At 47.4% G+C, this 60,948-nt stretch overlaps 1 protein-coding gene across 1 annotated transcript; it reads left to right on the top strand.

The window, feature by feature from the left end:
- Positions 1 to 520: 520 nt before the first annotated feature.
- Positions 521 to 40,186, top strand: NCMAP (non-compact myelin associated protein). The gene is given in 8 exon segments (XM_032302341.1): positions 521 to 568; positions 9,804 to 9,868; positions 23,985 to 24,199; positions 24,202 to 24,251; positions 29,074 to 29,192; positions 32,929 to 33,017; positions 35,947 to 36,031; positions 38,504 to 40,186. Coding segments are annotated over 6 exon segments (516 nt in total). The 5' UTR covers positions 521 to 568; positions 9,804 to 9,868; positions 23,985 to 24,168; the 3' UTR covers positions 38,646 to 40,186.
- The last annotated feature ends 20,762 nt before the right edge of the window (positions 40,187 to 60,948 follow it).

The following is a 60,948-nucleotide window of genomic DNA, read 5'->3' as shown; positions in this document are numbered from 1 at the left end:
TTCAGGAGGAAATATACAGCAATGCACCACACAGTCCTATAGAGGAGATGGGCCTTGATTCCACAAGGCAGAGTTTTTGACCCTTTTGAGCTATCAAACACCTTGTAATAGCTTGCAATAGGTCTAAAGCCCAACCTGCCCCCAAATCTTTCAATCAGATTAACGCAGTCCCACTTTAAAGACACCTACCTCCATCTGCCCTGGGGTATCTCCAAGGTCCTTTCTCCCTTTTGGCCCTTGGAGAAGTCTGACCTGGCATAGGTGGCCTGCGGGACGGAGCGTCCCCGTGGTGCCCCACCTGGGATCCCAAAAAGGACCCAGGTCCGGGAGAGGCGCGAGGACACCACGGGGAGGCGCCGCCACTCCAGTGTCCCGACCCTGGCGCCCCCGAGGCGGTCCCCAAGGCCCCCGGACCGAGGGGCGAGTTCGGCCTCTCCCCAGGATCACCTGCGCCGGGTGGGGCGGGGCCGAGGGCGGGATCCCCGGCGGGTAGAGCCTGGGCGGCCGCGGTGGCGCCGGCGGGAGGGCGAGCGGGCGGCGGCGCAGGGCGGGCGGCTGGCCGGGGCAGGTAAGAGGTCGCGGGACTCCGGGACGCCCGGGGCTGCAGGGAGCGCGGGCGGCTCGGCTTGCGCGCTGCTGCTCGAGGTCCACCTGCCGGCCGCGCTTGGTGCAGGAGAGCCCGGGCGTGGGATATGAGGGCTCCCCGAGTTGCTCCACTTTCGTGGGAGGAAGGGCCTGCGGTGGGCACGCAAGGGCAGCGATCGGAGCCGGTGGGAGGAAAGTTGATCATCTCGCGTGGGCACTCTGGGCACGCGTAAGGTGCCCAGAGTGCCGAACACGCTCAGCCAAGCGCAGAGAAGCGCCCAGAGAACTAACCTGCCTTTGGGGGGTTGATATTCCGGGTATCCAGTAGGCAGGTCATACCCTTGTCCCGCCCCCCTCCCCCACCAAGCCTCGGTCTGAGAGCTTGAGACTCAGCAAGGAGGTAGAAGGGACTTTAAGGACCTGTGTTTGCTTCATCTGTGAAATGGGCGTCTTGATGGGTGGGCCTCATGGGGCGACCTCTTCGGGAGGAAGATCAGTGATTCTGTGAGATGAAAAGCCACACCAGGGGGAGGAACCCAAGGGCTGGGTCAGATCAGCTAATTGAGTAGACACGTTGGAGCAGCTGCTCCAGAGGAAAGACGTAGGGACAGCTACTATTCTGTGGTGTGGGTCCCTCATGGGACAAGGAGATGGGTGAGTTAAATACTAGGTCTCCTTTAGAGGGACCAAGGAAGTCCTCTAGTCTGGGAGGAGGATCTGGAAAGCTTCTTGGAGGAGATGGGATTGAGTGGAGCTGGGAAAAAAAAGCTCTGTGCTTAAGGAAGGGTGGTTTGGCGTTAATCAACCTAGGCATTGGAATCTTGCCTTGCCCCTCAGCCTGTGGCTAACTTAACCTTTATTCCTCTATGGCCCCGTTTGATGTATTCCCTAAAAGAAGCAGTTTCTCTGAAAGGTTAAGTCAGATAATCCATATAAAGTACTTAGTACAGAGTCTGTGTGTAGTAGGCGCTCAACAAACATTAACTATTAAATTCCACTAGACTGTAGCTCCTTGGGGGCAGGGACAACAATGTCTGTTTGGTTCGCCATTAAATTCCCAGCACCAACCAGTATGGTGCCTGGCATATAGTAGGTCTCCCTACATAGTTGTTGAATGAATGAACAAGTACTCAACAAATAAGTGAATTTAGAGATGGCTAGATGCTAACAGATGGATGTAGCTGACGGTGGTGCAGGTGGATGAGACTTGTAAACGTAAGCCCAAAGTAACAGATCGGGGTACCTCTGTCGTATGGGGCAGAAGGCTAACAGGAGCATATCCAGAGCATAGAGGTAAGGAAGGGCACTCAGACTCCTGGGATCCTGAATCCCAGCAGCCATACAGGGGTCGGGGAAGGAGCTGGAAGTACAGGTAGGTCAGATAGCCTTTGCACATCCTGTAAGTGTCCATCTCAAAGTTACATGGCTAAGGGGAGGACGGGGTGCTGGGTACCTGACGGGAATGGAATATGACAAGAGAAGAGAGCCCCGGGCCCCCTTTGTGGGGGTGAGGCATTCCTCACCTTGTCCCCCCAGGTCTCCATGCAGGGTCATGATGAGGTGGCCAAAAGGGGCAGCATGGTGCCGCCAAGGGAGCCAGCCCCTGGGTGTGTGTGATGAGCCAGGCAGAGAATGAACCAGGTCCGAGGAAGGTGCTCCACATTTTGAGGAATCTGCTGTAATGGTTTTATATCACCAGCAAATCCTCATGGGGGGCTCCCGCACTCCCGATCACACTATGGACTGTGGCCACTCCAGCCTCAGGCCACGAGCGAGCTGTGTGTTTGGGGGTAGAACCATCCTCTAAGCAAAGTGAGGGACCTTTCTCTTTTCTGAAGTCCCAGAAAGGCAGCGCGTGTTGGGTTTCTCTGTCCCCGGGGTGACCAGGAAGGTGTGAGGAGCAAAGACGTAAGGTGAAGGTGAGGGGGTGGGGGAACGTATCCACGGAAGACAGGAGGCCTCGCCCTCAAAAAAGTCAGGCTCAAACTGTCTCCTCATGGCACTTCCCATAGTTGCTCATAATCATTGGTTTAATTTACCATTTGCCCTGGATCCGTCAGTGCCCTAGAGACCCTCGCGGCTCTGAAGAGCGTCCCCGCTGATCCCCGTACTACTGCTCCTGGTGCACAGGGTCATAGGGTGTAAGAGCTACAGGGACCCTGGGCAGTAAGAGAGGGCACTCGCCATTGAAAGGTGCAGAATCAGGGGTAAGATGTGCTCAGCCGTGGAGCGTTGTGGGGCAGGGGAGGACCCCAAGTCTCCTGTTGCATGTGCTGTCTCGCTACAGAGGGCCCTGAAACTCTCTGGGAATTGACGATGCTGCCACACTTGCCTTCGTTTTCGGATCTTCCAATAAAATGGGATGAAAAGTTAGAAAAAAAGAAAGGTAAAGTGGATTTTAAGTGGCTCAGTGAAACCTTTTAGTTAAAAAAGACGGAAAGTCACGTATGTTCACTTTGTCTTTTTAAAGATACATATTGATCTTAAAGAGAAATCATTAGAATAGGGACCTCTCTATCCTAGGCTGAACTCTTGCTGTCAGGAGCGCCTGTGTCCAGATGCATACTCTGCAGGCCTCCCCAGAAAGGCCCCCGGAGGCCGCGTGGAGGCAGTGGCATGTTTACTTGTCCTGAACAGCCACCAGGCCCCACGCCCATCACCTTCCCCACCTGCATCCATCACCTTCCCCACCTGCATCCAGTCAGCTGATGCGGTTGTCAGGTTGTCAATCGTGGGCATCTTGGCTTCTGGCATCCAGCTCTTTGCTTCGGGATCCGGCAGGAGGGATCCCTCTTTGTTTTCTCTCGAACAAATGCCTTATCAGAATTCTAGATCCTAGGCAGCCAGGAGGAGGCAGGAAAAAAGGAAGGGGGGAAAGCGATCAGTTGTGGATTCCTGAGCAGGGCTGGGGTGTAGGTAAAGCTGGGGAATGTGGCCCTGGGGCTGGAACTTGTGTGGTTTGAACCTCCCCAGGGGTGGTGGCTGCAGTTTGGCCTAAGGAAGGAAAAGAGGGTGTGCCAGTCTCTAAGACAGAGCGGTCTGGTCTTCTGCCAGCGGGAAGGCTGGCTGCGGGGCCTCCTGTTTGGGCTGGCTGCCCCTGAGCTGTGGGGGCCCTCAGCGGGGCTGCTGGGTCCTGTGGTAGCCGCTGGGGCCCTCGAGGAGGTGGAGCAGATGATGGTAGAGACCTGGCATCTCAAGGTCAGTGCTGACACCAGAGGCCAGTGTGCCCTGCCCCAGGGTGGCCTCGGGCAGAAGTCAGCAGCAAGCCTAGGCCAGGAGCAGGGACTTGGGCCTCTGCTTTGGACTTGTGAGATCTTGTTCAAGCCACGACACCTCTCTGGGCCTCCGTTTCTTAATATATTAGAGAGGGTACTAGCTACAGAAGCCACAGCAGTCATTTAATGGGTATTAGTTCCCCTTCCCCTTCAGAGAAGCTTGTGTCTTGGGAACTGTTGAGCCAACCTCTCGGGCAAACAGCATCAGAATTTTTAAATTCCTCTGAAAATCACACTTGATTCACTCATTCCGCTCGGGGCTAACACCTGCCCCTGGCCTGCGCTGGGGCTTCAGACTTTGCTCTCTTTGCTGCTGGGTGCAAAGAGTTTGCAGGCCCCCAGCACGGCACCGTGCGCTGGCTCCGAAGATTCCATCTATGGCGGCCCCTGCAGTTGGCATGGATGGAGTCAAAGGATCACTCCTCTTTGCCAAGTGCTTGCTGGTGTGTACACACGCTGCTAAATGCTCCACATGCCTCGCGGCCTGTAACACCCACAGGATCCCAGGAAGCCAGCAGTCGTGTCCCCTAGTTCTGTGCCAAGGCTCAGAGACAGAAGTCACTCACTGGTTGTCACAGACACAACCAGGGATGCATTCAGACTTTCCTGGGCCTGAGGCAACTTTGCCTTCAAGGGCCCCTTACTCCATAAAAAAATATTAAAAAGTTATATTTCTGGCTGCACTGGTATATTAAAGCATTTTCTTTGGGGAGCCTGGCTGGCTCAGTCGATTGAGCACCTGACTCACGTTCACGATCAGGTCTTGATCTCAGGGTCACCAGACTGAGCCCTTTGTAGGGAGCCACGCCCAGCACGGGCGTCTGCTTGACATTCTCCCTCTCCCTCTGCCCCCTCCCCGCTTGTGCTCGCTCGCTCGCTCTCGAATAAATAATTCTTTTTTTTTTTTTATGATTTTCTTCAACCTTAAAGTTTCTTTTCTGATTTGGAAAAAAATGAAAACATTTTCGTAGGCTCTGGGCATTTTGTCCCTTGTGCCCGATGGCAACATGGGCCCGGGAGCTGGCAGGGCTGGGATTCCAGCAGAAGCCCGCTGCTGTGGGAGTCCTAGTCTCCTCACTGCACTGCTGTTAGCAGCTTAAAAACAAAGAAAGAGGGGCGCCTGGGTGGCTCAGTGGGTTGGGCCTCTGCCTTTGGCTCAGGTCATGATCCCAGGGTCCTGGGATCGAGCCCCGCATCGGGCTCTCTGCTCAGCAGGGAGCCTGCTTCCTCCTCTCTCTCTCTGCCTGCCTCTCTGCCTACTTGTGATCTCTGTCTGTCAAATAAATAAATAAAATCTTAAAAAAAAAAAAAAGAAAAGAAAGAAAGAAAAAAGGTTATCTGAAATCTTAGCACCTAGAGCGGCATTAATAGTTCTCTGTGGAAAAGGGAACTTGATTTGTTTATCTTCCCACTCTCTGCCTTGCTGTTTTTTGACCTAAACATTTGAAGGGTCAAGATCACTGGATCCTCTTTCTTCAAAGCTCTAGATGCTCCACACGGGCCATCTCTCTAATCACAGACCCTAAGGAGAACTTGTTTGCCAGAAGACAAAGAGGATCCATTTATTTTTTTTAGAAATAGTTTCAGGTTCCTACCTGGTCCCCTGTATCAGTATCCTAGGCAATAATAATAATGATGATTATTACTAATAATTAAATAATAAATTATTATTGTTATTATTATTAACACATTTGCATCCTCTGAGGGTTTGGGGTTGGACACTGTGCCACTCCTTTGGCATACACTGTCAGTGTGAATAGATACTGTGATCATTTCCATTTTGCAGATGAAGACACTGAGGCTTAGGAAGACTGTGAGAGTCACCCAAGTGGCAGTGCCAGGATCGGGCCTGGGGTCGGCTAGCTGACTGTCAGAGCCTAACCTCCATGAAGGCAGGGACCGTTCCCCATCATCCTCCCCATCACCTGGCACAATCGCTTGGTAGGTACGAGCCTTCAAAGCAGAATGAATGAATGTTTGGCTGACCCCAGAGCCTGACCTCTTAAAAAATCTCCTCTGTCCTGCTCTTTAAGGAAGCTTACTGGCTTCCAGTCCTGCCCCAGCAGCAAAAATTGGCTGCTGCACCCCAAGGTAGTCTGGGACAGCTCAGAGCTGGAATGAGGAATTGGACAGGTGGAGGCCCAGGCATTCCCTGTCCCATCCACACCCCACCTACCCCCCCCCACCTTTGGAGTCCCACTTGGAGAGTCCACCCCCTGCCCAGGCTGCTGCCCATCTAGGAACTCGAAGGTGCAGCCTGATAGTCACAGACAGAGTACCAGCCAGAAGGGGGTGGCCAAGGGTGTCTGTATGGCTCTCCCATCTTTTTCCTCTCTGGTTATGCCTTTGGCACCTCCCCAGGGTACAGTACAGTACCAGAGAGATAGCTGGTATCCCCAGAGGAACTTGAACTCACCTGACACTGTAATTAGACACCTAAGAAATACAGCTACTGGGGCGCCTGGGTAGTCCAGTCGGTTGAGCATCTCTCTTCGGCTCAGGTCACGATCCCAGGGTCCAGGGGTAGAGCCCCGAGTCCGGCTTCCCGCTCAGCTGAGAATCTGCTTCTCCCTCTCCCTCCCCTCTTCCAAGATGCATGCTCTCGCTCTCTCTCTCTCTCTCACTCAAATGAGTGAATAAATCTGTAACAGAATATTTACCAGTTTATTTGAAACAGAAAATTTCCATCACTTCTGAATATAGAAACAAAACAATGTCAATTGCCGTCAACAGAAGATAACCAAAGAAGCAGATCGGTGTCATTAAATTCTAGCTAGACAGTTACCCCGCGTCTGAGCCCAAGGCTGGCCCTCTCTTGGTTGAAGAGATGAGCAAGGGTGCCGCTAACACTGGAGCCAGATTCCAAGTTCCAAGATCGCGCAGGGACAGCCAGTCAGCTTCCAGATCCTGATCGCACAGTCCTGGCCACTGTGTTCTTAAATTTGACAGTTTGGAGCAGCTTCGGGATTCTCCCGCTTTCCTGATTTTGGCAGGTGCCATCCACAGCTCCCCAGTCTGGCCAGTTCTGCAGCGTTGTGGAATTCTCCAGCCTTTCTAGTACGATGTATAAACCAGGTGTATAAACCCCTTCATACCTCAACTGCCAAATACTGTTTCCATAGCTTGCCTGAAATGCCCGTTTCCCTTAGTTCTTGCAATCTCCTGGATTTCTTTTATTGTCTAAGTATTTCCTCCAAGAGGATCTTCAGTGTGGGCCTGTGTCTTCCACCTTCTGCAGCTTTATTTGCTTCAGAATATTTTTATTATGGGACCTCTTGTTGGAATGACATCTTGGCTGACTTTAAGATGCTGGATTGAAAGGGTCTTCTTTTCAATTCTTAATTACATTATGACTTCTTTTGTTACCCAGGGGTGGCAGTCTGCTTCTTGTTCCTTTGTAAGGGATGTTACTATGTTACTTCTCTCTCTCCCTGCTCTTCCTCTCTGTCTTTGTGGATTTTTTTCTTATTTCTACTGCTGGCTAGTCTAGGAGCCCCTTCAATCTGAGTCCATCCGTGTTTGTTTAATTCTGGAACATTTAATCTCCAATGATTCATTCCTTATTTCCTCTCCCCAGCTCTCCAGTTTTATTTTCCTTTCCTTTTGGGATCCCTACTTTCCATCCCTCTCAGCTTTTCGTTCCTTTTTTTTTTTTTTTTTTTTTTAAGATTTTATTTATTTATTTGATAGAGAGAGATCACAAAGTAGGCGGAGAGGCAGGCAAAGGCCCAGGGGTGGGGGGTGGGGGGAGGGGGGAGGTTCCCTACTGAGCAGAGAGCCGGAGGAGGGACTTGATTCCAGGACCCTGGGATCATAACCTGAGCCCAAGGCAGAGGCTCTAACCCACTGAGCCACGCAGGTGCCCCACCTCTTAGCTCTTCTTTTTCCTTTGTTACCTCTTTATCTTTTCCTGCTTTGGGGGAACAGTCCTAATCTGACTTTGCACTAAACTAGTGAATTCTTCAAGTGTATGCATCTTGATATTTACACATCTGTTGTGCCCTTTATTTTAAATGTTGTGTTTTTCATAGCTCATGTTTTGACTTTGTTCTCACCTATGACTTCTTGTTCCTGCATTGTTTTACACTTGTTCGCTCTTATCTCCTTAGTATGATTACCCTGTTTTACTTTAAACTCTTGGTCCCCCTGGTTCAGTAATTTCACTTCAGATAGAATGTAGCTTGGTTTATTGTCTATCTTTTATAGTAGCTGCATTTCTTTTTTTTTTAAGATTTTATTTATTTCAGAGAGTGAGTGGGAGAGAGAGAGAGAAGGATCAGGGGGAGGGGCAGAGAGAGAGGGAGAAGCAGACTCCCCACTGAGTAGAGAGCCCGATGGGAGGCTCAATTCTAGGACCCTGAGATCATGACGGGAGCCAAAGGCAGATCCTTAACTGCCTGAGCCACCCAGGTGCCCTATTTTTTTAGGTACTTCATTTTTTAAAAGATTTATTTATTTGAGAGAGAGAAAGAGAAGTGAGAATGGGAGATAGTCTTGAGCAGACTCTGTGCTGAGCATGGAGCCTGATGCAGGGCTGGATATCATGACTCGGAGATCACGACCTGAGCTGAAACCAAGAGTTGAGGCCTACCCAACTGGGCAACCCAGGTGCCTAAACTGATAGATATTTTAAAGGAAAAGTGGGTCCAGGAATCTCAGTACAAAGTCATCATGATTGGTGCAAACAGTTATTAAAAGTGATCAGAGGGGCACCTGGTTGGCCCAGTCCTTACGCATCTGCCTTCAGCTCAGGTCATGATCCCAGAGTTCTGGGATCAAACTCCGCATCGGGCTCCCTGCTCAGCGGGAAGCCTGCTTCTCCCTTTCCCGCTCCCCCTGCTTGTGTTCCCCCTCTCCCTGTGTCTCTCTCTGTCAAATAAAAAATACAATCTTAAAAAAAAAAAAGTGATCTGAGGTGGCCGAGGTTACCTGGGGAGGAGGGGACAGTTAGGCCTCACGATCGAGGCAGGTTTATCTTGGTAAAGGTGGGAACACAGTCTTGGAGTCATGGGCTGTTTCTGTGTTGCTGGGCACCCGACCACTCAGATCCTTAGGCTTTTCTAACAACCATTTATTATTTTTTGTTCATCGCTCTTTAGGTGGACCAGGTTCAGCTGGGAGGTTCTCCCTTGGGGTCTCACCTGGTTTCAGTGACATATTCAGACACCTAAAGATGCAGCTGGCATCTGTCCTTGGGTGTCCAAGGTGGCTCACTCCCATGGCCGCCCACTGACACTGGTTGACAGCTGGAGCTGTCCACTAGAGCATCTACCTATGGCCTCCCCACAGGCTTGGGGCTTCTGAGGGCATGGCAGCTGGGTTCTAAGAGGGAACTTTCCAGGAGCAAGCACCCAGGAAGCAGAAGCTGCCACTTAAGGGCTGTCCCCCAAATTCTGGTGAACCTAGCAGTCCAGGGCTCACCTAGATTCAAGGCAGTGAAGAAGTAGACCCTGCCTCTTGGTGGGCGGAGTGACAGGGACACACCGCTGAGAATCACGTGGGGGATGGAAGATTCTGTGCAGCCAGCTTCCCAGGAAGGGAAGCACTGGTGAGTTTGGGAGAAAGGAATTCGCTCCCTTTGCCTGGGATGGAAGGAAGGGAGGAGACAGGTATTGGTGAAGAAGACTGAGGAAAGGTCACGGAAGATACTGATTGCCAAGACCAAGTCAGAGAGAGATACCTAGCAGAAAACTAGGTCTTAGCGTCTCCATACTTAGAATTACTTTTGCAACAAGTGAGTCCCCAAGGAAGAGGCTGGTGGCTTCTGTCCCTTCACCATAGCATATCCCTACCCCACTGCCCCCAATCCACTGAACGGTTGGACAGTTACTGTATGCTGGGTGTGTGCCCAGGCCAGGGACCACGCAAGTAAGTCTACAATTCAGAAACCCCTGGAATACCCTAGAAATTCCAGAATTTCTTCCTTCCTTCTGATGCTGACAGGCCAGGTCTGGGGACCCGGAGGAGGTCGCACAGGACCAAGAGAGAGGGTCCTTGACTTCACAAAGGTTAGAAATAAAACACGAGCCAGTAGGAGGTGAAAACAGAGTTTCTGGAAGATGTAGAGAGAGCATTTATAGACGGACTGTCTGGGAGACTCAGAAAAGGAAGGAGGGGGTCTCGTCTTTGTTCGGGGTCTGGGGGTTTTCACTGAGGACAGTGGTCTGGTGTATGTGTCCTGTCAGGCATCTGGGAACCTATTAGAACAAAGACAAGGGCCCAGGGGTTAACTCCTTGGAGACAGAGGGTCTTGGCATCCAGATGTCTTCCAGCACCAGTGGTCTGGGATACGGACAATAGCTTTTGTCTCCATCATTCTCACTTGGTCCTTCCTTAGGTGTTGTCTCTTCTAGAATAATCCTTAACTCCTTGTCCCTTACAAGGAGGAAGTATGCTATTTGCATTACAAAATGTGTAAAGGGAGGTGGGATGCCGGTCCTAGCCAGAAAGGAAGCAGGAAGAGGAGTGAAAGCAGATTTTTAGGGAGTCCTTCAGTTTCCCCATCTCTGTGCCGTGGCTTCCAGATCCCCTCTTGGACTCTTCATGGCCCCCAAATCTTTTGTGAGGCCAAGCATCCTGGGTTTTTTACTAGTGAAATCAGGTCCAAGTGAAAGCAGCGGAGGAACAGCGTGGAGGTGAGCAGGGGCTCCGATCTCTGGGGCTCAGGGAGCCAGAGTCTGGAGAGTTCAGTGCACATTCAGAGCTGACCCATCCTTGGCATTTGCATAGGCACCTCTCTTCCATGAAGCCTCCCTGTGCACGCACGCACTCATTCATTGATTCAGTCAGGTGTCTTCTTCCATGGCGGGCCCCCTCCCCAAGGGCTGAGTGCGGGCAGTATGGCTCCAAGGCAGGCTTTGTGCCCCAGGGAGCGCCTAGAATAGAAGGGAACAGAGATCTGTCCACCATTTACACTTCAGTGTGCTGAGTGCTCTAACCCAGGTCTCTATGAGAGGCCTCGAAGATTCTCAGAAGAGACCAACCTGCTTGAGATCAATGGGGAGGCTTTGGGCTGGTCTCAGAGGACAAGGAAGCCAGTATCTCTGGTGCCCACTCTTCAGGCTCTCTGCTAGGGTTTGTGCACTGCTAAGTGACTTTTGTAGGCAGAACCCTTCCACAGGCCTGGTTTAATCAGCGAGGCTAAGTGATTGGCATTTACTAGAAGCAATTCTCATCCCCTAACATCCATGTCCTCTGAGGCAGAGCTGGGCCAGGAACAACCGTCTCCTGACTCCCAGCCCAGAGCTTGCTCCTCACCCGCCTTCCTCCGTGGCTGTGGGGGCAGGTTGTGGTGTTTGCTCAGAACCTGAGCCCGGGGGCAGAGAGCACAGAAATATTTATTTATGTCACGGCCAACCCTGCCTCCTGGAGGCCCCTAATGGGTAGCTCACAGAGAGCTTCAGTTATATAATCCCCAGTTGACACAGCAGGAAGGAGAAGGAACTACATTATAATTATTCCTTTTTTTCTCAGCACTGGACACATTCTGAAGCTGGATAGCTTGACCTTTTCCTCTCTGCTTCTTCCTTCCTCATCTTACTGACCTGGGATCTCCAGGGATCTTGGTGGTTCTAGATCATTCGTTGGTTTTGGCCTCGGTTCTGGTGAGACTGGAGGTTTGGGGGGATCTTCTGGAAGGTGGGGGGTAGGGAGAGAAGGGAATATATTCAAGGGCTGCTTCCTGCCACACACTACACCAGAGGCTTTATAGTCATGATCTCTCTCTCTTTTTAATTTAAATTTTAATTAATATACAGTGCAATATTGATTTCTGGAGTAGAATTCAGGGTTTTCATCACTTAACATCCAATACCAATGCACATCACAAATGCTTTCTTTAATACCCATCCCCCATTGAGCCGTTCCCCCACCCACGTCCCTCCATCAACCCTCAGTTTGGTCTGTTTCTGTTAAGAGTCTCTTATGGCCTGTTTCCCTGTCTCCTTTTTTTCCTTTTCTCCCTTCCCCATATGTTCATTTGTCTTCTTTCTTAATTTCCCCATATGTGTGAGATCATAGGGTAATTGTCTTTCTCTGACTTATTTCACTTAGCATAATACCCTCTAGCCTCATGCATGTCATTGCGAATGGCAAGATTTCATTTTTTTCTGATGGCTGAGTAATATTCCATCTCTCACACACACACACACATACACCATATCTTCTTTATCCATTCATAAGTCGATGGACATCTGGGCTCTCTACCCAAACAGCAACCCTAGAGGGAGGTTCCGTTTATTACCTGGATTTTACAGAAAGGAATGGAGGTACAGAGAGGTTAAGTAACTTTCCCAAGGGCACCCAGCAGAGCCAGGTCAGCCTGGCTTTGGTGCTTCTAGTTTTCAGATGCCTCACTCTGATCTGTAACAGGGATTCTTGAGAGAGCAGGGCTGCTGGCTTCTCCCTGTGGAGCAAGTTCCTCTGCCGCTGAGTGCTCTGGCCTTCCCTAGACTCAGCTCCACTGCGCCGGGACCTTCACCGGCCCATCCCCTCACCAAATCGTACACTTCCCTTCCTGAATGTGCTCATCCCCACCCATGCCCGACCCCCATCTCCCCTCCTGCTGTTCCTCCCAGCTAGAATGTCACTCCTCCCTTCTTCACCTTACAAAATCCCGGTAAAATACAATAACAACAATAATAATGAAGCTCGTTCATTGAGCAGGAGTACAGAAGTGTGGTGGTTGACAGCAGGAACTTGGGGTGTTTTGCCTGGGCTCCACCCAGTCCCACCACTTTTGTTGGCTGTGTGATCTCAGGCAAGTTACTTAACCCTTCTGGACCTCAGTTTCTTCATGGGTAAGACAGAGATGATGATACCCACCTCAGTAGGGTTATGGGATGAAAGGAGTTACAAAAATAAAAACTACACGGGGCGCCTGGGTGGCTTCAGTAGGTTAAGCATCTGCCTTCAGCTCCGGTCCTGATCCCAGGGTCCTGGGATCGAGCCCCATATCAGGCTCCCTGCTCAGCGGGGGGGAAATCTGCTGCTGCTTCTGACCCTCCCCCCACCCCCTCTTTCTCTCTCTGTCTCAAATAAATAAATAAAATCTTTAAGAAAATTAAAATTAAAAAGTATACAAATAAAAACTTGCAAAGTTTTTAGAAAAATGCTTGGCTCATAAGAACTATTCATTATATGCTTATTCTTAACATCAAACCCTCAAAGTGTGGGGCAGACTAAGTCAGATTGCCTGGGTTCACATCCCATCTCGGTCGGTCACCTTGGCCAATTTATTTACCCTCCATGGGTCTCAGTTTCCATATCGAACAAATTTAAAGGCTAATGTGCTTTCCACTTCAGGTAGATGAGATAGTCCAGTAAACATAAAGTACTTAGTAGAGAGCCTGGCACTTAGAACCAGCATCAGCTATTACTGTATTCCAGGTCACTCTGCCCCTCCCACCCAAGAATTTAGTGACCCCATGATGCCACTCAGACTCCACCCCCCACAGCCTGCCCTCCCCACCCCCAGCACCCACCTCTCACCCTCTCTCTGAGCTACATGGCACTCACTCCCCATCTTGTGTCTTTGTGTCTCATCTGCATCACCGTGGCAGCCACATGTGGCGGGAAAGCATGAGCCACGTGATGTGCACGTGATCCTGGCTCAGGATGCAGCCTTTCAGGCGCAATTACTGAACCCCCCGGGGCTCATTCACTTAGCTAGTTTATTTCATTCAGCAACTGGATGTTCATTCCTGCAATGTGACAAACGGTTTTCAAGGCCCTGGAGATTCAAAAGGTAAATAAAAATGGACACAGCCCCTGGACTTGTAGACCTCAGTTTGGTACAGGACACAACCATTCGTCAAAGGGAAGATGCTTACTGACCTATGGGGAGACAGGAACACGGAGATGTGAGAGTGCACAGCACAGGGATTTAAAGTAATTCTTTCTTTCTTTCTTCCTTTCTTTCTTTCTTTTTTTTTTTTAAAGCGATACTTGGGGTAAAGTATCAGACATGTCAGTAGGGCTCAGCCCATGCAAAGGCCCTGTGGCAGGGATGGGAAGGACTAACAGGGCTGAGCTCAGATGAAGAGGAGACTGGAGTGGTCTACAGGATCAGATACTGCACAGAAGACTTGTTGACTGTTGTAAGTTCTAGTTTGGAGTAGACTTGAAATTTTTAGCAGTTGCTGTGGCTGCATCACAAAGGATTGTGGGGGCCCAGGGCAGAGGGAGGCTGGGCCTGTTGGGAAGTTATGGCAGCATCCACAGAAGAAAACACAAGCCTGGGCCTGAGCAGGGAGGGGGATGAGGAGGGAGACAAGAAAGAAAATTTGTAAGAAATGACGATAAATTTGAAAGACTTGAGCGATGAAGGTGTTGGATGGGTGACAAGTTTAGGTTTCTGGCTTTGGAAGCTTCAGGGGTTGCTGGTATCATTCCCTGTGATAGGGAACCCCAGAAGAGACCAGCTTCTGTGACTGAGAGACTACCTGGGCCCTCGTGAAGCCGGTTGCCTCGCCAGGGAAAGCTGCCAAGTCATCACAATGATGACAATAGCTAATTGAGTCACTTGACGGTGACTGTAAGCAGCTAATTGAGGGCAGAATTTGAACCCTAGTCGTCCAGTGCCAGAGCCTCTGTGGTACCACTGCCCACATGCCATTATCTTCGCCTCTCAGTGCCTCCCAGGTGCCAAGAATGGTGCCAGCCGGGCCCTGGGCTGTCAACTCTGCATGAAAAAGACAAGCGCCCTGTTCTCAAAGAGCTTGGGTCTGGGGAGGTGGGTGGGTCACAAACAAGACAGTCTGAGCCAGCAAAGAGCATTAAAGAGGGTAAGTGAGACAATTCCTGAGGGTAGGGGAAAGGGAAAAAGCTTGGACAGACTGGTGATGTTTAAACTGACACAAGAACATAATTGCCTAATCACATCGTAGTTTAGAACTCCAGTGGGTCGTAGGGGCAGGAGGGACAAGCTTCATGAAGTAGCAGCTTGGGGTTTTTTGGGGGAAAACATTTGACATACGTTCTGATGAAGTATAAGTGGGAGTTCACCAGGCAGACAGGATCTGGAAGTCACCCCAGAGAGAAGCACAGGTAGGAGTAGAGGCAAGTAACATTATTGGGGGTGTGTGTGTGTGTGTGTGTGTGTGTGCGCGCACGCGCGTGCGCGTGCACATGCACAACACCTGGGGCTTAGCATTCCGGAAGTCGGTAAGCTCCATGTAGGACGGCCAGAGTTCAAATCCCAGTGCTCGATTAGCTAATGCCATCATTGTCGAGGGACTCAGTTAACTATTGTCATCATGGAAGTGTAGTCCACAAGCTCCATGTGGGCTCAGATGCTGGGCCTGTATTGTTTCCTTTTTGTCTCCACCGCCCAGCACCATCTCCGACAAACAGCACACGAAGACTGAATATATACCAGATGAATGAATGAGTGAACACGTGATTGAGTTAGCAGTGGTAGGAAAGGCAGCAAAGAGAGGAGGACAAAGTGCGAATCAGTGTTGGCCAATGTAATGTTAGGTGTGCCACTCGTGTCATTTTAAACGCTCTAGGAGCTGCATTTTAAAAGAAAAAGAGGGGCGCCTGGGTGGCTCAGTGGGTTAAGCCTCTGCCTTCAGCTCAGGTCATGATCTCAGGGTCCTGGGATTGAGTCCTGCATCGGGCTCTCTGCTCAGCAGGGAACCTGCTTCCCCTTCTCTCTCTGCCTGCCTCTCTGCCTACTTGTGATCTCTGTCTGTCAAATAAATAAATAAAATCTTAAAAAAAAAAAAGGTAAAAAAAGAGGTGCCTACGTGGCTCAGTAGGTTAAACGTCAGACTCTTAGTTTCGACTCAGGCCATGATCTCAGGGTCATGGGATCGAGCCCTGCATCAGGCTCTGCGCTGGGTATGGAGCCTGCTTAAGATTCTCTCTCTCTCTCTCTCGTCTTCTCTAAAAGAAAATTTTTTAAAAAGTAAAAAGAAACAAGGTAAATAAACTTTGAGAATACATTTTATTGAACCCAGCATATCCCAAATATTCTCAAGGAGGTAATCAGTGTTACGACATTACTAACAAGATATTTTCCATTCTGTTATTTTGTGCTCGGTCTTCGAGATCCCATGCGTGTTTTACAGGCACAACACATCTCAGGGCACAGCCGCCACATTCCCGGGACTCCGCAGGCGCAGGGACCTGTGGCTCCCACATTGGAAAGCACACGTCTGAATGGTGTCGGTCGGTGAGAAACCTGCTAGGGAGTCAGGACTTGATTCCTCCAGGCTGATGAGAGGCCACTGGGGGGCCAGGCAGAGGAGAGCAAGGGCAGGTTTGTCACTCCCGAGGTCTCTCAGGTGACTGTGTCCTTGATGGCTTGTGAGAGCAGAGAGGCCCCTTCCATCTGCTGCACTGCAGGTGGAGAGTCACATTTGGGGTGAAGGGGGGGAGGGTCTCACTCCACCTGGCTGTGGGGTGACTGGAGTGGAGATTGGATGCTCTCCCCAATTATGAGTCACCCCCTTGGTGAACTCTAGAGCCTGAGACCCCCGCCCTGCACCCCTCTTTCCCGAGGCCGTCCATGGCCCCTGAACTGGGAAGGCTTTGGCTGAGCATGGCATGTGCTGTAATTCGTGGGTAAACAGACGAGGCTCTGGGCAGCTGGGCAAGGAAATGAAGCACCTCCGCGTGTTTAGCTACAGCCCCACCTGGCCCCGCTCCCTTGGGGCCGCCTGGGGACACACGGGCCCACGGAGGCCCACGCTCACACTCGCTGCCTGGCCTGTGCTGCCCAGCGCCCCCAGGAGTATGCGGGGGGGGGCTCCCAGCTCACCCTTCCCCGCTTCCTACTCGTTTTCCTACTTCCTTGGACTTCAGACTCACACTGCCTTGCACTTTGCGCACACCTACATGTCTCTTCCACGTTCCCTCTGACTCCGGGGGCGGGAGTGCTGGATGCTGGGAGGCTCCTGGGTGCTGGGAGGTCCCACCCCTGCTTTGGTAGCTCTGTGACTTTGGGTGGGTTACTGGGCCTCCATGAGCCCCAGTTTCCTTGGGTGTAAAGCAGCAAGTGTGCAATGATGATTAATTGAGGTTGTGCACACAAAGCTGAAACAAATGCTGGGCACAGGGTAGGAGCCCAACAGAGGCGTCCTGCCTGCCTGCTAAGTGTCCATGGTCCCCCAGCCCGGCTCCCTGGGAGCCAGGCCCAACTCACAACACCCGGGGCCCTGGATTCTCCCAGGCTATCAGCCTCAGGACAGGGCTCACCCAGCACTGAAGCTGGGGGGCGGGGGGGGGGGGGGGCCGGCAGAGACAGGGCCCCCTGAGCTCAGCTCTGCAGGTGTGAGGTTCTAGGACTCTTCAGTTGCATGGCTGATTCTTCAGAGATGACACGGGGGGCCCCCAGGACGTTGAGGTGGCACCCGGGCCAGGTCAGCCCTGAGAGAACCCGGAAGCAGGACCAGGGCCAGCTTCCCCACTAGGCCCAGCAGTCACAAAACTTAAAAACTCTTAAGCCCCCACCCCCCGACAAGATTTTAACTTCTTTGGAAATCAGGGGAGAAGAAAACCAACTTTTAGAGAGGAAGAAAATGTTTTCCATTTTTTCCTCACATCACCTCATATTTCTTCACATTTTTTCCTCACAACTTTTTTCACATCGGGAAGAAAAATAAAATATTTAAAGCCCATGAGAATTTATTCTGGGGGGAGCACAGAAGTCGTGATGCAGCCCTGACCAGTTCTTCATTCACTCAGATGCTTTTGTTGGCCAGGGCACTTTCTGTCAGTTCTTTTTTTTTTTTTTTTAAGACTTTATTTATTTATTTGACGGGGGGAGAGAGAGAGAGAGAGAGAGATCACAAGTAGGCAGAGAGAGAGGAAGGGAAGCAGGCTCCCTGCTGAGCAGAGAGCCCGATGTGGGGCTCGATCCCAGGACCCCAGGACCATGACCTGAGCCAAAGGCAGAGGCTTTAACCCACTAAGCCACCCAGGCGCCCCTTTCTGTCAGTTCTTGTTCAAGCCTTACAGTCTGATCCACTGCACACATATCTTGGCTCCCTCTGATGGGGAAAACGAGACTCACGGGAGGTAAATCAGTGGCCCGCGACAGGGGATTGAGAGGTGACCAAGGTGGGATTTGAGCTGGGGTCCCACTGAGTCCAAATGCCTTCCTTTATCACAACACACTATTTGCAAATTCCTCATTTTATTTAATCTGGTCCTCACGGCAGTGAGGGTGGCACAGTCATTCCCATTTTAAAGCTGAGGGAACTGAGGCCTGGATTAGAGGAGGAAGTCTCTTGCTCTCGGTGGCTTGCCTAGTAGGTAAGGGTATCGGGGACTAGCCCTCTCCTCCTAAACGCTCCCTATGGCCCCCTGCAAGCACCCTCACCTGCCCACCCTCGACATGTGGACAAGGTGGGGCCTGGCCCTGCCACCTTAGAGGGTGGGGAGCAAAGAGAGGCAGCGGGCCAAAGACCAGAGGGAAGGTTTAAAAGAAACCATGGGTTCCCCCAGACAAATGCCCCTCTGTAGCTCTAGGCCTGTTGTGACTGGCCAGGGGCCAGCTCTCACCGCGGCAGCTTAAACGGCTGGGGTGGTTTCCCCACCTCCTGTCCTCTCGGCAGGCCAGTGCCTGCCAGGCCCGGGCTTGGGCAGGAAAGGGCAGGGGTGTTCCCTCTGGAATGGAGGGTGTGGGAGGCCAGCAAGATTTGGGAAGGGCGAGGGGCCATGTCCTGAACCAAACTTGCGGCTGGGCATGTCACAAGATGGAAGGCGCATGAGACGGAGGTCACTGGGTCCCCGCTGTGTGTTTTGCAGGACAACATACCAAAGTCCAGACAGAACAAAGGACTTGCCCAAGGTCACGCAGCAAGGACGTAGCAGAGGTACTCCTAACTTCCAGCCCAGGGTGCTTACTTCCTGCACAGGCCTCCCTGTCTGTGTTGAATAGCTAAGATGGCGAGCTCCGCAGATCAGGCAAGAAGGTCACACGTTAAAATTACAGAGTAAGGACTAGGTTTCTTCGAATTCCATGTACAAGGGCAGATACCCCAGACAGCATCTACATCCTAAACACGTTCATTACAAACACTTTGAGGTCAGCCAAGTGCTTGGAAAAGGCAGAGGGAGAGACAGAATCAAAAGCGAGACCATTGGAAGGTTGGTTTTAGGGACGAATGCAATTTACGGGAGTCTCTAAGAGGACAGTGGTCTTGGTTCTTAAAGGCAATGATGAGCCCCCCCAAAGCACTGGGAGGTGGGGTACTTGGTTCCCGCAGGTTGCTGTTTCCCATTTGGGTTTGGTGTTTGCCCTGCTCTCCCACCCCCATTTTTCCCCCCCAGAAGTTTACAGTTGCCAGGTCCATGGGGTACCAAACTCGGTTTCATCTATGTGTTTGTGCTCTGATGGACGACAGTTAGTAGCAGCTCAGAAACCCCAGTCTGTGCCTTCTAGAAACGTCATGCCACGCAGCAGGTGGCACCTGAGCTGAGGGCAGTGTGAGAGCCAGGTGGGGTCTCCCGGATGGCCCACCAGCTCACTTCCTCTAGGTTTGGTTTGGTTCTTTCTTTTGTTGTCATTGATCTTGTTTCAGATCAATCAACGAGGAGTTCTCGAAACCGTACCAAATTAACTATCAATGAAACAACATCTCTCCATACCCCCCGGGTGCCTCGCTGGCCCTCAGTTTCCCTCTGTGTAAGGAGAAAGGGCTGTGGACTCTGTAGTTTTCAGACTGGCTCCCACGGAGTCCTGTGACCGCAAGGAGTTGCCTCCCAGGACCACCCCCACAGGGGGTGGTGAATGAGAAAATTGGGGTGAATAAGAAATTGGGTGGGGGAGGTGGTTCAAAGGGAGGTATTTGGTTCCATAAGGCTTTGGGGAAGCTTCCTTTTCTATCATAAATTCATTCCCCAGACTTTTCCAGAGAAGAGTAGATCTTTCAGTTTGGACCAACCCATCAGAATATCTGCCAGTTTCCCTTTTTCTGGCCTCTGTTGTCCCCTGAGTCAGACTCTGACCCCCGCCCCGCCCGGGCTCTCCCTGAGGCCCTGGATCCCCTGTCCTTCCACGCCTAGTTCCTTCCTCTGCTTTAGTGGGGCCTGTCCTCCAGGAGCTTCCCGGGGCAAGGTGCCTGGGTGGGAGGGATTTTTTTTTTTTTTCTTTTGGAGCTTCGCATGCCAGAAAACGTCCTTCTCCCTTTCCACTCAATGTTTAGTTTGGCTTACTGTACACTTCTGGCTGGAAATTATTTTCCCTCAGAACTTTGGAGAGTTGTCTCAGAGCTCCTAGTGCTGCTGATAAATTCTCCTCTCATCTGATTGTGGGTCCTTTTATTTGCATTTGACCCTATTCAAACAAACAAACAAACCTAGGGAGGTGTATGAGGTATTTTCTTTACGCTCAACGTTCTGAAAAGACATGATGATGAGCCCTACTGTGGGTCGTCCTTATTGTTCTGGGGACTCAGAGAGTCCTTTCATTCTGGAAGCTCCTGGTCTACATTTCTGGGAAATTTTCCGGGATTCTTTGATAATGTCCTCTCTTCGATTTTCTCTTCTGGAATTCTTATTAAGAGGATGTGGGACCTCCAGGAGCAATCTGTTCTGACATACTTTTATCTTTTTCGTTTCATTTTCTGAGAGATTTTCTCATCTTCCAACCCTTCTATTAAAGTTTCTGTTTGGCCAGGCTTTTCTTATTTATTTCTTGGCACCCTTTCTTGTTTTCAGAATATTCTTTTCTTGCAGCACCCTGATTTGCTTTATAGATGTGGGGTCTTACCTCTCTGAGAACAAGGACATTTTCTTCTGCCTTTAGTTTCATCTGTTTGTTTTAAATGCCTCCAGCTGTTCATTTGTTTTGTTTGCTGTCTGTTCATTTGTTCGAGGCCCTTGGTCTATTGGCCCTTGGTTATCTTTTTGTTTAAGAGTAAGGCACTACAGGGGTACCTGCGTGGCTCAGTGGGTTAAAGTCTCTGCCTCCAGCTCGGTCATGATCCCAGGGTCCTGGGATCGAGCCCAAATCCGGCTTCCTGCTCAGTGGGGAGCCTGCCTCTCTTTCTCTGCCTGCCTCTCTGCCTACTTGTGATTTCTGTCAAATAAATAAATAAATTTTTTAAATTATTGAAAAAAAAGAGTAAGGCACTACAAAGCTCATTTATTTATTTTTTTTGAAAGATTTTATTTATTTGAGAGAGAGAGTGAGAGCCTGTGCATGAGTTGGTGGGGGACGGTAGGCAGAGAGAGGGAGATGCAGGCTCCCTGCTGAGCAGGGAGCTGGATGCGGGGCTCAATCCCAGGACCCCAAGATCATGACCTGAGCCAAAGGCAGACACCTAACCGACTGAGCCATCCAGTTGCCCCTAAAAAGCTTATTTAAAAAAAAATTTTCCTGAGGTGCTCTGGTTAGGGGGTGGGGGGCTTGTCAACTAGTAACCTCATTGACTGATTGGTGAGAACCTGGTCCTTTCATGGAGGCTCCTGTAACTTCCATCAGTATCTAGTCTGTTCTCTTTGGCTGGTCAGTCTCCCCAGCCCCTCTCTAATTTCCTGCTTAGAGGTTAAGCCTGGCTGCCTCAGTTCAGGCCCAAGGGTCTCAGGGGACAGGGTGAGCCCCTCACTGCATGATTTAGACTTTCCCTCAGCCCCATTCCCAGCCAGGAATGAACCCCCACCAGTGCTAGGTTTCTTTCAGAGATCGGAGTCCTGAAGTCAGCTGTGCCCTGAATCACTTGGGGATCTTGTACAAGGCTGATTCAGGTCCAGATTCTTGTCTAGTGTTCCTGACGTGACCTGAGAGTCTGCATTGCTAACAAGATGCTCAGAGCTCCTGATGCTGCTGACCCAAGGGCCACATTTTGGACAGCCAGGGTCTAGAGCAGTGCTGGACGCATTCTAGAACTGCGCTGACCAATACAGGGCCACAAGGCATGGGAAATAGTCAGCACTTGAAATGTGGCTGGTGGGAGTAAGGCACTAAAATGTATTGTTTTATTTAACTTACTTTTCCCTTAAATGTAGGCGGCCATGTGTGGCTGTGATGTTGGACAGTGCAAGTCTAACTCCTGATTCACTCTCTGTAGAGACGGATTTACCCGATTGTGCAGGACGAGGAGGCCTATGGCCAGGAGGACGAGGTCAGGGGCTGGCTGGGCTGGAGCTGAGCTGCTCCTCTTAAAGACTTGTGTCTTCCTTTTTTCAGCCCCACATGGCACCTGACTTTGGGGAGCACCTGTTGCCCCCCGTTCATGAGCTTTCCTGAGCTGCTTCAACATGATCCGCTTTTACAGGTTCCTCCCCCGCACCCTACAGGTTTCACTAGGCCTCTGCCTTTTCCAGGCTGCAGAATCAATACGAAAGCATCAGCGTGTCCAGCTTTCAAACCTGGAACGGCCTCTCTCCAGTATGGTCTCTTCTCTCCTTTCCCTTTGGCCATGAGGATGTATACACCTTGATTCCTCTACTGTCTTCTGCGGGGGTCTGGGGAGGATGCAGAAATGAATGCTTGTCCCTCCGTCTACTATGCGTAACCCTCTGCAATTTTGTTTTTAAAGATTTTATTGTTTTAAGTAATCACCCAAGTGGGGCTCGAACTCACGACCCCAAGATCAAGAGTCACAGGGTCCACTGATGAAGCCAGCCAGGTGCCTCCCCCCTTTGCAGTTTTTAAAAAGATAAAAATGGTTCTGGGGCGCCTGGGTGGCTCAGTTCGTTGAGCATCTAACTCTTGATTTCGGTTCAGGTCATGATCTCAGGGTCAGGAGATTGAACCCCACATCTGCTAGGCATGGAATCAGCTTGAGAGTCTCTCCCTCTCCTCTGCCCCTCCCCCTCTTCATGTCCACAATCTCTTTTTCTCCTCTCTCTCAAATAAATAACTTAATTTAAAAAAAAATAGTTCCCAAACTTTGTTTCTCCCGGGACGATGCAACACTGAATTTGTTCTTTCATCTGTCATTTTCCTATGGGCCGGGATATTTGTCGTGCCCAGGAGCCTGGAGAAACCATCCCTAAGTCGATGCCGAGCCTGAGGGCTGCTGGAAGAAGTCAAAGGCTCTGCCTGTCTGGGGAGAAAGAGCCTGGCTAACCCACTCAATGTGGTTTCTTGATTCTGTGAAGGGACTGGGGTGCTCGGGCGGGGTCGGACAGCGGCCTCCTCCCCCAGCAGAGCAGAGCAGGGAGAGCATTTATAAGACTGAAGACTTTCTAAGCCTTTGGCAGGGAGGAGATTTGGAAAGGGGAAATTGAGACTGGTTATCAGTTAACTAACAAATCACACAGATGGGTGGAGGCTGGGCTGAGCTGGCCCTTCGGGACAGAGGAACTACAGACGGATGTACTTGAAGCTTAGGTTGGAGGTAGGTGCTAAGGCTTATGGGAGACAGCTTGCGTGGCAATGGGGGTGGGGGACAGTCAAGACTGCCTAGTTGTCCCCTTGCCCCACACCCACTGCCACCCCACGCCCCTGAGCTCACATGCACAGCTGTGCCCCAGCTAGCTGGCCCAGGGTCTCCGGGACCCTTTCTCTGCTCCTCTCACAGCACGTCTCCCATACTCCCTCCCGCTGGGTGCTGGTACCCACGGCTCCCTGGGTATGTGATCTACCTTCGAATCCCGCACGACAGCGGGATATGCCTTTTCAGGCTGGTTGGAGGAGGTAGGAGTGGATTGAGTACAAACCTTGGGGTCAGTGAGATCAGAGTCAAAATCTACCATGTGTGAGGCTGAGTGATGACCCCCAGCAGTATCCACATCCTAATCCCCCAAACCTGGGACCCTGTCCCCTTAATGGCAAAGAGGAGTTTGCGGGTGTGATGAAATTAAGGGTTATGAGATGGGGAGATGATCCTGGGTTACCCAGGTATGGCCAATGTAATCACGAAAATCCCGTAGGGAGCCCAGAGAACCAGAGAGAAGGAGGCTTCATGATGGAAGCAGAGGTCAGAGACACAGACACAGGAAGATGCTATACCGTGAGCTTGGAGGTCAAGGTGGACGATGGGGCCTTGGGCCAAGGAATGCCAGTGACCTGCCTAAGCTAGAACAGACAAGGAAACAGATTCTCTTCTAGAAGCTCCAAAAGGAGCACAGCCAGGCCAACACCTCGATTTTAGCCCAGTGATGCTGATTTTAGGCTTCTGACCTCTGAAATGTTAAGAAAAGCAATTTTTTTGTTGTTTTTAGTCACTTCGTGTGTGGTGATTTGTTATGCAGTCCTAGGAAATGAATGCCTCCTAGCTCTGCCTTGTATTAGCCTAGAGACCCCGGGCCAGTTACCTGCCCTCTCTGAGTCTCACTTCTCTCCTCGGGAAAATAGAGGTAACATGTGAAGAACTCAGCATGGTAGCAGGTACTCAGCAGGCCCTGGATGGACGGGCCGTGGTCCTGTTTGCAGTCACCGTCCTGTTTGCAATCACCGTCTCTGTCTCTGCCGACCTTCTGTCCACAGATGTAAGTACAGACTAGACATTTTCTTTGTTGTCTAGACATTTTGGGGGTAGAAAAGATAGGGAACTGTTGCCAGGCCTCTAGTTCTTCTCCAGCCTGGGGAGATTTGCCTCCCTGAGGACACTCAGCACGCCTAGAGACCTGGGGGTGCTCTGGCAGCTCATGGGCAGAGGTGGGGGATCCTGCCTTTCCCAGGGTGGTCCCCACAGCACAGAATTACAAAATATTGGGGAGCCTGAGTGGCTCAGTGCGTTAAAGCCTCTGTCTTCAGCTCAGGTCAGGATCCCAGGGTCCTGGGATCGAGCCCCGCAGGAGCCTGCTTCCTCCCCTTTCCTCTCTCCTCTCTGCCTGCCTCTCTGCCTACTTGCGATCTCTGTCTGTCAAATAAATAAATAAAATCTTTAAAAAAAAAAAAAAAAAAAGAATTCCATACAGGCTTCTTTAAAAAAAAAAAAAAAAAAAAGAATTACGAAATGTGAACGGTGAACGGGGCCGTGGCCCAGGAACCCGGCCACCCTCTGGATGTTTGTCATACCTCTTGGGCTCACAACATCAACAAGGAGAAAGAGGGGTGAGCACAGTCCTGGCCCAGCAGGGTTGTGGACCCCCAGAGCATCCCCAGGAATATTCCTTACCTCCTGGGAGGTTTGGCTGCTGTGAGCAATCTCAAGGTGGAAGGTCCAAGTTTGAGCCTCAGCTCCTGCCCTCTCTTGCTATGAGACTTTGGACAAGTCACTTAACCTCTCTGAGCCTATTGTCTGTCAGCAAAGTGGCCATAAAACAACCTGCCTTGTGTTAAGAGCAACCGTGTGGAAGCCCAGTGCCTAGCGCTGTGTCGGCATCTCCTTCAACTGTCACTCCCCGTCCTGACTAGCGTGTCAAGGGAGAATTCTTTCCCTCCAACCTATTCCCTTAGGGGCATCAACTTTTTAACCTTTTAACCTTTCTCCCCCTTGGGGTCAGTGGGACACATGCAGGCTTACATGAGCCTTCAGGTGGAGTTTGAAGACTCTTGGGAGCTGGCTGTTGGCTTGCAAGGGCAAGACCCAGGGGCAAATGGAAGCCGCGGGTCACATTCCAGCTCTCGGTCAGTCTCTGCCACAACGCCCACAGGTCTTCTTCCTGCCGACTCCTGGCACGGCCTGTGCTGCCCTTTTGGCACCAGGCACAAATCTGCCTTGTGACTGCTTTCATCTGGGATTTCTATTTATATCTCTTGGTACAGGGAACTTATCAGGCTTGCGTCTTGGCTGGAAGCTCTTTGGGGGCACCTCTCATTAGAATGTGGGCCCAAAAATCAGAAATAAAGGATGTTCAAGCCAGAATTTGACAGGGCAGGTCATTAAGACTTGATAGATGTGGTGGATCTGAAACCTGAGTTTCCGGATGCAAAGGCCCCTGCTTTTTCCAAAGGACTTCACTATGACATTGATCAGGCCCCTCAGTCATCAGGACTGGGCTAGGCAGGGTTGGGGGGGCAGTGATCCCCACTCAGTATTGACTGGAGGAATGAATCTTTTTTTTTTTTTTTTAAGATTTTTATTTATTATTTGACAGAGATCACAAGCAGGCAGAGAGAGGAAGTGAAGCGGCTTCCCACTGAGCAGAGTGGCGGATGCGGGGCTCGATCCCAGGACCCTGGGATTATGACCTGAGCTGAAGGCAGAGGCTTTAACCCACTGAGCCACCCAGGCACCCCTGGAGGAAAGAATCTTAAAGGAAACAATTCCAGGAGCGCCTGGGTGGCTCAGTCAATTAAGCGTCTGCCTTCAGTTCAGGTCATAATCTGGGGTCCTGGAATCGAGCCCCACGTTGGGCTCCCTGTGAGAAGCCTGCTTCTCCCTCTGCCTCTGCCCCTGACCCCCCCCAACCCCCGCAACACTCACTTGCTCTCTCCCTCTGCCTCTCTCAAGTTAAACCTTTTTTAAAAAAGAAAACAATTCCATTTCAGTTATGTATCTATGGCATGCTCTTGCCCTCTCCATCCAGCAAGCCCAGCAAGCCCCGCAAGCCCCGTGCTCTACCAGTCCCATGAGGATTTTTGCCTTCCTGGCAGAGGTTTTACTATTCCTCAGTGGAAATGGAAGAGAAGGTTGAACCCTCCAGAAATTCTAGTGAATCCCTCTTCAAATCCCCTCCTTGGGACATAGTTTCATGGTCTGATTCTCTGACTTCCCTGTTCATATAGAGTTTGACCATATCAGCAAACACTTGACCAGGTAGAGAACTGGGAGCTCGAGGTCCAAGGAGAGCAGGGAGAGCACAGACTGAGGATAGAAAAGAAAGAGGGGCTAGGAACTGACCTTGACCATTCACCCACCACCCATCAGGCACCATGCTGGGTAATTACAGCTCCCTGATTGTCCCAACCTTACAATATAGCACGCTATCCTTACAAATGAAAACACTGAAGCCTAAAAAGTGCCTCAGTTCGTAGAGCTAGCTGGTCAGAGATGAGGTCAAGATCAAAACCCAGGTCTCCCTGACCCCAGAGCCCTCGCTGGGTCATGACCTCCTAGACAGCGTGCTCTGTCACAACACTACCAGGAGGTCTCGAGATCCACCCAGGAGGAGCTGGACTTTCTCTCCTGAGGGCCCATACCAATGAGGTCAAGGCTAACAGGGGCCAGTGCAAAGTCTTACACTTAAGTTCAAAATGACATTTGCACAGGAGTGTAATGGAGACCTGGTTACTGGGCAGCAGCTGATCGTAATATTGTCCCGTCATAACGCGGCTGCTGTTGCCTTGTATTTCCAAAGCACTTTGAAGTTTAGAAAGCCCTTCCACTTACCGAACTCAGAGCTTTGGTGGACCATAAACAAGCATGAGAGTAAGTCTGGAAAAGGTTTGGGAGTATACCAATAGGGTGTGTATGCTGCAACAGCCTGTAAAGGTAAAGAGCTATTTGTTTGCATTAATCCAGTGGAATATCAGTAGACTTTGGGCTCAGCCACTGTTCTAAATGTATTACACGTTTGATCTCTGTTAATTCTCACAACAACCCATGTTGCACAGATCAGAAACCAAGAGGGGAAGAAAGTCCGACCAAGGTCACAGAGCTAGAATTCAGGCTTAGGTCTGAGAAGTATCAAGACAAATGTCCTTCTGGACATTTCAGGTCCCACCCCCACCCCGGAGATAGGGGTCCCATTTGGGGTGCTGTATTTAACAGGGACGTTAACACACAGAGTAATGATCTCACAAAGGACACGATCATTGTAAAGATTGTTTGAAGGAGCTTAGTATATTTGTCCTGGAGGAGAAAATGATCAGAGAACATATCATTGCTGTTTTCATGGGCGCAAAGCTCCTTTCTTTAGAAATAGGTTGGGTTCCCAGGACGTGTACCCACTGTTTGTTGGTTAGTGTAAACGGGATAAACTGTAGCCAGCTGCTGGCGCCACCTACTGATGGGAGGTAAAATTGATGGGCTGACTGGGGCCGCTGTCGCTGTTCATCCCTGAAGCTTGGTTTCACCTTTCTTACACGGAAGTGCTCAAGTCTGGTGGGTTGTGCATAAGACGCAGCATATGTACCTTTATGGCAAGAGAATTAGGACCAATGGGTGAAAATTATAAGGAAGGATATTTTGGTTTTGACATGAAGTTTAGTTTTCTGAAAAAAAATCTACAAAACTCTAGGGGCTGATTGGGAGTAGTGAGGTTCATGTCTGTGGGAGAAACCAATTCATGCTGAATCTCCCAAGGTTTGGGCAATGGGAAGAAATCAATCCCAGTCTTTTGGTGGGTCTGGGGTCTTCCTGGGTTACCTACTCTGAGTTACAGTTGGCCGTTTGAGTGGGGGTCTGCCAGTGTCGGTAGCATCTTTGTTGTCTTATCCAGGGAGGAACTTCTAGGGTTCCAAGGGGACCGAGCAGTGGGGGAGATACTTGGAAGAGGTGAGATCTGGGAATGTTTATCTTCCAGATACGGCTTGAACATTTGACCAAGGGATAGGCAGAGAGGAGTGACTCAGAGGGTAAATGGTCCTGACCTTCCATCACTTCCCAGACTGACCTCCCACACAGGACCATTTGTAAACAACCCAGGGGAACAACAGTTCCTTGTAGATTCTGTAAATGCGATTAAGGCTGAAGACAGAGCTGAAGACAGAGGTTCAGAGTGTGGCTGAGAGCAGGGACCAGTCAGACAGGACCAGTCAGGGGTCTGGGGCAGAGCTGAGCCCCAGCCTATGTGGGTTTTCTCATCAAAGCTTTGCGGATTCAGGGCCTGGGTGCCAGGCCATTTGTGTCTTGCACATTCCCCGGGAGGCAGTCCAGTGAGGATATGCGGAGAAGGGGCCACAGGGTAGGACAGACCCTGGCACAAATCCTAGCATGACACTCCGTTAGCCTTGTGAGTCTAGGTTGATTACTTCTGTGCTGTGAGCCTCAGCTTTTTCATCTGTAGAAGGGGCAGTGATTCCACCTTCCTTACCCGAGAGGTATGAGGATTTAATGAGACCTCCTTCATAGAGCACTGAGCACCATGTTGGCACATAATTTATTATTTATTATTATTATTTATTATTAAATTAACCTCTGTTAGTGAAAACCATTCCCACTCTCCCTGCCCCCTCCTTGCTTTTCTGTGGCCATGGATCTGGTGACAGACACATTGGATACTGAAAAGCCCTTGCTGGGCCTCACTTGGTTAACAGGAATGGCTGGGTCCCACACATGAAAACACCCACAGCCTTGGCCGTCAATGTCCCACCGCCCTCCCTCCCACCTTCCCTGATGGGGCAGGAACAGAGATGTGATTGAGAGCCTTGGGGCCTGACATAAGGCAAGATATACTCTGAGATGACTCACTGTTCCCTCAGAAAGAATAGCCTGCCCGTCCGAAAGGAGGTCTGCACCCAGAACTAGGCCCCCTCGAGGTCACCTTGAAGGGTCTGCGGAGGAATCTGTGTCCTGGTGGCCTTGGGCAGCTGCGTTACTGGTCAGTGTGTGTGTGTATATGTGTGTGTGTGTGTGTGTGCGCACACGCGCATTTTTCCATTGTAACCTGTCAGGAGCCCCTCTAGACACACAGGTACGAGCAGCAGATTGGTGAAGTGGGCTTTGAAGTTTGCAGGCCCAGGTACATAGGCCAGCTCTGCATCTTCCAGACTGTGTAAGCGGGCAGAGAAAGCTTTAGAGTCCCAAACCTTGGGGTCCTCCTCTGATCCAGGGGAGGGGAAACCCTATTTTACATGGCCTTTGCTAATTAAATCAAAGCATGGATTAAAAAAGAAAATGCCTGGCCCAAGGTCTTGGCATGGAGTGGGCACTTGGGTGATGGTGTCTATCATTTTTGTGCATGTTGGTCCAAAGGAGATGTGTCCCCCAGGCAGGGTTTAGCCTTATCAGTGACGATGCCATGCCTCTCTCACTAAGTGACCCTGGATCAGTGGCTATTTGTCTCTCTTGTTCTGTTTTTAAAAGGAATTGAATTAAAAATAGTATTTATGGGTCTTCTCAGATTGATATTGGTGTGGGTAGAAGCAGATGGTTTAGGCAAATGCATCATAAAACTCTTTACGATCAGATAGGGGAATGGTGGGCAGTGGGGGTCAGGTGCCTCTCCTTCTTGGGAGTAGCAGTGGGGGCAGGGGTTGGGGGAGATTTTCATTCCATATTGTCATATGGGTCCTAATTTATTTTTATAGAAAGAATTTTTCCTTGTTTTGAGCTCCAGAGAGCCACCTGGCTCTGAGTTCAGCAAATATTTGCTATTATCCCCACCCCCACCCCCCAAATACTCAGAGCTGCCATTTATCAAGCACTGAAAGCACTTTCCATACTTAACCTTGAACCCTCAGCTCCCTTGGGAAAAGCCACCTCATTTTACAAACGAGCAAACCAAGTGGGAGAAGTTCAGCCACTTGCTTCCGTACTTCTCCTGGCAGAGGTGAGAAGAACCGGCCAGTTTATCTGGGAGATGTAGGAGGAGGATACAAAAAAGACCCCAAACAGCCTCTACCCTCAAGGACCCGACAGTGAACATGAGAGGCTAAATGCCAGACAGAGCGACTGAGACACATGCTGTGGTCATGCTTCTTTGCGGAGTTCTGCTGTGGGAGCGGAGGACCAAAGGCTAATTCTGGCTGGGGATGGGGGAGCCTTCTTAGGCATGGCTAGGCTCAGTCCTGAAGGATGTGTTCATTTTGGAGAGGCAGCCACCAGGGGAACATGGCCAGTGGGCCTGTTGAAGGAGGTCAGGAGACAGGAAGCCCAGCGAGGAAGAAAGGTTGACCAGTACAAAGAGTCAGGCAGAGCCACACAGGGCTCCTTGGGAGAGCCCAAGTCATGGGAGTCCTGAGGATCTGTTGTTTGGGAGGAAGGGACAGACAAGAACTATGGGTTTTTAAGTAGTGCCCCGTGGCTTAAAGGAGGGCAGAGAAAGTGAAGGCAGAGAGGGCCATTCTGAGGCTGAGGCCCCCATGGGGTGGGACAGGCCACAGCCACCAGAGGCCCCAGCCTGACGACCTGCCTCCAGTTCAGGTGCGCTGACCCATTTCCATCAGGAGCTGGGGGAGTGGGGAGCTGCGGCCGGGAGGTGGGAACTCTCAGGAGATGTCCACTGTGGGAAGGGGGGGGGGGGTGAGGTTGGGGGGAGGGGCACGGAGCCTGGGCAGCAAGGCCCAGGAATGCCGGGGGAGGATGGAGTGGTCCCTTGTCAGGGCAGTCAAGCAGAGGTTGATGTGAGGAGCAGAGAGACAGAGAGAGGCTGGAAACAGCCAGTGAAGTGTTTTCGCTGCCAGCTGTTCAAGTGTGGGCACTGGGAGACGATTATTGTTTTTTTGAGCCTGAGAACGCTCTGTCTCTCTCTCACTAGAATGTGAGCGTCTGGAGGCAAGGAAGTCTACCTGGCCTTTCACCAGTGTGTTCCCAGCTCCTAGCACAGCGGCCGTCACTTAGTAGGTGCTCAGTTAGTATTTCTTTAGTAAATATGTAGAACCACAGTCTATATATGCGGACGCGGTAAACATTTTAAAACTTGGATAAGAAGAAGACACACTAATGGTCAAGGTCGTGGTTACTTCGGGGGGAGGGAGGAAATGAGGTAGGAGTAGAAAAAGGATTTCAGCAGAGTCTCGCTTTTCTTCTTTAATAAAGAAGAACTGAAGAGAATATGATCGTGAACATTCGTTCCATCTGAGTGCTGGATACATGCACTCCTATGACATTATTATTTATAATTTTAAAATATTTATTTTAAGAAGAAAATGAATTGGGTGACTGGGTGGCTCAGTTGGTTGAGCATCTGCCTTTGGCTCAGGTCATGATCCTAGGGTCCTGGGATCAAGCTCCATGTCGTGCTCCCTGCTGGGGGTGGGGGTCTGCTTTCCCTCTCTCTCTCTACCCCTCCCCCTGCTTGTGCACACTCTCTCTCTCAAATACATATATAAAATCTTTTTTAAAAAATGAAAAAATGCAAATTGGTGTACAAATATTGTGTTAGGTGTAAAGAATATCTCTTCTCCGGAAGATGGAGTGACCGCCGTGAAGCCCATGGCTTCTTAGCGTGACAAATAGGCCTGGATAATTCTTTCCTTGGTGGCGATCCTTCACAGGCCTCCAGACTGTCAGCAGCTACAGTGAAGCAGGAAACCCTCGTGTGTGTCCCTCCTCTTCTCAATGCCTGTCGTTCAGAGCACGTGTGGATAGTACCATAGGCTCAGAATACACTTCTTGGGAGGATCTCAATATTCGTTCCTGGGGGCGTGATGTTGCATGAACGGCGTCCCTCCTGGCTCACTCCTTAAGTGTAAGATCGCAGGCTTGTGAATTTGGATTCCTGCCGCCATCAGGGAAAGAAGCTATACTGTGCCCTCAGAGAGTCTGTTTGGGTCCAAGCTCTGTGTCTTCCTTGCTGTGTGACTTTTGTCCCTTCACTCAACCACTCTGAGCCTCAGTTTTCTCAGCAGCAAAAGGTGATAACTGAGAAGATGATTAACGAGTGAGCTTGATACAGGTGTGAAGCCTGTAACAGGGCCCGGTGCCTGGCGGGCGTTCAGCACACATGGCCTGTCCTCCCGCTGGGGGCTGTGTGCAGCCTGGCCTTTGTTGTCCTGCCATCCCAAGCCATGTCTGTCCCTCAAGGCCCATGCAAATTTAGCTTTTCCTTGAAACCATTCTTCATAGCCAGGGATGGCTTATGTCCCTGACTGCTTGGTAGCATAGTTAAATTTTCCATCTACTTGCTTATTGGTTTATTTATGTTGGCCTCCCTAGATTGCAAAGCTTCTGAAAGCAGGAGCATCGTTTCGGGCATCGTTACGAGATGCTGACCGCCGCACCCCGCGTCCTGGGTTAAATGCGATCTTGGGGCTCCATGAAGCCTAGGGGACTTTACTTTCATCAGGAAAATGGCAATCATCACCTCCCTCACACAGTTTCTAGAAGATGACCGTTTAGACATTCTGAGTACAACCTCATTAGGAAAAATTTAATAAATATTATTGAATTAATTTAAACAGCCATGAACGATGAAGTTCTTTACAAATGTCAGACATTATTTTTAATTCTCCCCAGTAGACAGTGAAAGGACTTGTATTTGTTTACTTGCTGCTAAGAGAAACCGCCTGCTTGACTCTTCTCTGGTCATCCAGGTGAGGACCAAAGGAGGCATCACACAGGCATTGTAAAGCTCACCCTGGTGTTAAATGAAATTTTATCTTCGTTCTTCCTAGGATCGAGATGACCACAGCCACCCCTTTGGGGGGTACCACCTTCTTCTCCTTGAACGTGACCACCAGAGAAGAAGACTTTCTGTACAAGAGTAAGGTCAAGTTGGCTTGGCAGCCAGGGGAGGGATGGTGGGATGAGAACTGTGGTCTTCTCCTGGTGTTGAGGTCAAGAGCGTGGGTTCCGGAGATAGACTACCTGGGTCCCCAGTGGCACTTCTGCCATAGGCCCGCCATGACCATGAGCACGTGACCTCATAGCTTTGTGTCTGTTTCCTCGTCTGTAAGATGGGGATATTAATGAAGCTACTCTTAGCATCACACACGTGAATGGTGTGAAGACTAAACCAGATGACCACGTAAGGAGCTTAGAATAGCCTCAAGTCACACAAACTACCTAATGAATAGTAATGTGATCATTACTGCTGTGACTGCTGTTGTCATCAGGGACTTTTGGGGTCGGGAGGGCAACGGACATGGACTCTCCTGTAAGAGGTCCCTCAATGAGTCACCTTACAATGTAACTACTTTCATACTCTTCATACTGTTTTTACAAGGCAAAACCCATCAATTGACAAAGGAGTAAATGAGTGGGGGTGGGAGTAGTCCTTGGGAGACATTTGGCAGGAACAAGGGATGCCCGGAAGGAAAACTTAACAACCACTCTTCAGAATACCAGTTAATCACGTGAGGGGAAGTTGGGACTGTTTCCGTCTTTTCTGTTGGTCTGGCACGTACCCCCCGCATGTGGAACAGGCTTCCCAACACACGTGGAGTGTTTCCCCAATGATGACAGCTCCAGACCATGGTCCTGGCAGGAAACCTATTTCTGGCAGGATGTGGATCTTCCACGGAGACCCAGAAAGGGTCAGTCTTGGGACAGGGTCCCGTGTGTCTGCCTGCTCCTGGCCAGGTGGGGACACCTACAGAGAGAGGCCTGTCGAAGTAGCTCAAAACAGTTCTGAAAGGAAATGCAGGGTAGATTGAATCTCCATCAGCAAGATGGGAACGATTCTGCTCTTATTTAACTAAAAGAAGGGTTCTCAACTAGATGATTCTGCCCCCTAGATGAGATGGCCAGAGATCAAAAATAAGATACAGAATACCCGGTTACATTTGAATTGAAGAGTAACAGTATTTGTGCACTATAAGGACATGCCATGTAATAGGTGAGACATCGCAAAAATTACTCATTATTTGTCAGAAATTCTAATTTAAATAAGTACCTGGTACTTTATCTGGCCACTTTACTATCAGGGGACATTTGACAATGTTTGGACACTTCTGCCTGTCAGAGCTGGCGAGGAGGAAGCAGTATTAATGACATTAGTGAGTGGAGGCCAGAGATGCTGTTGAACATTGTACAGGGCACGGGAGGGTCCCCTCAGCAAAGGGTTATGCAGGCAACGGTGAAAAACAGTGGATTAAAGTATTATCACAGAACTCACCAGAAAAGAGACAAAAAATTACTCCATAACAGAATCCCCACCCCAGTCCTTTTCTTTCTTTCCAGTCTTTCTTCTGTGAATATTTGGACATAGTTTTGTTTTTGTTTTTATTTAGTAAACCTTTTCATAAGAGCATTACATACCTTTAAAAAAAAACCAAAAAGCACAAATCCTAAGTGCACAGCTGGGTGAATTTTCACAAAATGAACACAGTTAGGTTAGGTCACCAGTCTGCAGATCAAGAAGAGGACCATCCATCACCAGGATCCCAGGCGTCCCAGCGCCCCTTGCCACCCTGTCCCCACCTGGTCAAGGGAACCTGCTATTCTGACTTCGCCCACTGGCCATTAGTTCTACCTGGTTTGGAGCTTTATGGAAATGGAAGTATACCATACACACCCTTTTATTTCTGGCTTCTTTTACTCATCATTATGTTTTTATGCATATATTTTAGTGGTTGCAACATAATGTGTATATGTGGGTATGTACAAAATACCATATACTGTTCTCCACATGTCATTCAGATTATAGTATAATATATCATGAGCTAGGCATGCCATACCTTAATGAATCATTCCCGTATTTAGAATATAAATGACGTAATTAGCATATTGATTCATGCAGCTTTTTCTGTATATAGGATTCTTCCCTAAGATAAACTCCCCAGAATCAAATAGATTGGCTTAAAATGTGCCCCCCCCACACTTTATGGGGTTTTTTTTTTTGTATTTTCAGTTTCAGTTCACACAGGGACGTTGATTCTGAACGTGAAATGAGAGGTGGCCATGGGAACTGGTTGCTGATACTGAAATTAGATGCTATTAAGCCACAAGGACATTCATTAGAGCCTTGTTTTTCATGGTATAAAATTGAAAACAACATAAATATCCTCAGTACGGCATTGGTAAACAAATTATGGCACATCTAAACAATGGAGGTCTACACAGCCATCAAAATCATGAAAAACAATGTAATTACATGGAAAGATGATTAGGTTATGGTTGTAAAACTGTGTATAGAACATGGTTCCATTTTTATCAAGTGCTATTTTTCCACTTTTATTTCCTTGAGGTGGGTTTTCAGACAGGATTAATCAGTTACTCAAAAAATGTTGGGTAGGTATTTAATACGCGTACCTGCATATACGTGATGGCATTGGTGCATGTATGCCTGTGTAGGTGATCCGTGGTTCCTGGGGCAATGAGTTCCCTTTTGGGCTTGTATTTTTAGTTTCAAAATTAACTACAGAAATAATGCTTTTGTATTATCAAAAAGAGGGAAGGGTGTTTTGCTTGCCTGTTTCACAAAGGAAGTTGGATGCTATGTTAGGACTGACGACAACAGGATGGCTTGAGATAGGATTTTGGCAGATGAAGCTCTCTGGGGGGAGGGGTGCACTGCTGCTCTGGGTATGTCTCTGCCCTGGGGTCAGTAGTTGGGGTGCCAGAACAGCACATTCTCTCCCTGCCTGATCCAGTGAGGATGCGAGGTGCCGGGTGGAGGTCCCCCTCTTAGTCTCTGGATCCTTCTCTTTTTTCAAGTTGCACATTTGCCATTTCCACGTTTCTCCTCTTAGGTTCTGGAGCCATTGTTGCTGCCATTGTGGTAGTTGTCATCATCATCTTCACTGTGGTTCTGATCCTGCTGAAGATGTACAACAGGTACGCGATGCCCTGGGGTCTGATGGTCTTGTCCCTTCCGTGATGTCAGAGTGAATGGGAGCTAACGCTTGTGGGTACCAGCCTTGTGCCAGGAGGTACCCATGAGTCCTTCATCAAATGCTCTAACCCTTTGTGGGCCCTTTTTTGACATCTGTTCTCCTGTAGGAGCTTCATGGTAACCAAATATTTTGGTACCTGCAGAAATATTTGTTAAATATTATAATCATCATGTCAATGCTAATGGCCTTGAACACTGCAGTAAGGTAACTTACAGTTATGGAATAATATGATTCAGTCTTTTTCTCTCAGAGAGCCCTCTGCTAGGTTGTGTTGAGCAGACCACGTGAGTATTTAAGGGGACAAATACTGGAATGCCTATACCCCCAGCTCCACTTTCTGGGACACAATAGGAGGAAAGAACATCATGTGATTGCCTAAAGACTCAATGTTGTGTAATCACCTTTAAGTCCCAGCTTGGCTAGAAGGTTATTTTTCCCAGGCAAGAAATCAAAATAGACTATAAACACAACCACATCATAGAAGACTTGGAAGCCATTAAAAAAAAAAAAAAAGATACCGTAGAAGTGTGTTTATTGATGAGGACAGCTGTTTACAATATATTGGCAAAGTATAAAAAGATAATATGTACATTATAGTTACACACGTGGGTCACACACACAAAACCAAGGATTCAAATTCTACAGGGCCAGGTGTTAATATCCAGTGTGTCCGCATGATGGGATTGCTGGTTGGCTGGTTTTTGCAGGGGGGGGGGACGCATCTTTATTTTGAGGAGGTGCCAACATGCATTGTATAATGTTATTTATAAAATATATGTTTTATATTATATATTATATGTGTATAAAATGTATATATTATGTACGCATATATGGTATACATCTATTGATCTCTTATGATGTGCGAGGCATGATTCTAAGCTCCCTGTATGTATTAACTCATTGGATCCTCACTACAACCCTACCAGGTGGGTGATTCTATGTCCCCCAATTTTGTAGGTGTGAAACACGCACTGGGAAATGAGCCAACAAGCCCAGGTTTACTCAGCCTTGCTGGCAGAGTTGGGATTTTTTTTTTTTTTTAAGATTTTATTTATTTATTTATTTATTTATTTGAGAGAGACAGACTGAGAGAGCATGAGAGGGGGAAGAGTCAGAGAGAGAAGCAGACTCCCGCTGACCTGGGTGCCAGATGTGGGACTCGATCCCCGGCACTCCGGGATCATGGTCTGAGTTGAAGGCAGCTGCTTAGCCAACTGAGTCCCCCAGGTGCCCCAGAGTTGGGATTTTAAACCCAGTACATGTGGTTTCAAAGAAAATACTCCCACCGCGATATGTAATAATAATAATAATAACACTTAATAAGTTATTTTTAAAATTTTGAGGGTATTACAGTTTGGATCCATCCCAGACCAGGAAGTGGCATCCAACCACAGTGTCTGCCTTTCATTCCTGGCCATCACTGCTGGCGCTCTGAGCCCCTTTCCTGGTTGTAATCTGGGGCGAGATCTACCCACCCTACCCTGTTTACAATGATGCCGGGGCTGCAACTCAGAGACTGGAGCTCGGTCTTTGGTCTCTCAAAGGCAGGCAAGTCATTTAACCTCCCGGAGCCTTGATTGTGTCATCTTTAAAATGGAAGCCTCTCCAAGTGGGACAGCTGAGTTTCGGTTACGTGGAGAATGCCTTTGTTTTGAGAAGTAGTTAGGGGCGACGTGGCGTGACATCTGCAACGGGCTCAAATAGTTCAGGATTTTAAAAAACTCTCTGTGTGTATATGTGTGTCCGCATGCGTAAATGAACCGAGAGAGACAAAGAGGCAAATGTGGCAAACTGCTGGTAATCAGTGAATTGTTCCATGAAGGGTACACAGGTATGAATTGTTCTATTTGTGCAACTTTCCTGAGCATTTGAAATTTAAAAAAAAAAAAAAAGGTTAGGTGGTTAGGTCATCTTGTTAGGTCAATAAGATGAAATTTCATGTAGACTTTTGAATTAATGATTGTTGTAGTCATTGAATTTTCTGACATGTGAAATGAAAGATTGGATATACATTTTAAGTCCATTCTCTTCTCAATTATGCAAAAAGTTCTTAAATATTTCTAGCAGTCGACTTGGCAAATGTAATGAAACTGCAAAATTTAACTCCCGCCACAACTTGGAATAGAAAAAAAATCGTAGTATTTTCATTTTGTCTTTAATATAATCTTAATATAGGACACTCATTCTTTAACAGGAGAAAAAGCATTTTCAATATCTAATCTAAGTTACGCACCAAAATGGAAGGGTCAGGCTAGCTGATGTCTAAGGCCCCTTCTGGTTAGTTGTACAATTCTGTGGTTGGCAATCAAGCAACGTGATTTAATGATGATCTATGTTAATGTCCTTGCCAGAATCAAAATCACAGGGTATAGGAGGTGAAAGACTCAAGCATTGCATGCGTATCTCATTCCAGGAAGATGAGGACCAGGCGGGAGCTGGAGCCCAAGGGGCCCAAGCCAGCCTCCCCATCTGCCTTGGGCTCAAACAACAACAGCAGCCAACACCCTCCTACTGTGACCTTCAGTCCTGTTGACGTCCACGTGGAAACTCGATGACCGCCCCCCACCACCATGGTGCTATCTTGGCCACCATCCAAAGAGCCTTCTCCATTCAAGATCCAGAAGCACATTTCTCCTCCGGCAGCTTCACTGAGTTCCTTCCCGTTCCGGTTGGGTCGACAAGGGGCATCTCACGCAAGTCCAGACGCTCAGGCGGCCCCCCAACCCCACCCTGCCCCACCCTAGCTGCTCCACTTCCCTGCTGCCACCCTTTCAGAAAGCTGTGGAACATTCTTTTGTGCTCTGATGAGGAACGGCTGTGCTGGGAATCCACTGCAGTGGGTGTAGCTGTCTTCCCCACCGTTGCTAGACAGCCCGCCCAGGGGTCTTCTGGTCTAGAGTCAGGAGTCCAAGCATGCTCCCAAGTATATCACCAAAGGGTCTGCTCTTGAGGTCCGGTCATAATAAGTGCTGTAGCCACAGCTTTGCAGAGCAAAATATTCCATGCCGTTCATCAGGCACAGGGGAACTAACTTGGGCTAACTAACCAAAAAACTAACTTGTTAATCTATAACTTGCTCCAGTACTAGATGACTGCTAGCTAGCTCATGACAACCAGTTAGCCGAATTCTCCGTCTTTAAGAAAGGTAATGGGAAAGACAGTTCTTCTCAAAAGTTTTCTACTTAATCATAGAGACTCAGAGAAGGAATAGGGTGACCTTGAGGAAAGATGGCCTCTAGGCCAAAAGCTTAGTATAGTGTCTGTGGGCCTGAATGAGCCAGGAGCGGGTCAGAGCCTCTCCTCTCCCTTTGGAGCTGGATTAAGCCTGACTCAGTCTCATTTCTTGGCTTCCCTTTGGATTCTGAGCAATCCTCTCTCTCTCCGGCCATACCTTCCCTCCAACAACCAGTATTAGAGACTGGTAAGATTACAGCCCTGTTTATGTGACCTGTGTCTGTCCCAGTCACCCTCGAAGCCCCAAATTCGAAAAGTGTTTCTCTGTACGGAGCTGATCTCTTTAACTCTTAGCCCAGAGAACAATCCATTGAGAGGGAAAAGCATTTTGAAATTAAAGCTTCCCTTCCAAGCCCTACTTCCTGGTCATGTGGACTTGAAAGAATCACATGAAAGCTCTATATTGGGCTTGCTAACCATAAGACTCACAGACTGACTTTAATGAGTGAAGGACTTGGTAGAGCCACTCAGGTGGTCCCTGGCACTCAGCAGACACTTAATAAAGGAGAGCCGGCATTATTGTTACAGTATTTCTTCAACTGTAAAACATATTTGTTCACATGCTAATGATTCTGAAATCAGAATATGTCTTTAAATTGATGGGTCCATGAATGTAGCGTTTTTTTTCTCTCTCCAAAAGCTATTTTTTTTATTCAGTTGTGCACCGTACAATTGAAGGCATCTTGGAAGCGAGGTAATAAATATTGAATCTGTTGCAGAAAGTGACACCGTCTGACCTTTAACCTTAAATTCTAGGGGTCTCTTCCTCTTGGAGTCAGAAATCTCTTCTGAGGGGAACTTGAAGGTCAGGAAGGTATGAAGGCTGACCCAAGGTCATGGAGTCATGTCATCCCACTATAAAAATGCTCGCTTGGATGTGTCCGGAAAAATACTGGCAAATTCCTCCTCCCCAAACATTTTTCCTCTGACTGTGTTTAAATATCCACCAAGTACCAGGTACTTGGCAAGATGCTTTCACATAAATTATCCCATTGGATTTATTTTTTCCCAATAACCCTGGGAGGAATTATTTGTTCTGTTTGCAGGTGAGAATTGCAGACTCCAAGAGAAGGGTACTTGTCCCCAGTCAGACAGCTAGTTAAGTTGCAAAGACAAGACACAAACCCACATCTTTGACTCCAAAGTGTCTCTCTCTGTTGCACCACTTTCTTCCCTAACATCCTGGCTTGAAGAACATGGATTCTTTTATGGGCCAAACAGGAGGAGGACAAGCTTGTCCATGTGTCTGAGCAGAGGTCAGGAGTCTGACCTACAAACTGACACTAGGAGCAAAGCCACTTTGGTAGCCTCCTTTGGGCTCCCAGGATTGGAGCCAAAGGACCCCTTTCTGAGCCCATCAAAGCTCTTAGGATTCCTGTTTCGTATCTCATAACCCTTATACTCAAGGAGCAAGGGATGGGATGCCATCCAACCAGGGAAAGGCATTTCCTAAAGGACTCAAACCCCAAATAGATACTTTTTCCCAAAAGTGTTCTGCTTTAAAAAAAAAAAAATTTTGTTTGTTTGTTTGTTTGGAATGCTCCAGCCCTAAAAGCAAACTCTTCTGCTCATACTGGACTCTTCCTGGAATTACTAGAGGAATCATCCCTTGTTATATGTTCTTTTGCTAAATGAAAGCTTGGAAGTGGAGGAGGGGGAGAGGCTGAGAGGTAAGGGGAGGCCAAGAAAGAGGTTTTAATATTTTGCTTTTAACGAATGAAGATAACTCAATAAGCATCCCTTAAGGGTTCCTATGTGTAAGTTGAGGTGCTACTAAACACATTGTTCCGGTCCCCACTCTCAAGGAGTCTGCCACCGGTCTCCTGGGACAGGGAGCTTGCAACACAGTGGAGTGTTTCATTTCTGTCAGGTGCCTTTCCTAACTGATGCCACCTTATTTGGCCGCTGAATCAATAAAAGATATTAAACATCTAAAGAAAAATGTCTAAAAATAAAGAGACTTAAATCAAACATTTGTTGAGTTGACGTCAATCTATGTTAGAGTTAATGAATACCTTTTCTAAGAATTTCCTTTCCCTAACCATGTAAATACGGTCCTGTGGGAAAGCCTGAGCGGTTTCAAATTGTACTCTTCCTGCTAACAGGTGATGGGGAAGCTGGGTTCCAGCAACCGGCCTTTCCATGAGTAAGAAAACTTGTTAGCTTGATTAATTACTTAATTATTAGTTAGTTAATAACAGCTTGATTGTTACAAAAGGAATCCCATTTCAGAGCCTGCTGTTAAACACCAGATGCTCTGATACGTTGAGGTTTAGGGACCCCTGGGAGTGAAGTAGACCTTAGAATGCAACCCAAGTCATCAATGAAGGAGTTTCCAGTTAACTGAGCTTCTGGTGTGTTCTAGGTACATGATGGGTCTTGGATACCTACCAGCTCCTCTAACCGTTACAATCCCCATGTGTAGGAACCATCGCTATTTTTACTCTGGGGACACAGGAACAGGAAGGTCACATGTCCTTGGGTGATGCAATGGACAGGTGGCATTCTTGTGGTGACCATTTCTTGTGTTTGGGGAATCTGCTACTTTAAGAAGCAAGACCACCTCCTGCTGTCAATGCTGAAAAGGACAGTCATCTTCCTGGAGTCCCTTGCTGCTAGGGTGAGGGCCAGGGACAGAGGCCCTGCTGATCAGGTGCCCCCACAGTGGACTTTGAAGCCAGAACTTGGTAACATCAAGAGTCAGAGACCATGCAAAATATGCTCTGGTGGCAGGTAGGTTGGCTTGTTGCCTTTCAAAAGTTAGCAACAGTAGCAGCTTGAACAGCATGACGGGCCCATTCTTGAGTCCAGCCCTGTAGCTGCGGAGCTGGCTATGTGAGCTTAGTTTGACAGGAACAACCGTGGTGTCTACCAAATAGGCTCTTTAGTGTGATTTTAAGCCCCATACCTGACAGCATTCCGCGGAGACCAGTTTTAGCCTTCTGGAAATTCCAGCAACTACCTTGTTCCATTTTCTGCTTCAATCAGCAGCCACTTCCTGCTGCTAGTGTGGCTGCTAGGGTGGGGGCAGGGGACAGGCTGGCTCACGGCCACCCCCCTCGGAAGTGGCTGCACCAGAACCCAGGTCTCCGAAGCTCTCGCTCTTAACACGTGCTTCCAGTGGGCGCTAAGTGATCGAGTGATCCACGAAGTGCTATGGCGTCATGGAGAAGGTAGAGTTGCCTCCAATGACATGTATCTCAGAGACTTCGTTAGGGAGGAAGTGGTTTGTTTTTGTTTTTGTTTTTGTTTTTGAAAGATTTTGTTCATTTATTTGACAGAGATCACAAGTAGGCAGAAGCAGGCAGAGAGAGAGAGGGGGAAGCAGACTCCCCGCTCAGCAGAGAGCTCGATGCGGGGCTCGATCCCAGGACCCTAAGACCATGACCCAAGCCAAAGCCGGAAGCTTAACCCACTAAGCCACCCAGGCACCCCAAGGAGGAAGTATTTCAAAAAGGACCTGGAAGAATGGAGAGGACTTCTTTTTTTAAGTAAAGTTTTTTATTTTATTGAAATACAACACACACACTCATACACACATACACACACGTATGTGTGCAGCTCGTAAGATGTTCACAAACCAAGCTCACTTGTGTAACCAGCATCCAGGAAGCTCCCATCCTCTGCCTACCTGCCTCACGTCCCACAAAAGTTAACCAGCATCCTGACTGCTAGCCCCCTAGAACAATTTTGTCCGAAAGTAGAATCACAGTGTAAACTTTTGTTTCTGGCTTCATTCGCACAACATGGCATCTGTCACATTTGTTCATTGTGTCACATGGAGCTGAAGGTCATTGGTGCTCACTGTGGTCACCTTCATTAAGGGATGCATTTGGTTTATTCACTCTATTGTTCAGTGCTCAGAAAAGTTGTTCCCAGTTTGGGTCTGTAACGAGGAGGACTGCTAAGAACAGTTTTGGTCATGTACGTATTTCTGTGGGGAATATTTCCAGTTGAGTATTATACAGGGTAGAGACATATTGAGCCTTCGTCAGCAGTGCCAAACAGAGTTGCACCAACCTATGTTCCCTCTCCCAGTAGCGTAGGGGAGTTCCTCTTCCTCCACATCCTTTGCTAACACTAGGATATTTTCAGAATCTTGCATTTCAGTCATTCCTATGCATTCCTATGTGCCCACAGTGGTATCTCATGATGGTTTTTTTTTTCTCATTTTAGAGAAAATTTAATTATTCATGTTTTTTTCTTTTTTTTTAATTTTTTTATTTATTTTATTTTTTATAAACATATAATATATTTTTATCCCCAGGGGTATAGGTCTGTGAATCGCCAGGTTTACACACTTCACAGCACTCACCATAGCACATACCCTCCCCAAGGTCCATAACCCCACCCCCCTTCTCCCGACCCCACCCCAGCAACCCTCAGTTTGTTTTGTGAGATTAAGAGTCACTTATGGTTTGTCTCATGATGGTTTTAATTGAATTCCCTGATGATTGGTGGAACTAGATCTTTTTTTGGTTTTTGTTTTTTAAAAAATATTTTATTTATTTATTTGAGAGAGAGAGAGAAAAATAGCATGAGGGGGGGGGGGGGGCGGGCGGGAGGGCAAAGAGAGAGAGAGAGAGAAGCAGACTTCCAGCAGAGCAGGGAGCACTACACAGGGCTCAATCGCAGGACCCTGAGATCATGACCTGAGCTAAAGGCAGACGCTGAACCGACTGAACCACCCGGGTGTGCACCCCCCCCCAGCATTTTTGTATGTTTATTGGCCCTTTAGACGTCATCGTTTGTGAAGTTATTTTTCCATTTGTCCCTTTTTTGGGTTTTGGTTGTCTTCGTTTTTCATTATTGACTTGCAGGAGTTTTATGTACATTATGGATATGTCTTTCGTCTTTGTTATCCTGTAGCTTACCTTTATTTTTATTTATTTATTTTTAAAGATTTTATTTATTTATTTGACAGAGAGAAAGAGATCACAAGTAGGCAGAGAGGCAGAGAAAGAGAGGAGGTGGAAGCAGGCTCCCTGCTGAGCAGAGAACCCAATGCAGGGCTAGATCCCAGGACCCTGAGATCATGACCTAAGCCGAAGGCAGAGGCTTAACCCACTGAGCCACCCAGGTGCCCCAAAGATTGTTAATTTTATTAATTATTATAAAGAACCAGCTTTGGTTTCATTAATTTTCTCTATTATTTCTCTATTGTGTCTGCCTTTCTAAGTCTATTAATGGTATGCTTTAATGAAAAGAACTTTTTAACCTGAATGGTAATTTACCAATGTTCTCCTTTATAATTAGTACTTTTTGTATCCTGTTTAAGAAATCTTTGTCTACCTCAAGGTTTTGAATATTTTTCTCATAAGTTTTTTTCCAAAAGTCTTATTTTACTTTTCATATTTAAACATACAATCCAGGGCACCTGGTTGGATCAGTGGGTTAAGCCTCTGCCTTCAGCTCAGGTCATGATCTCGGGGTCTCGGGATCGAGTCCCACATTGGGCTTTCTGATCAGCAGGGAGCCTGCTTCCTCCTCTCTCTCTCTCTGCCTCCGTCTTTTCCTACTTGTGATCTCTCTCTGTCAAATAAATAAATAAAATCTTTTTAAATAAATAAATATACAATCCATCTGAAATTGATTTTGGTATATGTGCAAGGTAGGGTCAAGGTTCCTTTCTTCCATATAGACGTCCTATTGACCCAGAACCATTTTTTAAAAAAGATTTTATTTATTTATTTGACAGATCACAAATAGGCAGAGAGGCAGGCAGAGAGAGAGAGAGAGGAGGAAGGAGGCTCCCCGCTGAGCAGAGAGCCCGATGCAGGGCTCGATCCTAGGACCCTGAGATCATGACCTGAACTGACGGCAGAGGCCTTAAACCACTGAGCCACCCAGGCGCCCCCAGAACCATTTTTTGAAAAGGCCATTCTGTCCTGCAGTGTCAACCTTCTTATGAATCCAGTGACTGAGTATGTGTGGTTTGGGTAGAAATTTTGTAGACCAAGAATGGTGGCAAAGACTGGTCAAGTGGGGGAAAAGAAAAGCAAGAATAAAACTTGGGAGTCAAGGCCAACTGTTCAGTTCACTTGCTCTTTCTTGCTTGCCTACATTCACGAGTGCATCCCAGGCCCTGGAGAGACAGTACTGAGTGAGATGACTATGATCCCTGACCTCAGAGAACTTATTGTGTAGCTTGGAAGACAGTTAAACCAACAACTACAATTCACAGCAATTACGTTTGTGATAGAAGGAACACCAGGGTTTTATATAAGCCTCTTGCTAGAGTGCCTAGTCCGCCCAGAGCTTGGTAGGTAGGAAAAGAGCTCCCCAGAAGAAATGATAATAAACTGAGAGTGGAAAGATTGAATCGGAGTGAATCCGGGGAAGAGTAAGAGGACAGGACAAGAAATCAAGAGAATCCCGCTGGTGAGAGAAGCTTTAGTCTAGCACATGTCCAAGGGAGCAGTGGGAGATGGGGGGTGGGGGGGAAGGAAGAGAAGAAAGATTCCAGTATCAAGGATCTTCAATGCTTGGTTATTTTATTTTATTTTTAATTTATTTATTTGAGAGAGAGAGTGAGAGAGAGCAGGAGAGCTAAAAAGGTCAGAGGGAGAAGCAGTCTCCCCATGGAGCCGGGAGCCTGATGCGGGACTCCATCCTAGGACTCCGAGATCATGACCTGAGCCGAAGGCAGAGGCTTAACCCACTGAGCCACCCAGGTGCCCCTGCTTGGTTATTTTAAAGGCAGTGGGGAGCCATTGAAGGTGCTTGAGCGTCGAAGTGACAAATTCAGATCTGTGCTTTCAGATTAATCCTGCTGCAGTGTGCAGAATGGACTGGCGTGGGAGAGACTGGAGGTGGGGAGAAGAATTCAGAGTCCAGTTGCAAGAAGTAACATGCGTATCTGTTATCTGTTAGTTTTTAAATGCCTTTTCTAAATAGCCCTCTAATTGCAAAGTTTTGTTCTTTCCCCTTTTTAAAGTAGCTAATTGTGGGTGTGCAGTAACCCAACAAAAATGTCTCCAGGAATTGCCTCAGGCCCACTGGATGGGAGCACACAGCAGGGGCATTGTATCAACTCTGTAGCCTTTTGTCCCCCCAACACCCCTTCCCTGCCCAGGAAATTTCCTGGCAAAGAAGCAAACCGCTGCAGTTCAACACATGCTGCTTGCTGTCCCAGACTCTTGACCGTCAGCCCACGCTTGGGAGAAGCAGGTAGAAACAAGACTGACTTTCAGGTCTCTAGTGAAGTGAAGCCCTCTGTCTGATGACAGCCCAGGTATGAGCAGAGAGGGTCCCTTCCCTGCTCAAAACCCTTGAATGAATTAAAAATGCTGTGATGCCTTAATCAATCTCAAAGACATGTAACAGCCAATTTATTCATTCTTTCCCCCTTTCCAGTTCTTGCCTTGGGAGGCACATGGGAGTAAAAGAGATGGAAAAAATGTAAATGTGCGAGCATTCACAACTTTGTGTGGGTTTGGGGTTTTTTGGTTGTTTTTTAAAGGTTTTATTTTTAAGGAATCTCTATACCCAGCATGGGGCTTGAACTCACAACCCCAAGATCAAGAGCCGTATGCTCCAAGACAGAGCCAGCCAGACACCCCAAGTATTCTTGACTTTGAATGGAGCAGTTTGCTCTGCATAGTAAAGATCAGAGGAGAGAAGAGGGTAATGTTTGTTTTGTTCTGTTTGCTTCTCCCTTCTGGCTGGCCCTCTGCAGAAATCATTCTACCATTCTCTTCAATTCATAGCGCGCTGTCATCTTTGAGCTCAGAGACCACACTCTTATTTCGTCTTCCCTACTTCACCCTGAATCCCCACTGCCACTTTTCTTCTTGCCCTAGACACTTCTCTTAATTTATCTAATTTGTCTCATATTAAAGTCAAACAAAGGTAAGCTTTTCATTGACCACATAGGCTCCTTCAGGTACTGTACTGTGCCACCTCTCTGTTTTCCTGGAGAGCAAAACTCTTCCAAAGTGCTGTCTCGGGAATGGCATTGGGAACAACGTGGTTGGGGACAGAACGGAGTGGAGGAGCAGCCCATAGTTGTGGACAGAGGGCATGAGTGGAGAGAAGCAGATCCCACAGAGGGATAGTCAAATGAAGTCACTGTCTCCTTCCCTCTGGTCAGGGGGATGCCCAGAGGCCTGGGGACCACCCCTCCAGGACTGCTGACCTGGGTGGCCTTGGGGGTGACCAGACACAGGGGTAATGGTGACCTGCACGAGCTCTTCCATGGCCATTGTCATGGGCACTTATGATGGATTTCCACCAAGAATACAGCCATACCCATGGCCATGGCCATAGTCATGACATACCCATAGCTGCAACCATGGACATTCACATGAGGATTTGCACCATGGCCACTCCTATCGTAGCCCTACCATGGAGGACATGAACATGGCCCTGAGCACAGCCATAGAAGCCATAGGGAGTCTACCGCTCCAGGCATCAAGCTGGACACTGTGGCTGTCTGGACCTGTGGGGCCATAGTGCCCATGTCCACAACTCCTCCTCCTTGTCCCAGAGGAGTCCATGTTCCTGGAGCCACGCTCCCCTCCAGATCTAGTTCCGTTTTGCCTAGGGTGAATTCTTGGCAGATGCCTTCTTGCTCCTCGTCCCTCCTTATTCTCTCTGGAGCACCATGGGAGGGCCTCGTTTGTCTGTGGGACTGTGGGCAGTCGGAGGAATCGTCACCTCTCTTGTGGTAGAGAAATTCATGAGATACATAACAGGAAGATATGCACATATTAAGGGTTACAGGTGGAAGTCTGGGTTGGAAGACAGGAGCATCCTTAAAAGGAGAAGCAAAGCTCAGAGGAACAAGAAAAAAGGAAGTGGGATACAAGAGAGGGGGGAGTGGGGAGGGGACATCACCACTGCGGTCACTTCTAGAGGTGCTGGGCTACTGGGGCAAGTTGTCATAATGGTGCCCCAAACCTCCAGCCTCTGACCTCCAGGTCAGAGGTGTGTCGAGGCTGTGCAGGGACATCTGCCAAAAGAAAGAGTTGTATACCAGGGAAGGGGTGACTTCGGCACGGGGACCATCCACGTTGGGCAGTCTTACAGGGGCTGTACGCGTGAGAATGAGGGGTCAGAAGGACCATGTTGTTGTGTTTGGGGGGCAAGGGACCATGAAGAGGTGGGAGAGAGAGGGGTGCTAGAGGTGCACCCCGTGTCCCCACCCCCCTGTTCTCAGAGGACCAAGCTGCCACTCACAGACTTCCCCTGTCCCACTGGTTGGTGGCAGCTTCCAGGAAGACCGGGGCCCTGGCCAGAGCGGGGAGCAGGAGGAGGAAGGATAAACATCAGTTAAACATCAACCATGGTCCTGATTTGGGAGCGATGGGGGGAGGAGGGGAGTTAGTGGCTAATCTCACAGCCTGATTTTGTTGTACAGTTTCTGTGTTTCAGATCTCTAGTTGAATCAAGAGAGTGGCCAGTAGAAATCAAATCCACAGATCTTCTGCCCACAAAACATTTAAACAAAACAAAAAAGTGCTGTCTCTGCTTGCTCTCACTTCTCTTCCTGATCTCTCTAGAACCTTCTCCAGAGACATCTTCAACCCCATCACCGCACGAAATTATCCATTCTGGATCAACTCCTTCCTCCTTGCACATCGGACCATGTACAGCAGATCAGGGCATGGCCTACCACTCCTTCCTGCTGGCCCTCAGGACCCCAGCCTTTCCTGGTTCTCTTCTGACCTCAGTGACCATTCCTTCTGGGCCCCCTTTGCTAGCTCCTCATCACCTTCCCTACTCCTAAATAACGAACCTCTCAGGGTTTGGTCTCAGACTTCTTGGCCACCGGTGCTCATTCTCCTGGTGACTTTATCTAATTCCATGATTTAAGTACTATCCATATGCTACAACTCCTAAATGAGTATCATCGGAATTCTCCCTAACTTGTAGACCTAAATGGCCAACAGACCACCTATAGCTCCGCTTGGGTGTGTAATCCGCATCTCAAACAGCCCAAAGCACACTCTGGCTTTTTCCACCTGAAGTTCCTCCTCCCCAGTCTTTCCCACCCAGCGACAAGCACCTCTGTTCTCCCAGTTGTTCAGGCTCAAACCCTCAGCCATCCTTGATTGTTTTATTTCTCTCACACCCACCCATGAGTAAATTGTCTGCGCTATTTTTTTTTTAAGATTTTATTTATTTATCAGAGAGAGAGAGCACAAGCAGGGGGAGCGGCAGGCAGGGGGAGAGGGAAAAGCAGACTCCCCACCGAGCAGAGAGCCTGCGGGGCTCCATCCCAGGATCCTACAATCATTACCTGAGCCAAAGGCAGACACTTGACTGGCTGAGCACCCAGGTGCCCCAGTCTGCTCTATTTTTAAATTGTGTATCTTTTCTCACTTTGCAACTTGTCTTTTTCCTCTCTTTGTGGTATCTTTTGAGGAACAAAGTGCAGTCAAATTTATCAACTTCTTTTTTTTTTTTTTATGGTTAGTGCTTCAAAAAAAATATCTTGTCTAGAGAAGTATTCCCTGTCCCTAGTCCTTAAAGATTTTCTCCTGATGCTTGTGTTTTGTTTTGTTTCATTTTTCTCTTTTAGCCTTTGACATCTTTTCCACAATATTCTACAGCACCATCACCTGCTCTCCCAGCTTCTAGTCTTGGCTCTGCATAGTAACCCGGGCAATCCTTTAAAAAGAAGCCAGATCATTTCACTCCCCTGCTAAAAGGCCTCTAATGGATTCTCATTTCATTCCAAGCAGAATCTCGGCCATCAGAGCCTCTCTCACTTCCTGCAGCTCCCTCTCTCACTCCACTCTAGCCCCATATTGATCTCCTTAATGTTTCTAAAGTACGCCAAACACATGCCCACCTCAGGACCTTTGCACTTACTGGTCTCTTTGCCTGGAATTCTCCACATAGCCACAGTCTTGCTCCTCCTCTTTAAAAGTAGGTTCAAAGGTCACCTTATCAGCTAGGACGTCCATGGCCACCCTTTGTAAAACAGCACATCTGGCTTATCAACAATCTCCATTTTGTGGTCCTCGTTTTGTGTTTCATTATCTGTCTTCTTCTAACAGAATGTAAGTTCCACAAAAATCAGAATTCTCCTTTGTTTGCTGCTGTATTCCTGATGTCAAGAGTGGTGCCTCGCATAATAAATAATGAAAAAATTCTCAGTGGATACATGATTGAATGAATGAATGTGTCTTGAAAAACACACAATCTTCTTTAAGGATAAATGTTTTTAATTTATGTAAGTTTTATGTAAATGTGATATAGATATTCTGTTTCCTTTATCATTAGGTGTATTTTGTTTAAGATCTAGTTATATTGCTGAATATAAATCCAGTTTATTATTTCTGCCGACCACATAGTGTTTATCACATGCCATATTCTTCTCACCCATCTCCTTAATGGCAGATACAGTTTGCCTCCGGCTCCGACTACATACACAAAATGAAAGCAACTCTCAAGGGATGCCTGGGTGGCTCACCCAGTTAAACGGCTGCCTTCGGCTCAGGTCATGATCCTAACTTCCTGGAATCGAGTCCCATCGGGCTCCTTGCTCAGTGGGGAGCCTGTTTTTCTCTCTGCCTGCCACGTACCCTGCTTGTGCTCACTCTCTCTCTCTCTGATTAAAAAAAAAAAAGAAGAGGAAGAAGAAAGATAGAAAGAAAGGGGGGCTGCTGGGTGGCTCAGTGGGTTAAGCATCTGCCTTCCACGCAGGTCCTAATCTCAGGCTCCTGGAATCAGGCTCCCTGTTTGGCAGGGAGTCTCCTGCTCCCCCTTGTTCGTGCTCACTCTCTCCCCTTCTATCAAAATAAATAAATAAAATCTTTTAAAGAAAGAAAGAAATTCTCATATATATACCCTTGCTGATATGTGTGTGAGGTCTTTGTGGGATTTTGGACGGGGATGAGGAGGAAGGTTTATAGGCCCTGGAGTAGAAGAGTTCAGTCATAGGACATAGATAACAGCGAATTTGACTAAGTACAGCCGAAAGCCCTTCCAGGGAAAAAACACACATCATTTATACCTCTATCAGCAATTAGTAGAAAATCCTGTTTCCTCCATATCCTTACTGCCCTTTGAGTTACCTTGAGTTTCTAATTTTTGGCAATATGATGGATATAAAATAGTATCTAACTGTTGCTTGAGTTTGGATTTCTCTGATTGCCAAGAAGGAACACTTACAGTTTTAGTACTAGAATCTGTAATATTTCAGGGGTCTTGGTGGGGGGAGGGTAAATCACAATTTTTTAGACATCAATAAAATTTATTAAGTCATTTATTGACCTTTACCTTCATATTTCATTGCTTTCTTCTGGGTTCAGTTCCCTTCTCTAGGAGTGATTTCAAAGAAGGTCTTTATGTGGCAGTACTTCTGAGGCTTTGAATAAATACTTACTTTACTCTAGCGTTTAAATGACAGTGTAACTAGAGATAAAATTCTGGTTTCAAAGTTCTTTTCCTCCAACACTTTGGAGTGTCTTTCTGTGTACTGGCCATTAGGAAGTTCTTTTGTCTACAATCTAACTATATTGCCAGGAGTTTTTCTCTCCCCTCATACTGTGTTGTATTTGTAAAATACCAAATAAAATATGTCACATTTTAAAAAATGGCTCGGCACATACTCCACTGAACTCAAGAGTTGGAGCATTACCAATCCTGCTTAATAATTTACTTCTGTGCTCTTTCCCTAGCTCAACCCCCTTCCGATCCCCAGGGGGAACCACTTTTCTGAACGTCCCTCACTGTAAAAATAATTTTGTCATTAGTGCGTACTTCCCTAAAACAATACATTGTTGAATTTTGCTAAGTTTTTTTCCCAGTTTTTTATAAACGAGCTCATCCTGTGCACAGCCTTCCGCAACTTGTTTTTTTTTTTCACTCAATTTTAAAGTTTTATATTTTCTGGCATTCAGCTATACTCGATTCTGTGTCCTTTAAAACTCCATTTTTAAAATTATTTACTTATTTATGTCTTAAGATTTTACTTATTTATTAGAGAGAGAGAGAGCAGGGGAGGAACAGAGGGAGAGAGACAAGCAGACTCCATGTTGAGCATGGGGTCCCAGTTGGGGCTGATCCCAGATCCCAGGGATCATGACCCAAGCTGAAATCAAGAATCAGATGCTCAACTGACTGAGCCACTCAGGTGCCCCTAAAATTCCATTTTAAAAACATAGTGCAATCTATTCATGATTTAGATGATAGACATTTAGGTTATGTCCAGTTTTTCCCAGTAAGAAGAATTCTGCAATGAATATTTTATACATGGCTCTTGGCACACATATGCCTTGTTTGGAGTGGAAATGCTGGGCCATAAGGTTTTCACATTTTACATTTTATTTGATAATGACAAATTGTTTTTCCAAGGTGTTGGCACCAATTTACTCTCTCACCAGTAAAATATGAGAGTTTTGGTTAATCTACATCTTCAGTAACACTCTGAATTACCAGACTTCCTACTTTGGAATAGTCTAATAGATATAAATTGGTATCTTATGATCTTAATTTGCATTTCCCAGATCGCTAAGGAGGTTGATAGGTTCTTGTGTAGAATGCTGGTTTAAGACCTTGCCCATCTGTCCATTGGGTTGTCAATTTTATTCTTACTTGTATGTGATAGTTTTGAAAGAGTATGTTCTAGATACTAATCTTTTCTGTTATAGTAACATTGTCACAAATTATCTTCTCCCAGTTTGCAAGTTGTCTTTTTTACTCTCTCTGTGGTATCTTTTGAGAAGCAAACACTTTTAATTTAACATAGTCAAATTTAATAATTTTTTTCTTTTATGGTTAGCACTTTATATCTTGTCTAAGGAAGTCTTCCTCATCCCTAGGCCTTGAAGATACTCTCTTAAAGCTGGCTTTCTTTCATCTTTCTTTCTTTCTTTCTCTCCTTTCCTTTCCTTCCCTTTCCCTTTCTTTCTTTCTCTCTCTTTCTTTCAAGTTTCACCTTTCACTTGCAAGGGTTTCATCATTGGAAATGGACTTGTGGGTAGAGTGAGGTATGGCTCCAATTTCTTTTTCCCCCAGATGCATGACGAATTGTCTCAGCCCCACTCCCCAGGATCTGCGATGACACCTCTATCTTATACCAAGTTTTCAGATACATGTGGGTCTTTTTCTACGGTGTTGTACTTCTTTGATGAGTTTATCAATCGCTGCACAGATAACTACATTTTCTTAATTAATACAGTGGGGACAGGCCTCCTATCCTAAATTTCTCCTTAGGAGTATCTTGGCTATTCTTGGATATTTGTCTTTATAAAAATTATTGCATCAGACTGCAAGTTCCTCAAAAATTCCTTTTGAATTTTTATTGGAATTTAATGGGAGATGAAAATAAATCTCAAGTAGATAAAAATACATCTTGCCATTTGCAACAAACGCCAACCTTCCCGTTTGAGTAGGTGGTGGTTGTTTTTACCATGCAACAAAACTTTTATTAACATTTTGAACAGCTGTTGAGAAAACCAGCAATTCAGTTATTACTGAAGCTAGTAATTTCTAAACTTAAATTGGGGGCAAAGGGCTAGAGTGCAGCACGAGGCCATCATTGGGCACTAGAGGGTATAATGCTTAAGTGAAGAGTCAGAGAAATACAGACACCATATGATTTCACTTATATATGGGATATAAGAAACATAACAAATGAACAAAGAAAAAGAGAAACAATCTGAAAAACAGACTCTCTCTTCTTAAAAGATTTTATTTATTTATTTGTTTGAGCGGGCGAGAGAGAGAGAGAGAAATCGTGTGTGCGTGCACGTGCACAAGTGGGAGAGGGGTAGAGGGAGAGAGAATCTCAAGCAGTCTCCCTGCTGAGCCCAGAGCCAAAGCAGGGCTCCATCCCAGGACCCCAAGATCATGACCCAAGCCAAAATCAAGAGTCAGATGTTTAATCGACGGCGCCATCCAGATCCCCCTGAAAAGCAGACTCCCAACTATAGAGAGCACACTGGCAGTTACCAGAGGGGAGGCAGGTGGGGGGTGAGTGAAATAGTTGAAGGGGATCCAGAACACTTATCATGATGAGCACTGAGAAATGTACAGAATGGTTGAATGACTATATTGTACACCTAAAGCTAATATAACACGGATAACACGGTATGTTAACTCTACTGGAATTTAAAATAACTTCCATTTGGAGAAGATTGACATGTCCACAAGGGCACAATTCCATCCATGTACACTGTTACTGTCCTTTGTGCCATAATTAGCACATATATTACATCTACATATCTTAAAAAGACCCCAAATTACATTGTTATTATTTTTTCTCTAAAGTCAATTGACATTGGGGTGCCTGGGTGGCTCACTGCGTTGAGTGTCCTACTCTTGATTGATTTTGGCTCAGGTCATGACCTTGGGGTCATGAGATGAGCCCCACATGGGTCTCTGTGCTCAGTGGGAAGTCTGGTTGAGATTCTCTCTCTCCTTCTCCCTCTGTGCTCTCCCCCTGATCTCTCTCCCCCACCCTGCCTAGAATAAATAAGTTAAATCTTTAAAAAAAAAAAAAAGTCAATTGACACGTAAAGATTTAGGAAAAGAACCAAAAGTTGGCTTTTTAAGTATTTATCACTTATTTACCATTCCCAGTATTCTCCCTTTTGTCCTACAGATCCAAATATCTTAATGCTATAATTTCCTTTCGGCCTACAGAACTCTCTTCAGAGTTCCTTGGGGTGAGGGTCTGCAGGTGACAAGTCACAATTCATATATTCACGCACTACAACTCGCCTACTCGCCTAAGGATCTTTTTCTCGTGCTCACAGCCTACTGAGCGACAGTCCCTCAGTAATTCCACAGGGCCACAAAAGGAAAGTAGGTGAACCAAATTTTTAGTTTGCTGACTGGTTCCCATCTGGTCTCTAGCCAGCTAGACAATGTCTCTCGTTTTACAAGACAAGGTCATAAGGACCCTGCCCAGCTAGGGAATTTGGGTGTGGAAGATAGACAAAAAAGATCATTCAGAATAACAAAAGTTGTTGCTTATTTTTAAATGAAGTCAAGAATGATTTGAATCACGAATGACTTATGGCTACTGTTGCCAGAATGGTCCTGGGCCCCAGTTAAAGAAAACTCACCCAAGCCCCTCTGGCTGTCCCTTTCTTTCACCTGTGTTTGGGCATAGACTGGAAGGCATTTGCTGACCAGAATGAGGAAGTCTTTTTTTTTTTAAGATTTTATTTATTTGACAGAGAGAGAGAGATCACAAGTAGGCAGAGAGGCAGAGGCAGACAGAGGGAGAGGAAGGGAAGCGGGCTCCCTGCTGAGCAGAGATCCTGATGCGGGGCCCAATCCCAGGAGCCTGAGATCATGACCCGAGCCGAAGGCAGAGGCTTTAACGCACTGAGCCACCCAGGCGCCCCAGAATATAGAAGTCTTATTTGCTCTTTCACCAATAGGATAAGATCTGTCTACATTCCCTCCTCTGGCTGTTTGCTTAACACCTACATAAATGTCAAGCCATTTATAATGTTGTGGTCTTAACCCTCAGCAGATAGACCAAAGCCTGAAAGGGAGTTCTGTTGTAGCTGGCTGTATAATTTTAGGAAACTAACTTCTCTTTCCTGGGCCTCATTTTGCTCATTTAAAAAATTGGGATAACAATGATGTATGAATTTTCAAGAATTGCTGTAACAGACTACCACTGACTGGGTGATTCAAACTACAGAAATTTATTTCCCCACCATTTGGGAGGCTAGAAGTACAAGACCAAGGTGTGAGCAGGGTGGGTTTACTCTGAAGCTTCTCTCCTTTGACTTGCACAGGGCCATCTTCTCCCTACATCTTGACGTGGCCTTCTGTGTTTGTGTGTGTGTCTGGGTCCTCACGTCCTCTTATGAGGACACAGTCATACTGGATTTAGGGCCACCTAATGACTACGCTTTAACTTTACCTTTCTAAAGCCTCCCTCTCCAAATACACTCACATTATAATGTAAGGGGGTTAGTTAGGACTTCAACCTGTGGGGACCCAATTCAGTCTCAAAGAACCTACTAGTGCTGAAGGATAGCTGGAAGGCAGGCAGGCAGGGACAAGAGGCCCCCACCCTAAGAGGAAACCACCCTTGGGGCGCCTGGGTGGCTCAGTTGTTAAGCGCCTTCGGCTCAAGCATCCTGGGCTCGAGCCCTGCATCCGGCTCTCTGCTTAGCGGAAGCCTGCTTCTCCCTCTCCTATTGCCCCTGCTTGTGTTCCCTCTCTCACTGTGTCTCTCTGTCAAATAAATAAATAAAACCTTAAGAAAGAAAGAAAGAAAAAAAGAAAGAAACTACCCTTAAAAGGATTTTACGCCACCCTGGAAGGCGCCCTCCACCCTTTCCCATAAGGTAGATAGGGGACAAAAACCTGATTGGATGGCAGGGAGGATTAATCAAATTAAAACAGCCTGTCAACAAGCCCATAAAAACCCCTACACTTACAAACTTCAGTGCCAAATCTCCCAGTTTCCGTCTTACCCCCTACAGCTTTGTAACATTGCTTTGCTAACGTTCATTAAACCTTGCTTTGCTGCCCACCAGGCTATTTGGTCTACCTCTTCATTCTTTCTTCCAGTGGCATTACCAAGAACTGCAGGCACCAACAGAAAAAGTTCCTATAACACTAGGTATTTTTGTGAAGACTGAATTATCTAACGTGTTTAAAGCACTAATAAAAAGATTGGCATAATATATTTTCTGATATGGTAAATGCTAGTATTACGAGGTCCTACATAAAAAGATCCGGTCAGTTAAGTACAAGGGAATGTAGATAGGAATAGAAAAAGATAATTCTGCCAATTACGGTTCCTCGTTCCCCCTCTGATGGGTATCTCCATTGTTCTTCCAGCTCTTCTAAAAATAAGCCAACACAATGCCTGAAGGTAACATCTGCGGGGGACCTTTCTACAGGATGAAGAGCAAAACAGGCAGGTACATTTTTCTGTTGTTCTATTTGCCTGTGGCTATTATCTTTCTGACCATATTATAAGCTCCCTGAGGACTGTCTTAAACATCCCTGTATCCCTTACTCTCTCCAGGAACCCCCGTAGTGAGCACAGAGTCAGGGCTCAGTAAAAAAACCACCAAACCACTGTACAGTGTCTTTGTCATTGTTTACTTTTTTCTGAAAGGATTGATCGCCATCTAGTGAATCTTGCTATAAGACTGGAAAGGGGAGCGTCTGGAAATCCCAGATTGCGGCTCCCCTGTCTTACATATTTGATATTTGTATATGCAAAAACAGCTAGAAATCTTTGAGTTTGACAGCTCTTTCTTTAGTGATCAATTCAACTAAGCTCTTATTTTCCTTTATTGCCAAGAGATTTCTGGCCTTCCTATTGTTGACCTCATAGTGAATCTGATTCTTTTTTTTTTTTTTAAGATTTTATTTATTTATTTGACAGAGAGAAATCACAAGTAGTCGGAGAGGCAGGCAGAGAGAGAGAGAGAGAGAGAGAGAGAGGGAAGCAGGCTCCCCGCTGAGCAGAGAGCCCGATGCGGGACTCGATCCCAGGACCCTGGGATCATGACCCGAGCCGAAGGCAGTGGCTCAACCCACTGAGCCACCCAGGTGCCCCGTGAATCTGATTCTTATAGAGTGGAAAAGAAGTAAATAAAAGTGTATTGCAAATATTAGCAACCGTAAAATAAAAATGTGCAGTATGGTGAATGCAGGAACACAGCAGTGCCAAGAAGCTGGTATCCCTGTACTATAATACCAGACTTAATTTACTAAAAATTTGACTATTAAATTTTTTAAAGATTTTGTTTATTTATTTGACAGAGAGAGAGAGATCACAAGTAGGCAGAGAGAGGGGGGGAAGCAGCTCCCCACGGAGCAGAGAGCCCAATGCAGGGCTTGATCCCAGGACCCTGAGATCGTGACCTGAGCCGAAGGCAGAGGCTTAACCCACTGAGCCATAGGCTCCCTTATTAAATTTCTTTAAAGATTTTATTTATTTATTTGAGAGGGAGAGAGCAAAAAAGAGAGAGAGAGAGCAAAAAAGAGAGAGAGAGAGCATGATAAAAGTTTATTCTTGTATCCAAAAGTTTATTCTATGATGGAAATCTTCAGCTTTGGCAGAATATTGTTTTTAAACACTCAGCTGCTGTGCCCTTGGCCAAAGTGTGTGTGTGTTGCACATATACTTGGAACTTATCATTTGCCAAACTCTGGTTTGGGTGCTGATGATAAAGAGAGGAGACATAGTTCCGCCTTCAAAAAGTTGTGTGCGTTGGGGTGGGGGAAGGGGCACAGGAGAGGAGATGAGCATGTACATAATTACAATATAGTGGAAATATGCTAATAAGTAGAATTCAAGGAGCCTGTTTGCAAAGATCTGGGCCTAGGGGTTTGGGGGGCTCAGCAGTCCCCTAAAAGATTCTCAGATGGTAAGTGTTAAGTCCCACTAACCAGAAATGCTTCCTGGAAGAGGTAACAACACGTAAACTAAACCCTTGAGGAGAATCAGAGCTGGTTAGTTAAAAGGATTAAAAGTAGAGAGACTAGGGGCGCCTGGGTGGCTCAGTGGTTTGGGCTGCTGCCTTCGGCTCGGGTCATGATCTCAGGGTCCTGGGATCGAGCCCCGCATCGGGCTCCCTGCTCCGCAGGAAGCCTGCTTCTCTCTCTCTCTCTCTCTCTGCCTGCCTCTCTGCCTACTTGTGATCTCTGTCTGTCAAATAAATAAATAAAATCTTAAAAAAAAAAAAAAGTAGAGAGACTAGATGGGGAAGAGAAAGCAAAGGCTGGAAGGAAGGGAACAGAGGTTCTAGATCAAGTGGACAGAATATGTGGAAAGGTTCTGAGGAGAGAGAAAAAACACGGTCTTTTCTAAATCTGAAAGCATACAAACTCTTACACTTACATCTTTTGTTTTCTTGTTAATTTTATTTATTTATTTTAAGGAATCTCTGCACCCAAATATGGGCCAGAGATCACGAGTCACATGCTCTTCTGACTGAGCCAGCCAGGTGCCCTTATATTTTCAACTTACAAATACTTATGCTGGTAACCAGCCTCCAAGGTGACCCCCAAAGGTGCTCACCTAGTAGTATTCAGACTCTCATGCAGTCCCCTCCAACACTGAATACAGGTAACCTGTGTAACTAATAGGATAGTGTGGAGACTATGGTGTATGACTTCTTAAGTTAGGTCTTAAAAGAAACCATGGCTTCTGTCTTGCTCTCTTTTGGATCATTCGCTCTGGGGGAAGCCACCTGCCATGCCATGAAGGTACCCAAGCAGCCTACAGAGGGGCCAGTGTGGCAAGAACCTGAGGCCTTATGCCAACAGCCATGTGAGTGGACCTTCTTGGAAGGTCCTTCCAGGCCCAGGTGACTATAATCTAGGCCAATATCTTGAATACATTCTTTTGAAAGACCTTGAACCAGAACTATCCAAAGAAGCCATTCCAGGTTGCTGAGGCACAGAAAGAGTGGGTGATGACTCATGTTTATTGTTTCAAGTTGCGAAATTTGGGGGGTTATTCAGCAACAGATAACAAACACGCACACCGATGTGTTCAAAGACACCTTCCAGAGCAAAATGCAGCAGCTTTTGTCCATCAGGCATTTTCATTTCAGTTATGGGATTATTTTAGTCCGTAGCTTGCTCAGTAAATTTGTGCTGGGTTTTTGAGATATTTTACGAAGATTGTTATTCTGTTTTATCTAGGAAACACAAAAGCAGAGCTGAAGGAAAGAAGCAAAAGACAGAGATGGACGTGGGGATGAGAACAAAAGCTGTAAGGGGTGAGAGAATTACAAAAAGTGCACTTGCCTAAGGGATAGTTGTGTTAAGTCACCGTGACTCTAAAGGACAGAGGATAGTGGCAGCAGGTGGGACACGTCCACCATCAACAGTAATCAACAAGCAATGAGGAAAAGCAGTTGTGACATGGAGAGATCTTGGAATTTGTGCCTGAAGGATCAACAACAAGGTTGGCTGCCCGTTAGCTTTTTGAGCCTCAGGACTTACTTGAGGACTTAAAGACCAGACCTAGCAAAGAGCCACCAGTGGCTCACTGGGGATGGCTCCTTGGCTTTAAGACCCATTTTGATCTACACAGTGTCAAAATGAGCAGAAGCAAATACCTTCACTGCCAAGGATCCTCCCCTGCACGTATAGGGAGAAGGCTTATCTGCTCAGCAGATTTTTCAATGCGGATACTTCCTGATAGAATAAATGGCTATACTATTTCGAAGAACAGACTCACTCATTAGTAGAAATGCCTTTGGTGACTGATCCTTTTACTCATACACTCATTCAACAAATATTTATTGAGCTCCAAGAATGTGCCAGATACTGTTCTAGACACTAAGGCTTTAATGATGAATAAGAAATTCATGAAGTTTCATTGTTATTTTTAATGGGGGCAAAAACAATAAGCATGTAAGCAAACTAGATAACAATGTCAACTACGATCGAGTGCTGTGAAGAAAGAATAAAGCAAGGTAAGATAGAGTGAGTGGGGAGAGTGTCCTGCTGTTTGCAGAAGACTGGTCAGAAAAGGGCTTGTTTCAGGAAGTGATATTTGAGTCACCTCTCCGTAACTTTAGGTTTACCAACATACAGACAAGAAACTGACTTTGAAACCTAACCTGTTCTCAACTAGACCACATCTGTACTTCAGTGTGGCTGTGGCTTAGAAGTCTGTGAAGTCTGAAAGAGGGAGCAGTAAACAAATCATAAGGGATTTTTAAA

Source organism: Mustela erminea, chromosome 10 (genome assembly GCF_009829155.1).
Source record: "Mustela erminea isolate mMusErm1 chromosome 10, mMusErm1.Pri, whole genome shotgun sequence".
Taxonomy (NCBI): domain Eukaryota; kingdom Metazoa; phylum Chordata; class Mammalia; order Carnivora; family Mustelidae; genus Mustela; species Mustela erminea.
Note: the sequence above shows the minus strand (reverse complement) of the source record. Positions and strands in the feature narration are given on the sequence as shown.